This window comes from Scatophagus argus, chromosome 14 (assembly GCF_020382885.2).
Source record: "Scatophagus argus isolate fScaArg1 chromosome 14, fScaArg1.pri, whole genome shotgun sequence".
Taxonomy (NCBI): domain Eukaryota; kingdom Metazoa; phylum Chordata; class Actinopteri; family Scatophagidae; genus Scatophagus; species Scatophagus argus.
In genome coordinates this window covers 7,591,429-7,643,862 of record NC_058506.1, presented here as the reverse complement: position 1 = coordinate 7,643,862, position 52,434 = coordinate 7,591,429, and the positions used below count along the sequence as shown (strand labels likewise).

General features: G+C 39.6%; 2 protein-coding genes across 7 annotated transcripts; one reads left to right on the top strand and one right to left on the bottom strand.

The window, feature by feature from the left end:
- Positions 1-3,064: 3,064 nt before the first annotated feature.
- LOC124071226 (LIM/homeobox protein Lhx1-like) lies at positions 3,065-7,721 on the top strand. The gene is made up of 5 exons (XM_046411725.1): positions 3,065-4,432; positions 4,959-5,179; positions 5,613-5,887; positions 6,716-6,872; positions 7,068-7,721. Exons 1-5 carry the CDS (start codon positions 4,263-4,265, stop codon positions 7,442-7,444), a joined length of 1,200 nt encoding a protein of 399 aa, XP_046267681.1. The 5' UTR covers positions 3,065-4,262; the 3' UTR covers positions 7,445-7,721.
- Positions 7,722-19,433: 11,712 nt separating this feature from the next.
- On the bottom strand, positions 19,434-51,633 carry acaca (acetyl-CoA carboxylase alpha). 6 transcript variants are annotated; one of them, XM_046410046.1, is made up of 55 exons: positions 51,612-51,633; positions 50,566-50,821; positions 48,523-48,655; positions 48,263-48,401; positions 47,964-48,073; positions 47,789-47,870; positions 47,578-47,676; positions 47,177-47,283; positions 46,964-47,074; positions 46,559-46,768; positions 46,251-46,421; positions 45,494-45,655; positions 45,138-45,301; positions 44,872-45,022; positions 44,542-44,645; positions 44,223-44,450; positions 43,911-44,061; positions 43,249-43,383; positions 42,505-42,651; positions 42,229-42,417; positions 41,246-41,346; positions 40,849-40,937; positions 40,519-40,643; positions 40,045-40,158; positions 39,130-39,243; positions 38,946-39,035; positions 38,717-38,835; positions 37,320-37,343; positions 36,711-36,860; positions 36,006-36,149; positions 35,791-35,893; positions 35,590-35,697; positions 35,420-35,476; positions 35,085-35,129; positions 33,733-33,774; positions 32,947-33,162; positions 32,650-32,805; positions 32,335-32,559; positions 31,193-31,348; positions 30,962-31,108; positions 30,227-30,496; positions 29,870-29,967; positions 29,610-29,730; positions 29,323-29,433; positions 26,926-27,069; positions 26,682-26,802; positions 25,860-25,956; positions 25,664-25,760; positions 25,421-25,556; positions 25,166-25,343; positions 24,970-25,082; positions 24,180-24,334; positions 22,692-22,862; positions 21,261-21,397; positions 19,434-21,161 (listed from the first exon to the last, which is right to left on the bottom strand). In XM_046410046.1, exons 2-55 carry the CDS (start codon positions 50,793-50,795, stop codon positions 21,035-21,037), a joined length of 7,224 nt encoding a protein of 2,407 aa, XP_046266002.1. In that variant the 5' UTR covers positions 50,796-50,821; positions 51,612-51,633; the 3' UTR covers positions 19,434-21,034. The 6 variants fall into 6 exon arrangements, with proteins under 6 accessions (XP_046266002.1, XP_046266003.1, XP_046266004.1 ...); XM_046410047.1 differs by lacking the exon at positions 35,085-35,129; XM_046410048.1 differs by lacking the exon at positions 36,711-36,860.
- Positions 51,634-52,434: the final 801 nt, after the last annotated feature.

The following is a 52,434-nucleotide window of genomic DNA, read 5'->3' as shown; positions in this document are numbered from 1 at the left end:
GCAAACAAAAACACAGAGAAAACAGAGCAGAACACAAGGAACTACTGCTGAACCCTGACACAAATGTTCCAAACAGAATTTAAAAAAAAAAAATCTATGTAAACTGTTTTTTGACGTTATTTTCTCAAAAAAGTTTGGATTCTAACAAAAAAAAACTTTTTCTTTCACATGACCACGAGGCTGTTCAGTTATGATCCTGTACCAAACATGACATAATAATGATAAATCATTCTATATATAGCATAGAGAAAGCCTGTGGGCAGTTATGTTATCACTTTCCTTAGGAGAGACTCTGACTTCTTACTTTGTGTAGAGCTGACCTCAGCATACAGGGACTGAACAGGTAACAGCCATCCTGCAGGCCATGGCAGGGAGCTTGATAAGCTGCCAGCTGTATTTGTCACATCATACTGTGTGTTGCCAGGTATTTTCCTCCTCTTTCTAACTTTCCCATTCCACCACTGTCTAATTGCCTTTAATTGACTTTAATTAGCATCTAGTAATTAATTTTGTTTTCCACAAATTATTTGTGTGAATGGTCCCAGTGGGTGGCCTGTTCATCTTGTTAGGGCTAATTAGCTGCAATTAACACACACTAATGACATGCTTTTTTCACTCCAAAACAAACACAGCGCACCCTGCCAGATTCCAGTGCTGCAGAGAGACCTCTTGTGTGTTGGAGTGGTGCAGGGGGGCAGCTCACTGTGATGGGCTTCTAATCAACACCCCTAATGAAGAAATACAAACCCAGAAGGAGACACTTAACCACGCAACTCACACTTTGGGTGCCATAGCGATCTTTACTTTCCCCTCTGGTCTTTTCATTGTCTCCTACTATTAGCCTAATGAGATCTGGCTTGAGAAAGAAAATAAAAGGCTTAAGGATTTACTCTTATTATTATTAGCGGTCTCACATTTATTTCTTGACTTCTATACAATGTAAAATCCATTTGCTGTCCATGTTTTTGCAGGTTAATGCTTGGTTTTGTACTCATCCACACAAACCTTTCAATGGCAAACAAAGAAGAAAGATGGATAGCTTCCCTTAATATTCCACTGCTGATAGGAACCCGCCTGCTCAATTCAAATGGCGGTTCAGAGAAACAGTACCAGTTCGAGGCATGTTAAGATTTCTTAAAATAAATAATTATAATATAGATCATAAGAAATACTCCTAGGGCCAAGTTTTGTTTTACATGACTGTGCTACTGTTGTTTATTGATTCTCCTGTTTAAGAAAGGATACTCATGCTTTGTACCTGCTAAGACCCTGTTCACATATGGCATTACTATTTGTGTTGGGTTGTCAGATCACAAGCAGAAAATTCTAAGTACACATTGCTCACTCTCTTAACAAACCACACAGTTTTGAGAGTTGCTGAGTCAGGAGAAATTTAATAAAAGTTTCAAAACAGTTGTGATCATTTCTAAATGATTCGTGCCTTCTTGTGAATTTAACATTAAATGGAATACAAGTTTGCCAATTTCTTCCCTTGTAAAAATTCTCAATTTCTCACCGCATCACTGTAGGTGTGCTGGCCGGTCAAGTGCAAGTCAAGTGCATCTTATGCCATTTATCAGCTAGGAGTCTCAACACAATGTTTCACCTGATTAACACTGAGAGAAGTGAAAGAAGACAACCTTTAATTGACATAAAACATGTTAAATTTACAAATACAGATAACAGTAACCAATAAAAAGTACTTTTATTCATTTGATCACATTGCTACTTTATAGTTGTGAGGCAGGCATTCCTCCTAAACATGGCTGTTACTTGGCAGTTGTGACTGACATTAAATGTTTTATTATTATTATTATTATTATTATTATTATACAGATTACCCTTGTCTTCTCTTCATGCTATCATGCTGTTTTATTCATTGATACTGTTAAGCGTTCAAGAGTGCACTGAGGTGCTGTTCAGAGTATCCACAGAGTATATCCAACTATCCACTGTCTAACAAAACTGGCATAAATGACATTTACAAATAACATTTTTAGAACATATTACCCCAATGGTTTTCAAACTTTTTCACATCAAGGACCCCTAAACTGACCTTGGACCCCAAGATTTTGTCGCAGGGTCTTCCAGCTGATAAGATTTTTGCTTTGTTTTATTAAAGTGTGTGTAATCCATTCCCAAAATAGTCATATCCTATCATTGTGTTACATATAGCTGGAATTATAACGAAAAGAAGTTATTTCCTCTTTTGCTGGTAAATCCCTGGTATCCCCTTAAGACCCCCTGGGGGTCCTTGGGCCCTACTTTGAAACCCACTGTATTAGCACACTGTTAGCTGGGGGTTTGCACACTAATTTGTATCCAATAAAATTATTAAATTGTATACAATTCTATTGCATGAACTGGGGTTATAAAACCCTGTCACTGCAGCATGGTCAGTTATGCAACTTGTAGGAACTGACAAATACATAACTATTGTTTAATGAAACCTTGTCAAGCAATTTTATGAACCAGGAAAATGATTATTATTCATGTCCATATTCATAGTGGCAATTTAGGGAAAATGTTGAGCTAGGGCAATGAATAATAATAATAATAATAATAATAACTCCTATCGTTCTTGCATGTTTTTGATTGATTGATTTATTGATTTTAATTGCTGGCACTAGACACACAGCAGCTGTTTTCAGAACTGAACTGCATAAAAGAGACGGAACCCGGTAGAAGCGTGAATACAGCCCAATATTGCGCACTCCCTTTTATCCATTCTAATTCATCCTGGATATTAGCCATCAAACAAAACAGAGTGATTAGTCACCTTAACAACTTGGGGACTTTCTGGTCTACATTTTGCATTTATGAGCTCGCGTTGTGGACTGCCAAAAAACCAAAACAAAAAAGACTATACTGTCAGGATTTGAGATATCAGGGTCTGCCAGAGCTGAGAGTCTGCGTCGGGAAAAGCGCTATCTCCTTCCCCAGTGTGCCAGCGCGGTGCGATAACATCTTGAAGAGACAGCCTATCGCCACAGATTATAAACATTAGCGATCCTTGTCCTTTCAAACGAAGTGAGGAATAATGCTGGTGCACAACATTAATCTATGTGAAAAGCTTGTATTCGGCATGTTGGTCTGTCCTCTCTCCGTACTGCAGGGAAAGGCCTGCTGATAATTTGTCATCTGCCACTGATGCGCTCTTATTTTCTCACACAACCCAGCCTTTTCTAAAGGAAATAATTTATTCATGCGATATGATCATTGAACTTCATCAAGCCTAGATGGAGAAGCTGGCTGAGGGGGGAAAATACTATCATAACGAGGACGTTGGCGAAGGTGGGGATATTCCAGTTTTTATTTGTTTAGTTTTTTAATTTCTAAGTTGGATTCTCAGATTAAATAGCTCTTAGGAGAAACTTACTTTGTTCTCTTTTTCCCTTTTTGCTTTTGCTTTTTTAAGACTGATTTCTGGCGGAAGCATCAATGCCATGTATATAGCCTGTTTAGAGTTCTCTGTTTCTTTTTTTCATCGTGTTCTTTTCAGCCAGAGAGAAAATAAACTGTTTGATTATATTTCAATTATGATTTTAGTTTAAGGTAACCTGTTTTTGTAAATACTACGGACCAATTTAGTTTTGTATGTGTGTATTAATTTCACTTGTTCACTTTATTTCATTTTATTCTATAAACACGGTGTGGTACTTTACATAATACTGAAGTGTGGTGGAGAGAAATGAAAAGGCTGCTCATAGGTTTTCCCTGGTGCTGACGTCACAGGTTTCTTAATAGGCAATAGGCTGAGCTTTAAGAGGTGCGCTCATTACGGCGTTTCTCTCACACTGAGAGCTCATCAGAGGAAAATGGAACACAAATGACAAGGCTGAGCGCGCTGATAGCATTTCATGGTTATCTTTCTCTACTTTAGATACCACTCAGGATATATCGTGAAGCAGTGAGCATCATCCCTGAAGGCTAGGCTATTATTTTCTGTGCTTATCCATAAAATCGCGCACTTCGGATCATGTTGATGGGCCCGCTATGATCTCCAGTCTATAAGTGTGTTTCAGAAATGCCGTTTTTTCAACAGTATACCTGCTGTTTGGAGCTGCTGGCCCTATGTGGATTGTTGTCCTGTGGAACAAAAGAGCGACATTTTACCCCACGGATGGTGATGTAATTGTTCAGATTAATTTGGATACGGTTGGGTTTCCTGGATCTTACCCAAGAAAGTCAGGAGCGTGGAGACTGGGACGTTGGAGCAACAAAATATATCCCACACACTGGGCTGGGAATAACTCCAGACAATGCTTCACTGTGCCAGCTGTGAAAAGCCTATTCTTGATAGGTTCTTGCTCAAAGTTTTGGACAGACCGTGGCACATCAAATGTGTCCAGTGCTGCGAATGCAAATGCACTTTGACAGAGAAGTGTTTTTCACGAGAAGGGAAACTATACTGTAAAAATGACTTTTTCAGGTAAGCATCCAAAGTGTTTGGCAGGGGAGTCAGTCAGTAATTTTAATTTAATTATCTTTTTATTTTTGTTCGTTTGTTTTTGTTTGTGCTTCTTTCGAGAGTCAAATTTGAGAAAAGTGAAAGAAAAAAAATCATTTATGAATTTGTTGAAAAATCAACATGATATTACAGACCAGAAGACGTCTTTTTCCTCACTTCCCGTCTCCTCTCTCCTTATTGCACATGTTTTCTGGGATGGACTGTAATCACATTAGATGTAATATTTTACGATTATACTTGTATATTCTTTTCTCCGTATTCTATGCAATTACATTTTACTTTGGGTTAAGCTGGATATTATTAGACATATTTTCTGCATGTCCTCAAACAGTTTATTCGATTTTGACTATTTTAATGGAAGCACAGTAAATTGATGTTCCTGACATCTTCGTGGACAATTAACCTGTGACAGATGTGAATGGCAGTCAGTGTTGCAAACCCGACATAAACTCTCCCCTGACTGTTGCTCTCTCTCTCTCTTGAACAGGAGATTTGGCACCAAGTGTGACGGTTGCGCCCAAGGGATTTTACCCAGTGATCTGGTCCGCAGGGCCAAGAGCAAAGTGTTTCACCTGAACTGTTTCACCTGCATGATGTGTAACAAACAGCTGTCCACCGGAGAGGAACTGTACATCTTGGACGAATTCAAATTTGTCTGTAAAGAGGACTATCAAAACAACAACGGGAAAGACACAATCCTTCTTTCAGGTGATTATATAGCAGTCCAGTCGTTTGATATTTATGGCGTTTATTACTTTAAAAAGGAGGGGGTGATTTTTTTTATATTAAATTATTAATATTTAAATTTAATATTATTATAATCACTATTCATTTATTATTATTGTTGTTGTTGTTGTTGTTGCTGCAGCAGCAGGTTTTCAGGGCTAACAATACCAACAAAAACATTTATATAGTCCAAACTGGCCATTTACATTGATCTTTTAGCCTAAAATTTACAAAAGTTGGCTCATCAATGTATTACAATTTTTTTTCTGACATCGGTTAAATGTGTGTGTATATATATATATATATTTATATGAATAATTATCTTTTATCCAGGAAGTTTTGCAGGTATTATTTATATTCTCAGATTCTGTAAATATTAATAATCATGTACCAATCTGTCTCATTACCATGGCAGTAACGTCGTGCAGCGACCCAAGTCTGTCTCCCGACTCCCAGGACCCGCAGGAGGACGGGAAGGACTCAGAAACAGGACATTTATCTGATAAAGACGTTGGCAACAATGAGAACGACGAGCAGAGTGCCGTCGGGAAACGACGCGGGCCTCGAACCACCATAAAAGCCAAACAGCTCGAGACCCTGAAAGCTGCGTTCGCCGCCACGCCAAAACCCACGAGACACATCAGGGAGCAGCTGTCACGGGAAACCGGCCTCAGCATGAGAGTCATCCAGGTAAAAGACAAAAGGAAAAGGCAAGAAAATGATTTAAACAAAAACACGAGTGGACACCCACGGTGCATTTGCTGTCCATTTACATCCAGTAAAACAGACGCGTTAGTCCAAAGTCTGTACGACAGTCAGGGGGGTCCAAACCGGTTACAGCTCTGTATACGGCTTGACAACACCACAAAAAGCAGGTGTGGTTGAGAGCACTGTGGCGTTTTTGGACACCCTCGGAGCATCGTTTTTGTTTTCAAACAAATTTTCCATAATCTTTATTCCGAGTGCGCTCAGAAATATCCTTTAAAGCAGGATTCATTCAGGGCTGATGTCCATTAAAAAATAAAATAAAATAAAAAAAATAAAAGATGGCTTGGTTAAATTTACTGGTGGATTGACGAACGCTTTTCGACAGCGAAATGCATTAAAAGTTAAATTTGTTTAAGATGGACTGAAAAGTCAGCAGTTCACATGCCCTGTATTTACTTTTTACTTATTCACAAAATTCTTATTTCTGACAATTAATATATCACCTTAGCGTTTTGTGTCTGTTGATCAAGCGAAGCAGCAAAAGTTAACAGCCTTTCCAACAAGTAACACAAAGAAGTGCAAGGTAAATATTTTTAAGAACTTATAGCTATTGTATAGTTCAGTCTTTAAGTTATCTAGATATTAAATTTCCACTCCACGCGGAACTTAATTTACTGAATTGGCTCTAATTCCTGCACTTTCGGCGGAGTAGGCCAATGTCTGCCCTGCGCTGCTTGTGTCATGCACTCTGCTCTGCTCTGATCATCTTATCAAATTTACTTGTTTCCTCACCATCATCTTGTCCTAAAGGTTTGGTTCCAAAATCGGAGGTCCAAAGAGAGACGCATGAAGCAGCTGAGCACTTTGGGCGGTCGGAGACACGTCTTTTTTCGCGGACAGAGGAGGATGAGAGCGCTGGGAGACAGACTGGAACCAGAGGAGCTCGGACACTTCTCTTATTACGGAGGTGAGCAATGCTTGGCATCCAGAGTTTCTGATGAATGGACTTGCTGGAATGCCAACAGAATGAGCTTCTTCAGGCTGATGTGCTCTTAATTCAACTCAGTCTGTTTCTCATTCTCTCTCTCTCTCTACATGAATATATATGTTTGTATTTTTCTTTAAATTCTGTCAACTAATCCAGATATGTATATGCGTGCAGATTATCCTGGTGAATACTATGGCTCAGGAGGGAATTATGAGTACTACCAAGGCCCGCCATCCTCCCAGGCTCAGACGCCAGCAGACTTGGGCTTTGTGCCCTCCTCTGTCCCTGCTGGCACCCCCTTAGGAGTCACAGACCACCACCATCCAGGGCACCACTGTGCTGGAGAGCTGCAGTGTTTCTCTGACACAGTATCTCGTCATCCTGCAGACTCACCCAGTCCAGAACCCCATATACCAGGCTCAGTGCACAGCATCTCCAGTGAGATGTGTGGCCCCGGCACACCCTACACCACCGTGTCTCTCAGTGACAACGGATACACAAACCAGCTGTCACAACCCTCATCAGAAATGAGTGAAGGCACTGTCTGGTAATCCAGCCCACACTTGGACTTTGAAGGCAAATCAGTGTTTTTTTTTTTTGTTATTTATTTAATGTACATTTATTTATTTATTTATTTATTAGTCTATTTGCTTACGTTTCTGTTAAACTCTATTTAACTATTTATAAATCTCTATATTTATATGTTGGTGTAATTGTTTATTGACTAGCCAATCAATAGTATTTTAAATGGTCCATGTGAATTAGACTCATTAACACATTTACAATGCTGCGGCTCACCGATCAAGCAATAAACAGACACATTTATAATGCTGCAGAAAGAGTTTTTTAGTCTTTACAAAACCTTTTCTGCCACATAACTGTCGTGACATTGTTAATGTGGAGGTGTACGATAGCAGCTTTTATCACCTTACAGTGTTTTACACATGCTGACAAACAGCACCCTCCACCCATGAGCTCATGTGTAATGCAAGATTTTATGATCTAATACCAGGTCATGGTTGTGATGTTCAATACACATGACCAAAAACCACTCTCAGGACCATGGGAAATTTCTGTTTATTTTTAGTTGTCAGCCGTTTTCATTTTAATTATTTTGCCAACAAATTCCCCTTTAAAAGGATATATTTATAAATCTGAAAATTTTATAAGTAAAATGATTTGACTTTGCCATGATATGAGTCCAGTAGTATAAATAGAATAATGAAAACCTGTACAGATCAGTCAACTGTTTACTTAAAGCTCCAGTATTCAGGGGTTTTGAATATCGGCTAGATGGGCAGTTTAATGCTGTTATATTCATGTGGTCACTGGCTGTGCTCGTTTGTTGTTAAAAGGACAGAAAGTACCAATAAACTGTTACTAAATAAATGCACAGCAAAACCCTGTACCTATAGTTGCAGTCATTTTCAGCTCAGTCAGTCAAACAGCCAAGACACAAACTGGATCAAAAAGTCAAATAATTTACACTGATGGTCTCATACACTGCCGGCAGCAGCAGCAGCAGCAATGTTTCTTTCATGAGATATTGTTGATTGTTCCTCTTGAGTTCATGAGACTGATGTTTACGACCATTCACTGTATAATAAAACGCATATTGATCATTGTCTTTTGTTAATCACTTAGTGGAAAATATTCACAAATTGTCATTTCAAGCATAAGTGATATTTGATTTTGTTCAGTGATATATATATATATAATGAATTGTTAAGGCACACTAAATCTTTTGAGATCATTTTTCGCAGACCAAAATGTTTATGTTCCTTTAGGGAAAAAAATATGTAATTCTGGTGTTCTAACTTTGATAAACACCCTCATATGTCATCCTCTCAAATTAGGAGAAGCCAGTGTCAGTACTTAATACTAGTTCTATGAATAAATATACATATACTTGTTTTCTTAGAATTACACCAAATTTACTTTAGCCTACCTAACTATCATAACTTAATTGTAACTATTAATTATCCTTCCTTTACTGTACTGGTGTCGCAGAAGTTTAAATTCACCTTTTTTCTCTCTTGATAATCAGCACATTTAACAGGATGCTCTGTATTTGTGTGTAGCATGTGTTTTAGTCGGTCGCATTTTATTGTCTCATACAACAGAGAGAATTTTATATGTCAGAATCTCCATTGTTGGAAAATATACTTCAGTGCTGATTCTGGGTTGACTTTGTTAGCTGCCAAACACAAACAACCACCACAGTTACATTTTTGAAGTGATTTACTATAATACCTTTCTGTGTGGCATTTGCATGGTTGCCCTTCTCTTGCTAACATCTTTACAAGAAGAGGCAGGAATTTTTAATAGAACTTTATGGAGAGATTTGCAGGCTGTCTTTAAAAAGAGCTGGCTATCTGTCTGCCCCAACACAGCCTACAAAACTACAGCTGCTCATTGTCATGTTACTGACAGTGTTGGTTAATCCAGACAAAACATCGAGCCAGAAATCAATACGTTTTCAAATCCAGGAGCAAATGGTCAGCATTCTTTTCAGATCACTTTGCAAACGTCAGTGAGCTGTTGAGTTTATAAAGTGGCTGATGTCTGCTCAGCACTGTCACATGACACCACTGAAGTTTAAAGCCAAATCTAATTTGTAATTTATAATGTATTCCCTGTTTTCCTATTGGGTTATCCAGGTGAGTTCATGATAATTATCTATAGACCAAACAAAATCAAATCTATTAGCACAGGAAATATTTCAAAGAAAAAATAAATTTATTAGAAATTTTGTATTATATATAATATACCATATGGGTGTGGGTCTGTGTGCATGCACGTGTTTAGGTAAAGGGGTTTCATAATCTGGGAATTTTCTGAACATTTTAAGAAATGCTGTCTCAGGGAAACATTCTGATGTGCAAATAATCTAAATCTTATTTAAAAACAACGGTCATACTTTGAAGCATCTCTGTTAACAGTGAAGAACAAGCTGATGACAGAATGCATATTTAAGTCAAGGAGAGGTGAAAGTTGCACAAAAGAGGACAGGACAAATGCTGAATACCATATCACTAAGCACTGAAACAGGAGGCTGAAGGAGCAGGTCAGAGGAGCTGTTTGGGGGAGGGGCAAGGGGAGATAAGGAGGCTCACAATTCATAAACTGCAAGAAGGCATCGGTGCGGATCTGTAATTCATTTCGTAGGTTTCTGTAACGTTACTATTAAGATTCAGATTGAATTTGATGTCTTCTCAGGCTGTCACAAAATCTGAGAGTTCATGTTGACCGAGCAAGCTAATAACTCAAGAAAGACAACATAACCCAAAGCAAATGTGAGTACTTCACAGTGCAAAAATAGTCTTTTCAGTAAAAGTGAATTCAGAATTTTACTTGCGTGTTTTTGGCTTCCAGGTCTGAAAAGTGAAGCCAGTGTGCCTTAAACATGCATTTTCTCCAATGGCCAGCAGCAAGTCAACACCGGTTTCAAAAAGAACTATGACTGTATGTAAGCTTATGAGAAAATGGCCCTACCTCTCACTTGATATAATACCTCAGTAGACCTTTTCCTAATGAGTTTTTGGTCTCAGTCTCTAGTTACAAGTCTTCTTCAAACACAGCATGATATTAATTTTGAAAATTATGACCCAGTTTAGAGTAAAATTGACAGTAAAGTAGGGCGTACTTTACAGCATGAATACTTTGTGATTGACAATTTGCTACCACAGTGTGTTCTTGGGTTCTCACATTCAGTCAGTATCTTCCTCAACCCCTCACTCTCATCCAAATATGGTCATTTCTGGTTCCAAAAAAAGGAAGATGCCAGGCTCAAGGCTTCAGAACAGTAGTCCACACACTAATGAGTGATATCAAGGTGGGTTTACATGTAGTCAAGTGACAGCAAGAAAAATCTAAATAGCATCAGAATTGTCATTTAAATAGCCACACCCTAACTCTAAATCACAATTTGGGCATTCTGAAAAGAGATTTCTGAACTTGAAGTGGATGTACAGTTCCTTCTTTAGCTGGTGGTTGTTGCTTATCACCAATTCCCAAGTCCCAAACCACTCCTGCATTAATATCCACAATTCATCACTTCACATGGTATTTCTATGTTTCATCAACCTTTATAAAAAGTTAATAATTCAATCCATACATATAATTGTAATTAAACAATGATGTATAATGATTATTAAACAACTACAAATCCAAAGGTAATTGTGATTGGAGAGCCCATGGCAAACCCAAGTGTGCACTAGTTGTTAAATTTAAAGGACAGTTGTATATATAAGGGGGAGAATAAGGGGGAGAATCACTGGCATGGAATTGTTTACACAAGCAAAAGTGACACTGGCTGATTTCTAAGGGAGTTTGGACAGTTCAGGAAATTGTGGACTTTGTCATAATGTGATCCGCTTAGCATTTTGAGTTTTTCTTACTGATATGAAATCAAACTTGAAATGTCTATTTCTCACTCTAGATATTTCATAACACTAAGCATACACTAACAGCCACACTTGTTTTCCTCTCAAGCCTACTTTACAGTTTAGCCTCTTTTTAGCCTTTTTTTTCTACTAGTTATTTTAGACCAGATCAGTACATAACTTGAGATTGGCTTCAGTACTTACTGCTAACAGCTAAACTAGCTATTTAAAATCCTTCACCACCTATCATGACTTTACATTAGAGATGTTACATTAGCAAGCAACTAAGCCCTGGTGGTTAGAAAAAACCCAGCATGTGCAGGCGTTGTAAGCAGTCTTTTTTTGTTTTTTTGTTTGTTTTTTAAATCTTTTTAATGATGATTGATGGCAAATGGACGAAATGTATTTAATTTTTCAACAATATATTATTTTTTTCTTTGGCCAGCTGTTGGTCAGTGCAGAGTTATTTTCGTTGATAAAAATTCTTAGTTGTCACTTACTTGTCCAGACAAGGAAAGGAGAACATGACAATGTTGTAGCTGGTAACAGTAAAGGAGCCTTAGAAATGGTGATCAAATGTATTACATGTAATAGAATCAAATATATTATTTAAATAATGTTGATGATGCTAAAGATAAACAAGTATTGATAAATGAAATTAAAACAGAATTATTCTTATTATTATTATTATTACAAATAAATATTTAATGATTTAACTGTGTCAGTCTGTTAATTAAAGCCAATGTCTAAAACCTACAGTGTTTAAATATTTAGAGATAATGTTATTCTGTTAGTCACACTAATCCCTGTTTATCTTAACAAAATGCCATGATTAAGAGAGAGATTTGCAAGTCAAACTCAAAGCCAGTAAATCAATTAAAATCTAGCTGACAGTGATTATGGTGACTAATAAACCATGCACAACAGTGGTTGTTTTTTCCTCTGAGCAGACATCTGTACATTTCCAAAAGTATGTACATGTGCGAAACACATACAACCTCTTTGAAGACATTTTATGATTTTTTTTGTCACTCCTACATCATGATGTAGTGTGTGAAAATGACAATTATCATACAGAAGATAGTGCATTAGAGAATCCACTCTAAGGGACTTTGCAATTGAATATAAAAAAAGAATGCCCCATTCTCATAGGTTTCCTTATGAGCTTTAACATCTAAAACCTAAGAAAAGTAAATCTTGAATGTAAGTTAATAGTTGAACATTACAATAGGACATAAGATGATACTTTCTTAGTTAGTTAGTTAGCTGAGATAGAAATCATTTTCATTTTCAAATCTAAATCTTATTTGAACTTAGATTTGGCCTTTCTGCCGTTCCCGTTTCCTTTTAGTCTTGCACAATCTGGTCCAATTCGCTAATTTGACTTTTTCTTCATTTTTTTGCTCTAGGCTTGGTAGTCCACTTTCTGCATGAAAATCATTCACACATACAGTTTTATAATCAATGCCCACAGTAATAGGATTCCTCTGGCCACGGGCAATTAATACAGTTTTTCCCTTTTTTTTTTCTCCTTGTGCTGATCTCAAAGCTACGAGACATTGGCTTCTCCTCATTTGCATATTTATTGCATTGGACTCAAATCTGGCGAGTGATTGATGTGAAGCCTGCCTCCTGAATTTTTAGCGGTCCATTATTATGAAAGAGAGGGAGGGGGTTCTAGCACGTCAGTGTACTTTTGATTAAAGTTGAAGAGGACAGAAATGCGAGTGTTCCCCACCTACTTTCTTCTCCTGCAGTGTTTAATCAGTAGGGCCAAGTGCTGAGACGATTTCAGCGTGTTATAGATATTGACAAGTCATTCACTTACAAAGGCCAAGGCAGACATGCTCGTTAAGATTTTAATCATACTTTCACTTGCTGTTAATTTTTTAGAGGGTAAGATGACAATAAAAATGCATCAAAATTTGATGGATTTTCAGTTATTCTGTAACCTACACTGGCAATGCTTAGTACTGACATAGTTTCTCAAAAAATATAATATAAAAATATAATTAGAAGTTGATTATTACCACCAATATGTGAACTCAGCCATTTATGATGTCACAAAGTGCTTTACATAGCAAACAAATAGGACCCAAACAAACAACATCCTAAACAGTACCCTTAAATATCATGCCAGATGAAGGCATCAAGAGATATTTAGTTTTACACAATGCCACACATTTCGTACACTGTATTCCTTCACATCACTTTGTGTGTTGTAATTCTAGTTTAGAGGAACCCAGAGACAAAGACATGGCACAGACATTACTCCTCTCATTTGCAATCAAGTTCATAATGCTCAAGTATGAAAAAGCCCTGCTCTGCAAAATGTATGTGTGCTCAAGTATGTGTGTGTGTAATGGGGTGGACAACCAGGATGGAGGGAGAGGTCATCAGCTCTGCCAAGTCAACACCTCCTCTAGTTTGTACTTCATAGATCTTTTCCCTAGAGCCATTAGAATAAATACGGCTATGTTTTGATCCAATCTTTGGTCAAAAGTGTCTGGTGAAAGTCTTCTTCAGTGTCAGAATACTTCATTTTGTTATGGCTATAAGCAGTACGCTTTAACAGCGTTAAGAGAGGGAAATACATTTGCTTCAGTGACTTAATTGAATCTAATTGCCAATAAGAGCTTCCTTAAATGGACATTCACCTAAAATGCAGGTCTTCTTGCAGAGATTTAAATGTTACCAGCGTTGTCAGATGACACTACAGTATGCTATATTGTCAGGCCAGTGATTTCAATGGTTGGATGCCTTTGTCCTTCAAAGCCAGAGGACACTGGTCACAAATAAACCCATCCACAGGCCCTATGAGAAGCAGTAAACCAACATTTCCATAGGGAGTCGGCTTTCTACGCTCCACTGATATGCCTGTAATGCATGCATTTTAATGTGGTACACCTCTCAAAATAGGCCACTGCTGGACCAGTGTTTACATTCAACTTCACAACTGTGCATATTGTAACTCATAATGAATTTACTGTGCACATATGTGTACCAGACTGCGTGGTCTTCTTTGTAAGCTGTCTTGAAACTGCAATCACTGTTTTTTTTTTAATCTTGATATGCTACACGGGAAAGTCAAAAAGACCAACTCAAACTATCAGTATGCTGAAGAGTGCAACATTCCTGCTCTCACTGCGGGTGGTGATGCTGAAGTCAGAGGAACGCAAATTATGTGTGCTTCCAGTAAACAACAAGTAGAAACGTCTGCTAGCCCTCATTTACCAAACTATGGCTGTTAGTGACATTTCAACACTTACAACTTACAACATTGTAAAGATGATTTAAAGAGATTTCAATGGAAAATGAAAAATCAAAGAATGCTTACCTAAATTATAGATGCAGCAGTGAGTTGGGCCCGGGCATTCTGAGGAGGAAGGAGGAAAATAAAAAAGGAAGAAGAGCCTTAAACCTTGAAGTCGCATGTCTCCCTTCCACACAGCACAAATCCAGAGAGGGAAGTGTTTTCATTTAAACTCATTATGGGGACCCACTGCCCCACATGTTTTGATGTCTCCATGCTCCTGCAGGCTTTTGCAGAGCTTGATGATGAGTTGATCATTTGAATCAGGTGTGCTGGAGCAGGGAAAAAACATTTGATGTTTATTCTGCATCACACACGGCTCACATTCGCTATCTTAGACACCAAGGAAAAGCTGTGATTTTGTTGAGCTGCCTGCCTGGTGAAAAACAATATATGGCTTCACACTCCACAACTGCCAAGGCCTATTTCACAGTAGTGTCAAAAATTCAGTTATCAAGACAAAATTCAGAGAATTTGTGTTCTTCATTTAGACAATGTAGAGATGTCTGTCATTTTCTGATTGATGGCTTCATATATGACAAACTGATGCTAGGAAAAAAAGACAGATTTGCTTGTAGTAAGAAGAGGAACAAGAAGAAAAAGAAGATGAACAACAACAACAAGACAAACTGACAGTAGAACTGCCTGGCCACTTATAAGACTCATCCACAACTTTATGAGACTGTTCTTAAGCAAAGTGATGCTTTTAGCTAAATGCTAATATCAGCATGCTAATATGCTCAAAATAACAATACTAGCATGTTGATGCTTATGGTAGGCTATAATTTTGAATCATGCTCCCCAGCTTAGCATGCTATTACGCAACCATTTCTTAATTATCCAGAATCACAGCTGAGGCTGATGGGATTATACCAAAATGGTTGAAAACTACATTTTTACTGAGATTCTATAACGGTTGAAAGCAGTTACTGAATGTCAGGTAACTGGCTTGCCGACTCTTCCAACATGCAATGCAGACCTGTCATTGGTACTATAATGTTCATGCCAATTATTAATATACAGTAGCAATTGTGATGTATGTGTGGTTGCAAAGATGTAGCACCTTGGTTGCTGACCTTTCCCACAATCCCATCCTGGGCAACCCTCACCACAACAATGTACTCCTGCCCTTCTTCCATCAGCCCTTATCAGGCTGAGGGTGGAGGGGGCTCACATCCTCCTTCTCCTCCCCATCCCTGCATCTCATCGTTGGCTCGATGTACTCAGCTCGCCACACTCCAGTGGCTCCATGAATGTTAATTTTGGGACGGGGGTGAGGGAGGGAGGGAGGGAGGGTGGCTGCATGGTGCAAGGGGCAACTTCACCTGGTCTGCAATGCACAGCTATAAGGAACTTTTTGCACTGCGTCGTTTTCTTTTTCTTTTTTCTTTTTTTTTTTTTTTGCATTACTGTTTTTATTAGCTAAGCTTTGTTTCTCTTTTATTGGGCTTCATGATATCAGGGACGAATCTACCATCAAGTACATGAGCAGTGTATTAGAATAAAAATAACAACTCAGTAATTGTGTGCTCAGCCACAGCATAATATTGATTTCTTCCTGAAGATGAAAAACAGACACTTCATGAGGGAGTTTTGCTGGTGGATCTGATTTCCATTAAAAAAAAAAAAGCTGTACATTTGAGTGAAGTCATGATTACAAGATTTTAAAACATATTCAGACATATTTTGCCTTCTTTCTCTCCTGTGTGTAGCAGGTTTGACAGCTTGTAAATTAGGGCTCCTCTCTGTTGTCCCCATGTTCAGTTAGTCTGCCAATGTTTACCAAGCTCTGACAGAATAAGAATGCATGCATTATGTGGTGATGATCACAGGGTGTTGTAATCTTTGACCCTTGTGGCACGTTTCAAATGCAGATTGAAGACTAAGCCTCTCGTGCACCTGGCTGACAGGCTGCCTTGCTGCCCCTGGAGAGATTCACTGCCTAACTATAACTCTGCAGGCTGGCCTCCTCACATTAAATATACAATACATCATTTATTTTATTTGTGATCTATAGATGGAAATTGCCTTTCAGAAATCTCCTTCTTTATATGTGTTTATCAAACATTGTAAATCTTGAAAGCCTTGAAATGAATGGGGAATTAGCACTCAGAAGCACCACCATCATAAAACTATATGCAAACAAAGCCAGTGGTGTGACAGCAGTGTTTTCTTCACATCTGAGGTTCAGCTTAAACCCAGCTAGACTGGGGCACATGTACTGTTTCTACAGTGCTGCATTGTCAGAGCTACTAAACATAATGGAAAGGAGCTGCTTCAGTAAGCTTCTACGTTTCTGCTTCACCATGTGAAGTAAACCGCTAGTCATGCACAGTCGTCTGATGTGAATTTACATTTACATTTGGGTTGAAAATAAGTTGTTGTTCACAGCCCAGACTGAGAAAACTAGTGATGAATAAAGTCCATGAACATGACTAAACATAAGGTGGATAAACCTTTAAAGCATTACCTCGTCTGTGAACAATTCTGCATGAGTCACATCAGGCAGCTTTGGTGGTTGTTTAACACTGAAGATGGCAACTCATTCTACGTCTTTGGTAGAAACTGTAAGTAATATGAAAAACAACATACTGTATGTTTAATGATTCTTAATTCATGATATTGGCCAAGAGATTTCCTAATTTAACAAATTTGAACACCTTCAATAAGTGCAAATTTAAGTTTGAGTATTTTAACTCATGAAATACGCTGAAGCTCAATTAAAAATAAGTCTAAAATTAATTCACGCCATTTTTTTCAGTGTATATTAAAATACAGGTTATGTGACGTATAAATTAAATATTGCTTGCTGTCTGTGTGGAAAGAACAGTTCAAATTTTAAGCACATGAAGCTTTGCATTTCAATATACAGGTAGTGTACTTTTAATAAGTATGCACATGAATAACTTGAATTATATTGCTGTATTAATATATCTAGTAGTAGTCCACTAACAATAGATTTACTACATACTAAAGCATATAAATTATGTGAAATATTCCACATAAATGAGAACATATTTGTTATACATTTAAATCATTTTGCCAACTTAAAATAAGAATGTATTTTTTATTCAAGCTTTTAATAAAAATGTATTTTTATATATTTTTTTAAGTAAGCAAAATGATTTAAATGTATAACAAATATGTTCTCATTTATGTGGAATATTTCACATAGTTTATATGCTTTAGTATGGTTATGGAAATGTATACTGTTACTTTTTTGGATTGAATATGCATAATCGTTGCTTAATTTGAGATTAAAAATATTTGGGAGGCAGCTATCGGGCCACAGGTACAACAATAGGCGCCTATAGGCATTGTGTATTTGTGGATGCATTGAGGCAAAAGATAGGCTTATGACCTAGAGGTCATTTGTTTCTATCCAAAACTGGCAGGAAAAATCCACCAGCAGTATTTCAACTAATAAGACACATATGAAAACATCTTAATGTGTGTGGCTATACATTTTCCAATATAGTTGAAATGTAAAAAGGCAGGCAGGCGGTGATGAGATGAGCTCTTCAGAATCCTCAGCCCAGAGAGAAGGAGAACAGCTGGGGCCTGGCACTCCCTGTGCGTCAGTCTACTCTTTGTCATGGGCAAAAGACTCTTGTTTTCAGGCAGTAATCAGACAGCCCTGGGGCTCTGTAAAGACCCTGTTCCCTTTTCATCTCAACTGTTGCATATACCCTGCTAATTGGAATCTTGCAACTGGGTCACAGGCATTGTCTCTCAAGTGCTGTCAAGTCATTGAGGCACGTGAATGTGGAATTATGGTAGCCTCAGATGCACGCCTGAGTCTCCCTTCTTTGCCATCTTAATGCCTCAATTTCAATCTCATCACAGGCACTGATTTTCTCCTTTTTTTCCATCAATATTTCTTGCTGGTTTTGTCGCAGCTCTGCCAGAAAGCAGCAATCATTAAGGCTGTTTTACCAGGCTGATTGTTTTACCGCTAAGTAAAACAATCAAAATTCATCTTAGTTCTTTTATTGCAACCTCAAAAATATGTATATTTTTGACTGACAAAAGATCAAAACCAAACCTTTCATGACTGATGACTGTTGGAACTACATCTACATATATTTTATTATAAGTCAACACTTCTGATACAGATTTTAAAAACAGAAATCACAAGCTTTCTTGCAAGTTTCACACAACCCTCCAGCTCACTCCACTCCAATGGCTGAGAAAGAACCTGATTCGGCACTTTGTCAGTGATTAAAAGAAGAATTAGCCAGCCTAACATGCCACCACAAATGAGCAAAACCCCCTGGGAGACCAGAGACCAAGCAAGGCACATTTCCAATTATACCACCAAATGAGTCATTTTCTTATTGGGCCTTCTGTAATTGTGGTGGGTATTGGGTGCGTGCAACTCAATTTGTCTTACATATTTGTTGGTAGGATGGTAAAAGAGTTGACAGAGCCAAGGGGATGATATGAAAGAATTAACAAAAAAAAAAAAAAAAAAAAAAAAAAAGAGAGATGAGATAGATCCCTCAGTATTTGTTTGATCTGCTTCATCCTCCTTAATACTGTTGAAGTTTAAAAGCCAGGAAGAAAATGCCACTTTAATCATCTGTGGATTGAGGAACGGGAAGACTATCATTTTCGAGTAATCACAAAATGTCTCTCCAGAGTAATAGACTTTGTTCTGACGGTTAAAATTAATGAGGCTTCCAGTGATGTTGGTATCTGTCCTGAGGATCATCAATGAAAAATAAAAAATAAATGACAAATTAAATTACTACAAACTTGTGCAAGCTGGACTTTTGAAAAAAAAAAAAAAAAAAAAAAAACGAAGAATTTTTTCCATTTTTGAACAAACACAATTTAAACTAAGTCGGGTAAGCTTTATTAAATTTGCAGACACATTTAGAGATCATCACAGTAATTTCTTCTCCATCCTTGTGCAGGAAAACAACCAGTTACTTATAAAGAAACCGGACTACATGTCAGCACAGGCACATAAACGGCACAGCACAGACCATGAAGCCATTTCACATTGCTAACGTTGCTTCATCTGCAGAGCATGTGACACAATGATCTATAGGACTAAATTCAACATGGCGGCACTGTTTTCCTATTATTATGTTCTCTGTTCTTTAAAAAGAAATCCTCTTTTATGATACAGATACCACAATTTGCCTGTCTATGTGTAACAAACTCAAGTGAAAAAAGTAATATGTGATTCAAACATTGTTTTCAAAAAAATTAATATTAAAAATAAGTAACATTTGATATACATACAGTACAAACATTAAATAGGACAGTTAATGTGGATTACAGCTAGAATTAGACATGTAACATGTAAATCCAGTGAACGGTGGCTTTTGTTCCGAAAACAAAACATTTCATGATTTAGCCATCATAACTGTTGTAAATTCAAAAATATTTCTTTAGCTATAACAAATCAAAATCCCTCAGCTTTGAATGATTGATTTTAGAAGCAAACACAATAGTTGTCAAGTTCACTATTTTTCTAAACAACCACACTATTATCCACTAGGTGCAGTATTTTTGTCACTTTTGATTTAAACTATCATCTCTGTGCGTTTTGCTGTTTGTACAAGTGTGCGTGTGCATGTGTTTATGTTTGTAGGCTTGACGCAACAGTAACTGCAGGTTTGATTCTGGCTGCAGTGTGAGGGAACAGTAAGCAGTAAAGTGCATCTGAAGTAGCATGTGTGTGCTGTGAGAGTGAGAACAGAAGGGACAGCTGTGGTTTTGTTGTGGGACAGGCTGCCCATTGCTCACTGCAGGGTAACTGTGAAACAGTCGGGGTCTAAAAGGGACCTTTTCCCTGCTCCCTGCTGGGTTCTCCTGTCCAAATGTGTTATAGTGTTCCCCGCCTTTGTTCAGTAACTAAGTGCTCCCTACTTAGGAGTTCAAAACCCGCTTTCTTGTGGGTGCCCACAGCTATGTGTTGTCATTGTTGAATTGGTCATCAAAACACTTGAAAATCTTAACAAGTATATGTCACAAACCAAGGTGCAGTTTGATACGACAACATTAAAAACTGAATATTATGCACACTCCAGTTCAAATGGAGGGCACTGATTATCATGGAAGCATAAACATCCACTAGGGCCAACTATGTAAACTCCAAGTACATCATATATTAGTCAGTAGGTATTTCTGAAGTCAGTTTTCAATTGCTCTTGGATACAAAATGCATGGATTTATCTAAATAACAGCATACATGTTCAGACTGTTTCCAAGTTATAATCATGTCAGTCATTTGAACTCTTACTGAGAATCATAGCCAACAATTCATCAGTATCCTGGCAACTACCAAGGGCCCTCTAGTCGGCTCCTCCAGCCTCAGTTTCCAGCTCAGGTCTCGGCCAGGAGCAGGTGTGGCTGAGTTAGGCTCCTTTGGCTGTGGTTGTGGCATGAGCTGTGCTTAAGCCAGGCAGGGAGGAGAAGCCAGGCTCCCACTAGGAGGAGCCTGATGTCTCCATAGTGGACAGAATACGCACCACCTCGGTTCTCTGTGTGGCTGAGATGTGCTGGGTCATGTGCACAATAGAATCCATAGCAACCTCTGGATTGGCTTGAACAAGGCTGGAAATAAAATCAAGAAGGAAAAACAACATCATTAGCAGATGTGTTTCACTGGAGAACTCTTCACCACACTGACTCTGCACTGTTTAGAATTATCACCTGCGTATCTGCTTGAGGATGTGATCTCGGCGGATGTACTTTATGTTCTCGTCAATGACAGACCTTGCACCCTCTTCTTCAGCTAGCTGTCTCTCCAGCCATCCCACCACTTCTTCATTGTTATCCCACAGATAGGCCTACATGATGACAGGAAGGGGGTGAGATGACGAATCATTATCAGTAAGATTCAAACCAAGTATTTATGGATAAATAAAGCCTACAAATCCCTTTTCTGAAGAATGACTTGTTAAAAAAAAGTCCCAAGAAAGAATGTTAACAATTAAAAAAACTTACATAACATAAAAAAGATTAAATATCATTAATCAACAAATTAATATAAACAACAACAAAAGAGATGGGCAGACACGAGCTGAGGCTCCGATGTCTTGTTGATTGGACCTGATGGGAAAATTAGTATTCATGAGTGTTGGCATCTCTGATCCCAAACAAAGCCGGGCTGGAGGGCTTAGCAAAGATTTGGGGGCTAAGGGGTTTAATGGGCTCTTGCCTTTTTATGAACCGTCCTGCTTGAGGTCCACAAGAACATTTAATGCCCTTATTAATCATTTTTAATCTGTTTGCTTTTAATTAAGAAACAGCGTGTTGCTCTCCTATCTGCACGTGCCAGGACTGTGATTAATTGTGGCTTAAGACAGCCAGTCCTGATTGGGATAATATATTAGGTAACAAGAAGTCTACTTCTTGGGAGATCTCAAACGCTGGGCAGGCTTCATGTCCCCCCTGCGGCTGGTCCTCTAAGACCAAGACTGGGCCAGAAGAAGCAGCATTTATGCATCTATGAGGGATGTTTATTTTCATTTACCACCACTTATCAGTCCATCTGTATTAAATCACCATAATTTAATAAGAACATTGACTGTTTCTTTATCTGGTGCACCTTGTGGAATGAATAAGAAGGTTGCAGGGTAAAAAGACAGAACCTCTGTAATCATTCCCAGGGGCTAAGAAGGTGACTACTTAAGGCATTTACACAGAAAAGAACTAAACCACAGACTTCTTTTGTTTCCAGGCACTTTAATGCCGACAACAATCTGTCAAAGACTCTCAATCACAGTAGACCAGATTTAATGACTTTATATATGAGTAGATACTGAAATCTAAAAATACAAATCAATAAAAATGACATGTCCAAGAGCTTAATCTATTGTTGCACTGTTTTGGTGTAACACAGATTAAAGGCATTGAAAAAGAAAAAGCTACTTTTCACATTTCTGTGCGGTTATGAGGTTGTGCGTCTATTACAGAATTAGTTAAATTCAAAGTCTTTGAAGCTCTGAAAATTAAAATCCAGTTTACAAACTGAGTTAGGGAGATATTAATTATGGTTTTCAGCATTTTCCACTCACTATCACTAAATATTGCAAGACTGTAAGACAAAATCTACAACATATTGACATATTGCATTTTTACCTTGACAGCCCCCTCAGCCTCCACGAACCAGCGGCGCAGCATTGCCTGGACCTGACCATCCGTCAGCTCACTGTTGGCCGCTTGGATCTTCCTCTTGACCGTCTCCTCCAACAGCAGTCGCCGCAGACGCCAGTAGAAGAACAGGCGGGATGTTTGCCATTCAAGAATATCCTGTGATGGGCAACAGACAAGAAATAATAATGTAAATGTGTGTAAATTTTACATATTAGGTATAAGAAAGTACATTTGATGATTTGAGACTTTAAAGGAGAGTGGGAACAATGTGAGAACAATTTTCTTTCAGTATCGGCGCATACACAGGATGTCACACTGAGGTGGAACTCATTAACAAGGTCTACACACCTTCTTGTACATGACATTCAAGCCCCAGTTCTCACAAATTCAAGGACTCAATATGGCATAGTTTGAGATGTGGATCAAAGTTAATTATTGCTGCAACACTGAGAATTTTTCTCATAAGAACCTCACAGACAACAATTAAAAAGAGAGGCTAAAATGTGTGAACACTTCTCAGTTGTCTGTGTTATATTGAGGGCAGAAAACTATGGGAGACACACATGCAGACAGTGGAATTTAGTTCATTTGCTAACGAGAAGTAAAAACAAAACAAGAACTTGAGTTTCGGTTCTTGCATAAAATATATAAATTCAAGCACAGTCAAAGTCTGTCTATGTATGTTTTCAAAAACTTTCAAGGCCTTGATTTTTATCCTTAAAATACACCAACTTGTAAGGACCCTGGGAACCTGCATTACAGAAAAGACAATAGCTGGCAAACATGCCTGTGTGGTACATGGGGCTTCTTTTGGAGAAATAGCTTTTTTTTTATTTTCTCAAACACATCATTCCTGGACATATACAGTATGTGTGAATTCATTTACATAAAATTAAACTGTTTCAACACAATTTACAGTTAAAATGGTTAATTCAGTTTTACGAAAAACCTAACTGAAAATGTCGATGGAAATCTTATGTTGTGCATTTTTTGATCGAAGTAAAACAGATTTTTTGTACAGAAATCTGTCATTCTATAAATTAAGTAGGAATGACAGTGGGCTGAAAATCTGTGGATGTCATTTTAGGATCTACTATCACATGCAGACCAGTACAGATAGTAAATGATACTGTGTGTACAAAATATCCTCCCTGCCATCCATCTGCCAGAGACCCCTCTGGTCATGTGAGCAAAGTGAGTGTGTGTAATGCTTGTATGTGAAAGATGTGAAGGCACAGAATGAGATGGGGTCTGCCCGAGGCTGCTCTGCACTTTCTAAGGTGTCTGACCGGGGTCATCAGAAGATAATTATGAGGACACGTCTCACAGCCTAGTGAGACCAAACATTATTCACTCGGCAGGTGCAGCAGCAGCTAGAACGATACTCTCCTGCGGGCTTTTGAGGTTATTCACATACTACACATTCACACTGCAGCAAAACGTGCACGCATGACAGCAGTAAAAAGGGCTCACCGTTATTACTCCCTTCTCTTGCATGCGACCTGGGGTATCGTGCAGGTCTGCGAACTGTACAGCCACCTGGTGGTAGATGGGCAGTAGAAACTCTTCTCGCTCCTTCAGTTTCGTCTCCAGCTCTTTACGATCAGGGGGACTCAGCTCTGGGGTTCCTGTAGGGCATTTTAAAAAAAACCCAATAAAAACACTTGTCAAATCAACTGATACTTGTTTCTATTACAAACACTTAATGCTAATACATACAGGCAGCACAGGGTACTAGGGATTGATTTTAAGTGTGAAAGTTAAAAGTTCTGTTCTTGCATAGCAGTCCCGTAACTGGTCTTCCGCTATAGTCCCAGTGCCATCAAATCATTTTCCACATGAGCATGCAGCTCAAGTCAATTAACTCCTGCTAACAGCATTTTGTTTCAGAGCTCCCCCAAAGCCCCTGGCCACTGTCAGCAAAGACTGATTTCTGTCAATTCCAATCTGTAAACTCGCAGACCCTCCCCAGAAAGGTCCCTTCCATTCCGCAGCATAAGACCAGAGCTGCTCTGAGCCTGGAGGAAAATCAATAGGCTGCGCAGAAGAGACAGGAGAGCCAGTGATTGATCCGAGCAGGATGTGATTGACACTTGTCCCAGGGGAGTGCAGTGAAGATGATACAATCAAATCAAAATAAAGAACGACTGTGAAAGCACACATGCTCCCACATGATATATTGCTCCTTACTAGGATGAGAACAAGGCCAAGGGGGGTGAAGACACCTGCAAAAAACTAATTGGGATCCAAGAGGAGGACTTACCCAATCTTTCAGCCAAGCTCAAGTAGACCGGGTCTACTCTTCTCATGGTCTTCACCAGGTCCTTCTTCCGAAACTTGATCTCCACTGTTCCTTCAGGCTCCAACACTCCACCCCTGGAGATGAGAATTGTGAAAGTGAACAAAGCCAGTTTTCGAATAAGATGACACTTAATCTGACTTCATTCCGTCCGACTCACCGGCTGTCCTTGTCTGCATACATCTCCATGTGACGAGGGTTGATGGTAGGATCTATAACCACCCAGGATCCTCCCCTCAGTTCAGCCTGTGGGGGGATATAAACCAGCACCGGCTGCTTGTACTCCCTCAGCCCATCAACAATATAGGCCCCAAACTTCAACACCTGGTCATACATATCTAAAAAGGAGAAATTCATATGAGATACTGAATGGGCCCCAAACCAGACTGACTGATTACAATGGAAATAAAAATACCTTTCATTCCTCCAGAAAAGCCCCTCCAGTTGGCAAATACTATAAGAGGTAAGCCCTCTCTGTTCAGGTCCTTTATGGCTTGGGCTGTTTTAAAGGCAGAATCTGGGAACCACACTTGTCCTGCTTGCTGGATGATCTAAACATACAAGTCAGAAATTCAGCATCAACATTCAGATGTCTGTAAATGTCTAAATACTTGGAAGCCAGTTCATGCTTGGGCATATGCATTGAGGGAGCCCCTACCTTCGCTTCTGAGTCCAAATTGGCTGGATCGGCTGGGATTGACAGCTCCACAGACCTTGTTTCCACGGCAACCACCCCAGTAGGTATTCCTCCCAGTCTGTGGAGAAAGGCCATTCAGTGCTGACATCTACAAAATACCTGGATTTCATTATTGGCAGTGTGTCATCTGGATTTACTGTTTCGTTGAGACACTTACCTGGCTCTGCCAACCACCACACTCTGAGCCCAAGGCTGCATGATCTCCATGAAGGATCCATGGTCAAAGAAGCCACTCTGCCAGGAACCCTTTGGAGCTGTGTGACAGAAGGTGGAAAAGAGTGAAAAGGGTGAAAGAGGAAAAGACAGTGAGGTGCATTATCATAAAGTGAAATGCTACTGAATCAGTTTTCTAACAACATCCTCTCTTTCTGCAGTGTTTTCAAATGCCTGGGTTTAATCCTCATGCAGTCATGCAGGTTGTGTATTTTTTTTTTCTTCTGAATCTGTAAACTTGGCAGCAACCATGATGGATGACTGTATAAGGAGGCTTATCCAGCTCTTTTTCTGCGTGCACACCCTGACAAACACGCCCAGCCTATGGGGTTACCATTCAATTAAGCCTTGCCACTCAGCACTACCAGAGACGGTGACTGCCTTTCCCCTATTTCTCTGCTGTTCGAAGCTGCAATTACACTGATCGGTCCTGACCCGCAGTGCAAAGCACAATGGACCCATTTTGGTACTATCTTGATCTTGCCACTCTCAGTTTCTTAATAGTCTCTCTCTAAATTAATGAATTATTCCAGCCTTTAACCCAGGGGTTTCAGGCTAAAGTGATAAATCTTTAAATTAATTTTAAATAACAGAGAAAGAGCCAAGCTCACATCTCAAAATTGCATGTTTTGTCCAATCAACAATCAGAACCGTAAAGATATTTATACAGTGATATAAAACTGAGAAGAATGGGAAAAGCCAACAATAGCTTGAGAAGCAAATGTATGACAGTTATGCTTAATAATAACCCAGACTAGACACTCACTCTGGCTGGGACGTCCTGCTAACATCCAGCGAGGGTCATAGGGAGCTTTTGTAGGCACAAACTCCACTGGCCGATCTATAGGATCCTTTGCATTGAGGATGGGCACCGGACTAGATTTACACTGAAGAAAGGCAATGTCTTTATTTTACAATGACAAAACACACACAGCTCTGAAAATCTGGGTAAATTAATTTATCACACTCATATAGGATACTGCATTCTATCAAAAACAAATAATCACTACCTTGGGCACGTAGGAGAGCCACTGCAGAAGAGTGAAGACTCCCTCAAAGTCATCACAAACAGTGCTATGGGTCACCCCATTGTTGTGCATGATTTGGATCCCACCAAGTTGGTTGTTTGATGTGTAAACTTCTCTGCCCAGCACCTGTGATATGAAAAGGATGAAGGTGTAGATTTTTCATCAGGGAAAAAAGGATGATAAATATAATAAGTTTCTCTGATGAATCCCAGACTGTCTGATATTTGATTTGGTTTTATTAGGCCTATGTCATGAAACTAAACATGGGTTTCGAGGGTATGAAACAGGAAGTCACATACAGCAGAAAACTGGACACACTGCTCTTGAAGACCTGCTTAAAAACCAGAGAAGCAGTTTCTTGCCCAATTTAATTTAGAGTGGATTCAACCTTTAAAAGCCTCCTCTCTCCAGTCTCCAATGCAGGCAACAGAGTTAATCCACTGTTCTTGCTGTGTGCAGCCCTGGCCGACAACAGCTTGTTACCAAGCTTCTGGTCTGGGGAGCTGCAGATCAATGAGTGTGCAAACAGACAGAGCTCAAGAGTAACAGCAGGGACCCGGTCTTAAATGGCCCCGCTGCCTTGTCAATACAGGTTATCAACAGCCAGAAATGTCTCCACCACATCGGCCACAGGTAGGTGGCACCACTTTCCACTCTTCCACTCCACACTGATGATTATCTAATGGACACCATGAATCAATACACACCCCTTCTGATCCACAACACTGAAATCATTCAACAGGGTTACATCCCTTTTTGTTGTCACATGCGTTATGAATCCCCCAAGTACCAGCTGTGATAGAGGCTGCTGGGAGCCACCAAACTATTTTTACCTTCCAAACTGCTCCTATGCCAACCTCAAGCCATAAAATCTCATTCTCAGCCCACCCTATTTTCATAAGCAGGCTAGAACAGGTGGCAGGGCCCTGACATGGCTCCATAAAAATCAGAGAGAAGCTCAATCTCTACCCTCAGCTCTCACCTTTTCAGCCATCATTTACTTTCTTTATTACCATTAATGGTTATGTATCTGGCTACAAATCTAGGGCACTCTCCTAAAGCTGTCAGGAAAGCCTGCGGCCCCAAGAAACATTGCAGTCACCTTGACATACACAAAACCCCTGTGCCTCCGGTCATCGGCAGCTTCATTAAGATTCCATTGCAGAGAGAAGAAGAGGGTATATGGAAGGGGGAACAGAGGGAGATGGCTGGGAGGAGGGAAATGAGGGGCAAACAGGATGTAACAGCTTACTAGAATATTTGTGCTAGTAGTTACTATCCACTCCCCATGAAAATATAAGAGCTTTCCAGCAGCTAATGAAATGATGATCTCAGGGTGGCAGCCTCCTGCTCTCCATTAAATTTCCTTTAATAGCCAGGAAACCGCATGATAAACGAGCAGAAAAAAAATAAAAAAATTGCCCGCACTGCAAGCAAAATCAGTCATATTTTAAAATAAAAGACAATTTATTGTCAACAATGGATATACTCCAATATACCACTAACGCTTGTCAGTAAACTATGTGTCTCCACCCACAAATAGAGCTTAACAGTGGGGTCACTGAAAAACAACTGAGCACCCACCAAAGCCATAAATGCGCCATTTGCATGTTTGTCATGTTGGAATCTGTCATCTAATTTGAAATGGAGTCATCTTAATGCTATGACAAGGACAGGGAATGGAAAGGAAGACGAGAAATAGCGAAGCATGCAGGCAGACATACAAACACACACACACACACACACACACCAATCAACTGTATGCAGAAAACAATCTGTCTCAGCAAAACTTTTCATTTTGATTAAAAACAAATGATATGGGTGTCCTGCACTGCAGCCTCCGGCATGTCACTCCATTTCTATGCAAATACAACTTCATGGTTCGCTTTCAATTATTCCACTATGAGTGGCAGGCAGGCCTGTGGCTGGGATTGGAAAGGGAATCCTAGTAGAACAGAATGATGCAGGAGGAGGCCTGATCACTGAGCTGGAACAGCACCAAAATCATAGAGCACTTTTCTAATTTCTTCTCTTTGATATATAAACACAAACCCTTCTGTCATTTTATTTTTCAGAATTTTTGTCCTGTTCATTCATTTTTAACGCACAGTTTTAAATACACTTACACACAACTTTTTTCCAGATCTGCCTGCTCTTCGTTTCGTATAAGGAGAAAAATTTTATCACAACTAAAGGGTATTTATAGTGACTTCCTCATTAAAATGCAGCTCTGTTGTGAATTTAGAGGTAACTCATTTGGTGATTATTCAACATTGCTGAAGGAGCACAATGCACAGTTACAAAACCGTATCACATTTTTAACTGAAAAAATATCTTTGTGTTGTATTAACACATGCATTACATTGTAGATATTTTTACCTTGTTGAGTGCTCCAGCCCCAGTGAGGATAATGTGAGAGTTGTCCACTTGAATGGTTCTCTGTCCAAGCCTCACCAGATAGGCTCCAATCCCTATGGCTCTGCATGTGACCTATAGGACAAGACAATCATGTTAGGTCTTCAAATGCATGTTAAGTAACCAGATGCACAAACTGTATAGAACAAGTCCTTGTTTTTGAAAGATACAAGTGTGCAGCTCAAGGCTAAAGAGGAGACTAAGTGGGTGTACGTGTTCTTTGTACACAAGTGTAGCAACTTCAGTCCTACCAGGTTCATGGTGATGATCTCTTCATAAGCAAGAGAAGATTCTCCCGCAATCATTCCAGACCCTTTCAGATTCTCCACACCTAGCCCTTCATCTTTTCCTATGATGTCAGTGATCTTGTACCTGCACAACAACACATATATTCAATCAGAGCCAGATGTGACCATCCAAGAGCCTTCCCTTTGCCCTGTGGTAATCTCAGGGGTGTATTTGACTGACACTACAGCATCTTACAGATTTATTTTCATAAGAAGGGACATACCTGGATTCTCCCTCATCCTCCACATGTTCACAATGCACAGAATTCAGGGCTGAAACCTTTTTGTAATCCTGAGGTGTGAGGTAGAGATACTTGAAACCCTGTAAGAGAACATAGCAATGGCCGCTTACTACTTAATCACATAAGAATGACATCCACTAATATATTTGGTATACTGTATATGAATAATTAAACAAAGCAGCTGGCAGGTGGATGTCTGAAGAAATGACAGTTGTGAGGTAGATACATTTTTGGATTACCATATAAAATAGGAATTTACACACGAAATAATATTTTGGAGTGAATTTTGTGGGAAGCCCACATATAGAGATTTATATGACTGAGACTTTGTTGGCTGACCTTATAGGGATCAGTTGGATCTTGCCAGGCCACATGGAACATGTGTCTAATTTCCTCTGCCAGTCCAATGCGGGCCCCACTGTTGGCTGCGATGTAGATTCGAGGGATGCCGCTCTCTCGCGCCATCTCTGAGGCGCGCAGGAACAACACGTCCTCCTGGGGCCCAAATGAGCCTATCTTGTGTGTGATGTCATTACTTATGACGATGATCTCACGTCCTGCTGGGTATTCTGGTGTACGCAGGGTCATCCGCCATGCCACCATACCAATCTGGATAGAGAAAAAAGAAAGTTATTTGTAACACAGTACTGACTATCTATAAATGTTGCATGACAAATTATAGTGTCAACAGTCAATTTTAATATTTTTATTACTTTGAGGGTAATTGTGTTTGCTCAAATGGTATAGCTGGGAATGAGGTCAAGTGTGAGATGTTCCATATATTATACTCCATGACTGATTCACACTGCAACATTTTATTCTTGGTTTAAATAGAATTACTAGACATAGGTATTAGTTTTCAATAAACCTTTAACAATATATTAAGCACTGCCATACAACAATTATTTAACTAGCTCTCAAGAACCCAGCCAAAGAGACACAGAGACACCTACAGCATGAAAAAGACACTGCACTTTGTGAAAGAGGAGGTGGACAGATAAAGAAAAAACTCCTGTCAACGTAAATCTGTATCTGTATTAAGGTTGTATTCATGTGTAAAACTAAAAAACTGACCTCATTGCCCCCTGGTAGTCGGTTCATCTGCACCAGCTGACCTTGAGCATCAAGAACCAACTCCGTGAAGGTGAGCAGCTCAGAAGGCAGAGGGCATTTTGTTAAGTGGGCATAAGCCTGGCTAGAGTGCCACAGCTTTTTCAAAGCCTGGGAATAGAGGGGAGACAGTTGGAAAACAGTTGCTGCGTCAATATAATCAGGCTGATATGAATTATTAGTTTTGAGCTGTACCTGTCTGAACATTTCTGGGAAGTCATAGACATAGGTGGTGCCCAGAGACTGCGCCTGGAAGCGCTTAGACTGCAGCAGGTCCTTGGTGACATACGGGGTGTTGATGAGCATGCCATGCAATGGACCCTGCTTGTCTCCATAAGCCTGGAACATGATCTGGGCAAAGAGGGACAGACAAAGAGTCACTTTATAGATTAACTGACCTCTTCAACAACCAAGCTAAAATATCGTGAGTGTTGAGAATGATGACGATGATGGTATGGATAAAGAGCAACTGCAACCAATATGAGGTATATGATGTAACAATCCCTTGTTTAATACACCATGAACACAGAAGCACAAGTTAGATGTTAAACAACAATGCAGACAGGAAGTAGTCAAAACCTAGAGAGGATGTATCAGCTTTATCATAAATTATTAGGGCCATCAGACAGACATGATTCACTTGGAACTTAGTACAGGTGCATTTCTGCAGACACTTCCAGTCACAGAGATTTTTGATTTAGGCCCATAACGTCTAAAGAATCTCAACAGCATGTCTTTGTATCTCAAAAGCATCCCACTGCACAATGACAATGATTGCAGGAAATGCAAGTTGTTTTTCCGCATGTTAAGATCAGAAGCCCAATTCAAAACCTCTCACACTGAATATTACGGAACTAATAAAGCAACCACAAAAAAAGAAAAATCAAAGAGAGACAGGAAAATAACAAATGAAACATGTACCAGGATAACAGCCATTTTTTCATCATATTTACACATAGATTCAACTATATGCCCATTGCAGTTGTTTAACATCCCTTTGCTTACAGCTCTTTATGGTTGGATGTGATAATGGACAGATGGCTGGATGAAGTGTAACTTACCTGATCAGCTGCATGGAGAAAAGATATTACCAAAAGAATTGTCCACCAAGCTAAGGGCGTAACACCATACTGAATCTCTACTCTAGCATAATAAATCTTAAAGCTAGAAATACATTTTACAGGCTACTGCATAAAAATGACAAACTCCATCTTCACATTTATTCGAGAAGCTGGTAAATTGCATTCTGGGAGCTGATATCTCCAGGATGGAGCTAAAGCCCTTTGCCAATGACTGGACAATATGGAGATGAGATGGAAGATGTGCGAGTGCCCCACCTGTCGGTCTTTGGGCCCCACCTGTCCGGTTCGGGAATCAGTGACCTCCTTGTACAGGCTGATGTCCAGGTAGTAGCCTGATTCGTTGGTGAGAAAGAGGCGGATGGGGATTTGCTTGCCTGTTGGAGTCAGGCGGATGTTAATTTTCAGTTCAGCCTGCAGGACACGCAACTTCCATAAGCGGCTGCCGTAGCGCATCACCATGGAACGCACAGACTCCTCAATCTAACAGGAAGGATTATTAAGAAACAAATGAATCAATGTGAACTGAGGTCTCACAGCATGTTAAAGAGAGAGTGTCATAGTTTCACAAACCTTTGATGGGTCCATGATGACCGTGGGGACAAAATTGAGGAATATATGGTTACAATCAGTCCGTACGGTTGTGTTATTGAAAGCCACCTCCAGCTCATCCATGGCTTCCAGTAGCAGACGCTCTGCCTCATTGTGAAGGTATTCAAAAGAGGCCTCCTATTAAAGGAACAGAAACAAAACTGTTAACAGGGGCCATTTATGGTCAAATAAGAGGACAGCTGTTTTGGAGAATCTCAAACATTTCAAAACAGCATGAAAAAAGTAGCGCAAAGGATACATATTCCAGTGTTTTCTCACCTTTGTGACCAAATCAGAGTGGCGGATAATGGCTCGCACAAAGAAACGGTAGTCTGTAACCTCTGTGCCCACTTCCACACGGGCTGCACCCAGGTACAGGTGCATCTTGTGGTTGGCACATGGGATAGCAGTTAAGGCAAAATTGCGCATACGGTTGAGCTCCAACTGGAAAGCCAGTGCCGGCTCCAAATGGCGATAGATCCTGTCCTCTTCAAACTATTGAGAAGCAGGCAGGACACAACCGCAAACACATACATCACTACAGAATTTTAAACAGACGTGTTCAAAGACTTTCCGGAAGAACTTTTTCTTTACAAATTAGTTTTCCCTGTCATCATCTCTTCCATTAACAGAAGTAGAGCAAATTGGCAATTTCAGGGGTGCCGAGTTGATATAAGCATTGAAAGATGCCTGAGAGCCACACACTGTATTAAGTCAATGAAATCTTGGGCAATCTTGATCTCAGAAAGCTGCTAATGGATGTCATTTCTCTTAAATGCGAGACATAGTGTGATTAAAGAGTTCATTACTTTAATGAGTTTTGGTGGTGTTATTGTAGTGAAACTATCAGGGGTAACAGAGAGCACTGATTGTGATGAAGTGAAATTCAGCACCATCAAGGGGGTAAAAAGTTGTTTCTGAGAAGTACAACACAGTTCTGAATGGTCTCAGCCAAAGGAAGGTCTCTTAATTGTTCTGGGTTTTTTTTCTGCACGCACGTCAGGTGTACATCCCTTCATTTTTCCAATACAAATGTTAATTTCTACATGAGTAAACACCACCCACCTTGTCTCTGGCACGGAATGTGAAGAATTTGGGAAATTCTCTCTGCGTGGAAGAAAGTGAAACAGAGACAGAGAGAAAAATCAGTAATGTCTTCATAACAAAAGCTGTAGTTGCACATGCAGCAGTGTTAGACATGCAGGTGACAAACTATTATGGACTTCTTTTGTTTTGTTTTTTTTTAATGGCTCAACCACTAAATATGGAGTGTTATGCAGTGTTGATCAGAACCTCGCCTTAGATGCATGTAATTTATCAGGAAATCACTGTGTGTTCACACAGACAGAAAGCTCACATAATAATGGCAATAGACTGCATGTATATGTTTATAAAGGGAACACAGTGAGTGGTGCCATATATATGCTGATGAATAAAACATTCCTTTTTTCAGAGACATCTGATCCTCTGAATAATGCCTGGCAGCCATGTTTGACGCTATCAGATGAAGTGTCCCATTTGCCAAAACAATGCCAGACCGATTGGAGAAGCTCTCATCAGCTCCCAGCCTACACAATAACAAGAAAATGGCAACAGTGTACACCCCAGAAAATCTCTGCAGCCACGATCTGACACTGTGATTACACATCACCTCCACAATGTAGTGAAAAACCAGTTCAGGGTGAGCAGGCAGAAAGGTTCAGACCACTTAGGAATACTCCCAAGTTGCAAGAGCCACATAATGACTGTGACACCAATTAGCATGATCAGCACTCATCAGAGACTGTGGTGCCATCAAAAGAAAAATCAATGCCTATTCTCACAAGGACAGCAGCGGCCAAAGAACGAGGCCTTTCCCCAAAATCTAATCCTGTTCTAAATCCCCATCATTATCCCCATAATTTGAATGCTAGTGCGTTAAAAATGGGTCAACCCTAGAAAGATAAATGTGGACCTGTTTAGTACAGCTCAGCAGACCATATATCACAAAACTGCCATAATTGAAGGTTCAGTTCCTCAAAAAGCAAACTGTGGCTAATCAAAACCTTACTGATTCAGAACAATGATGTGTGTAAGTTTTTATTTACACTCATTCAGCAGAGTTGAATAATCTTCCCTTGAAGTCGAGGAGTTGTAGGATGCCATGGCTTTTAAAGATCAAGCAGTCAATGCAGATAATAAAATAAAATCCATGAAGGACTATTAATACATTGTCTATTTGTCTCATTAATGTACTTATTGTGAACTGTCTACAGTATTTTAAAACTGATTTGTTTCAGATGAGTGTCTGGATATTTAATGTGCACCTCCACAGTAGGGCGTGTTTGAATGATTATTAACCAGATGCATTGATACTTGTCCAACGGATGAAATCAAAGAGCCACCTGTCCTCATTTCCTTTATCTTCTTCTACTTACATGAAACCTTTGGTCCACCTCACAGTTGATTTGCTTCCTGAAATCCTGTCATCATAAATGTAGCAAAAGCAAGGCATGCAGAGAGAGATACAGAGACAAACAGGATGATAAGCTTAATTTAATAATTTAATAATGCAAATTATTACAATTACCATAACAGTATCATTCCATATGAACAAACTAGTAAAAATATTAGTAGAAGAAAGATGGATGCAGGATTGCTCTTTTGTAAAATTTTTATACATGCTTTTGTGAACTGTTGAATTGGTAACATGCAGGGCAGAACACAGTGGAGAAAGGTAGCTGACTTAGTAAGTGTTAATTAGGGCCCTCACCTTTTGAGCCACAAGGAAAGTCAACCTACGGATTCCATGTTCAAACAGTAGAGATTTCTGTAACGGGAAAAAGGCAAAAATGTCACAATGGCAAGATCTTCTTAAGCCATCTCACACACTCCGCTGAAATTAAGAGAGATACAAGAGCTTGATGCACAAAAACATCCCACCTTAGACTGAGTGAACTCTCGGAAGCTCGCTGCCAGGCCATCGTCATCGATGTCGCTGTCGGTCTTTATAGCTACATTTAAGATATGGATAGGCTCATCCTGGATACTCTGGATAACAACGGAAATACACATTTACATTTTAAGGTGCGGTTATAGAGGTCAATGACCAGCCTTTGATTATCAATGGTGTGTTCTTGTCACCTTACTGTCCTCTTCACCGTATAGGACAGGATTACCTCCCTCTGGGAAGGTTGGACTTGGGGGAGGAGAATCAGAGAAGCAACTCAACACATCTGTGATGTTCCTGTTGAAGAGACAAATCATACACCTCATTAATCACACTTAAAACGGATTATTATATCCACCTGCCAAAGAAAAAATATCCAAGTGAATAAGTATTTTATATATGGACGGACCTGGTGAACTCCTGGAAGGAGCGGAATGCGACCATGGCTCCCATGCGCTGACAAGGCGGTGTAAAAGATGTGTCAAGCAGAACGTCACTGACGCTGGCTACATGCACCATGCCATAGTGGTTTAGGTTGGATGAAAATGACATCCTATGGTATTGACAAGTAAAGGCAAGGTAAATTCATACACAGAGGTAACTCAAAGTGCTTTACACAATGAAGTTTAGGTAGAGGAATGAAAGAGAGTAAAATTTTACACAAAGAGAGAGGAATTACAATGTTGTACCATTAGAATGATTCTGTGACAATGTCCACCATCCACCTTTAAGAACCTCATAACAGTTTTGATACCCCACCTTTACAGAAGTTTCAGATGCTGGGATAGATTAATGTTTAAAAAAAAAAAAAAACACTTAAAAGACCGTTATTTGTAGAGGAGAACTGAAGGAGGTTCCAATTATAAAAAGCTAAATTACACCATTGCATGTGAATACAGTGAAAGCAGCTGTGGAGTATTAAGGCATTTTTGACAGAACATGTTAGTCAAATTAAAACAAAGATTCCTTTTTATAGGAACAATTCAATATAAAACCACCAGACAGACCCTTTAAACATTTGAATTTCACTGTTTTGGGTGTTAGTCTTTTCATTACAAGAATCTGTCCCAGTTCACACCCACTGAAAGCACTCAAGAGGTTTTGTGTATCAAACCTGTCCACAGATTCCAAATCTGAGGCATTTGTCTTCCCAGGACTGTCATCCTTAGATTTACTATCTTGTGCTTTAAGGTCCTGGGATTTAGTTTCCTGTAATTTAGTGTCCATGGCTTTTACATTGTCCAGGATTGGAGCAGACATTTTCCTGGCAGGACAGTCACAGGACTTAGTTCAAGAGATTTGCACTGATGTTCAACATTTTCCCAACAAGTCCTTGAAAATCATCAACTCTCACACCATGTAACATCCATCATTTTCTTGCAAATCTCCAAAATAGAGAAGCTCATACACACAATAGTTAGGAATACAACACTCCTTCACAAAGACACAAACACACAGACACAGACTCAAAAAATGTTTGACACAGAGGCTGAATACCAAAGGCCATGCTGTTGTCAGTAAAATTCAGAAACATAACATGTCTCAGTCAGATTAAACTCCTTTTGCTAAAATAAGCTTCATTTGGGAAATTTCAAAGCAACAGGCAATCTGTTGACTTAATAACCAGCTGAATTAATTATAACATGGATTACTGCTTTGACCATGCACCTAGCTAGCCAACAGTCACTAGTAGTCTATGCAATAAAAAGAATGTTTACAATACCTGTTTAGAGTGGGGATGTTCCCTCTGCAATCAAACAACATTGATTACTATGTGGTTAGTGGCAGGCACCAGGAAAGGAAGACAGTCAAGGTGTAGCAATATGTGCATGTATGTATGTGTGTGTCCTTTAATGCAATCAATTTATTTTGCATTGATCAATATCTAAAATATAACAACAAATGCAATGAATGTTAAATGGATGATCAGTATATCTTGGAAACTTCTTAGCATGTTTCACTTCCTGACTGCTCCCTTTACAACATGCATTATGAGATCTTAAAGCCTATTTGTCCTGAGGTATATACTCTGAACAAAGACAGAGGATTATTTCACATTCGCAGGCTTTGCTCAGTGTTTAGTTCAGTGTTGAGTCAAACATGACCGTTAATTCAGACACATAAAATCACAAACATGCAATAAAATGTGTGTATGATGACATTCAAAGCTTTCCTACATCTAACTGGAAGAACAAGCTGACATAGCAGAAAAAAATATTAGCTCTACAAAGCGACAACAGGCAAACACACTAAAACGTACAAACATTCACACACAGACAAATTGGACACAATCACACAGGTGGGATGCAGAGCACAAATGCAACAGAAATGCCACAGTACTTTGTCTGTCATAAGCTTTTCAAATGCTGAGCACATAATAGACAAAGCCCAAGTTTGTCTAAGATTTCTCTCTGATTCTCAAATTTTGCATGGAATTCGGATGCCCGGACTTTTTTCCAGGACTTACAAGGATGGGCAACTGACAAATGACTCTTGAGGGTGGGAGCTTTGTGGTTCATGGCACTCAACACACTTCTGACAAACCAAGAACAGTATCAGTCTTGCAAAATACCTTCCTTTGCACATGAGGAGCATTTACATGAAGAACAACTATGGACAATGACACATAGCTTGGAAAGTGGAAGAGGAACTGAGGCACAATGGATGAAATAAGAGTGTGAAAAATTACAGCTCTTCACTGCTGCAGTGATTTTAAAATGAACATATTTATCATCAGCGCTTTATATATCCATCTTATAATAATTATGGCACAAAAGTGACTTCAAGACAATGGAGGGATATATTTTGTTTAAACACAGCACACTTTAGCTAGGTTACAAACTGAGGGAAAGGGGTAAAATAGATCCTCCATATGATGCAGATAACTTTGAGGAGTAGTGAGTAGGAACAAGAAAAGACAGCTGCAGGTGCTGTCACTAAGACACAGACTAAATAACAACATGAAACGTTGACAAAGTTGGTGCTGCCAACATGTCTGCATCAGTCAACAAATGGGAAATTCAAGTAATGATTCCTATCCACAATGCCATTTAAAGAGAGAGCAGCAGCAGAGATGATGCGCAGCACCGGAGCACTGCAGGCATTTTGTGTATGCGATACCTGTTTGGGTGCGAGGTGGGAAGCATGAACTGGAACTCTACTATACATGTGTTGTCTCTCAGCTGTCGATGCTGAACGCTGTTCAGCTCATATGCAATGTATGCTCTGCGAACGTACACCTGCGGTTATTGGAAATAAAACCACAGAAAACATTAGTCTGTGGTCTATCTGTTTTAATATCCAATAATATTAAGGCAAGGCAAACTGATTTGCTCATTATTCCTCTCACCTCAAGGGCCGCCATTCTCACTACCTGATTACTGTGGTAGAAGAAGTTGGGCAGAACATCAAAAATGGATGTTTCTGAAAGGATCAGTTTCTAGACAAAAAAAGAGATAATTAGTGATCTTTACCACATTCTCCATTTTTAGAGTGTTGTGCAATTCCACCACTGTTCCTCATTTACTGCTTACCTGCAGGTTCTCAATGCAGAACTGATGTCCATACATATCAATGGCAGAAAGGAAGATGGACTCCACCTGGTTGTGTCGTAGCTCATAAGACGGGAGGTGGGAAGCGATCAATACCTGGTTAAAGAGGATGAATGAATTACAACAGCTAAAGACATACAAGTATATAGTGACACCTGGTGGTAATACTCTATAGATCATGGATCTATCTACATATTAGAAAGATCTGACCTTACTTAATACTTAAATCTAACCCCAAATTCTGGTGTCAGTAAACAAGGGAAAACTGCATGTGCCTTAGAGGGGATAAAACACTATAATTTTATGTAACTTCACCATTTTTAATATAAAAGCTCAAAAATCCTACCTAGTGCACCTTTAACCATTTACATTTTAGTAATGTGGGATACATTTTAGTTCTCTGTCAGTTTGTTCTCCCCTAAACTGAACCTTAATTTGAAAGCATGGCTTTCTTATTTTAACGATACATGTTGTTGATCCATACCCCTTTTAAACAGATATGTAATATATTTTAGTCAAATGTTCAGGGGGTGGAAACAAACTTACTAAAACCTCTGAAAGTTAACTCTGTGGTATTTACAATCTGAGTCAGATTTTGGATGGAATGCAATGCTTCATGTAATGTTTTCTCTTTTCTACTCACTCCACAGCAGATTACAAACAGTATGGTAGAGAAAAAAAATGTTCTCCAGGAGAAATCTACCTGGGACACCAGGTTTCTCAAATGTTCCTGATTATAATAATCAGGTCTCTTGTTCACAAGACTATCAAGAAATCAGCTTACTGGAAAAAAGCAGACTCCAGCCCATTTAATTAAGTGTCTGTAAGCACTCAATGTTAAATATAATGTGTTTTCAATGGAATATGAAGCAAACAAAATTAGGAGTCACATCTAACCTGCCGGGCACGTAGTGCCACTTTGGCATTGGTTGTCTTGCTGAGCTGGGTAAGTTCAGTCAAAATGGTCATTAGTTCATCTGTCAGTGTGGGATCACGGCCACAAAGTTGGTCCTAGATGCAGAAGATAACATTATATAACAACACAAGTTAAGAAAAAACCCAAAAATTTGAATAGCATAAGGATATTACATACCAAAGGCTGAGGTGTAATTTGTAAAGAATTATTTACAGTCACATCTTATAGTAACAGTACATACTGTACAAATACATATATTTACATCTGTAGACAAGAAGTATAAGAAGTGCATCAATGATCTGCCAGTGCACCCGCAATCACAACATACTGTTATGACACCGACTGACACATAAATATGGATATGATTGAGTATCCTGTTGAAAAGGAGAAGCCTTGGACAAGCTGTCTGATTTCATCTGTCTGTTGTTAATCATGACTGTCGAACAGATACTTACAATCAGCATAGTGACCAGCAGGTTCTTCTTGGTGACTTGAGCATGGGAGAAGATATAGTTGAGCACATTGGCCATGTCACCTTTGTTTTCCTCACGCAGAGCAAACACACACTTGTCATAGTGTCCTGTTAAACAGACATGTAAGAGCTCTGGTAAAGGCTACACAGGGGAACTGCAAAGTCACAAATGCTGAGGGGTTTATTGTGAAAAAGCACCACCAAGTGGACAGAAAGAGTAAGTGCATTTTGTTTTAAATCTTCAATAAAGCTAAATCCACATCATCTGTTATGTGCCAACGGGTCACTGCAATGTGTTGCTGCTGAACCTCACCATTCTGAAACTGGATCTCTACTTTCAAATACTGTCTGAGCAAGTCCATCACCACTGCCTTCATGTGTCCCCGAATTCCACTACGATACCTGTTGGAGAAAAAAAAAAAAGTCTGTCTAACCCGACACAAACACACAGCATCTTACTAAATGGGAATATGGACAGAAAGTAGATCCCTTAATCTGTGGCACAGTTTAACAGTCTAACAGAAAATAAGTCAATCTCAGTGTTACAAAAAAGATGATGTCATGAAGCAAATTACAGCATAAGCCTTCTAAACTTTGTGTCTGACAGAGACATTCCAGACCTGCTATGTTCAAGAAGCTGGTCTTTGGGTCATAGAGTGCTCACTGTGTAAAGCTTTGAATTAAATTGACTCGGAGAGTATCATACTCACTTCTGTACCAACTGAACGATGCTTTGTGTATTCATAAAGAAGACTTCTCTCTCTGACTTCTTGTTAAGAGTAGCAGCATGGCTGTCAAGGATGTTTGCAATCTGGAAACAAGGGAGATAAACATTAATCCCGACAGCAGTAGAAACTCTTAAGCATTTAATCCGAGTGGCCCTGATGACCTCCGTTATCTTACATCCATTATATCCTGAATAAGATCCTAAGCGAGTGTGAAATGTGTGCTTAAAATTAGAAGAGGAATATCATTAGGGCTGTGTGATAACACTCCATTGCTACTAATCATGACAATGCACAAGCCAGTCACTGCTCTTCAGAAACTAAGCATAAATATGAAAGTGTCCAAAATGTTTAACCATCAACAACACATCAAATCCAGTGTATCACTGAAATAAAGCAGCAAACAGTCTCTAATGGAAAAATAAAAAATAAAAGCAAGCTATTATTAGAAACCCAGAGTGAACACAAATGTCATATGTGTAAAGACAGTTAGGCACACACATATAACACATTCATTCTGCTTATCCCTTTACTTATACAGATATGTGGTCACTTGGATATATATTTTGAAGTAATTTGCAAATAATATCTGGTACAAGAAACTGTGCAAAATGTCAAGGATGCTGTGTTTTCCTCATTGACTGGAAAATTGGCAAATGAACATTATAGTTGAGAAATTCCCCTATCAAGCTAACTAACTTTTGCAGGAAAGTAATCATCAGAAAACAATCCCACATTTTTATTAGAACAGGGTCTTACTGCTGGCGTTGTAAATGGTCAAATGTGGCAGCATTAAAATCTGCTATATATCTTCATTACTAATCAGAACCTGGGAAACCAAATACTACTATTTCTGGAAAAAAAGGAAAGCAAGTGCTCAACTGGAGCTTTACTGTTCCAAAATTACACATTAAAGAAAAATTCTTTGGGTGCAGTTAAGATGGCGTGTGCATGTGTTGGTGGAGCACCTGCTGGCTGGGAAACTGGCAGAGCACAGAGGTGATGTTGCTAGCATACTGAGCCATCTCCTTCTTGATGGCTTTCTCGACAGCAGGTGGGATGCGACCTGACACACTAGTCATGATGTCTTGAAGCTCCAACAGTGGCAAAGAGGGATCACGCATGGTTTTCATCAATCTTTCCACCCATTCTTTCAGCTAGAACAGAAACAGGAGGTATACACTGAAGAAACTGCTCACAGTCAGGACAGCTCATGTTGGTGTGTAGGTGTTATGAATTTTTACCTTAGCACTGAAAAAAGGCTCAGGTAGACAGTAGCCATTCATTATGTGAACAAGGTGATCCAGTGTGTTATGGAAGACCCTGTGTAGCTTCTCCCCTCTGAGGGCTACTGCCTGGACAGAAGGCAAGGCCCCTGTGTACAGCTCCGCCTACAAGACAGACACTTGTTAAGACACATTTTACAGCATTGTTGCCCATGTGCTGATATTTCATACGCAAGCATTTTCAAGGAGGTAGTCTGGTAGGAGGGAGTGGCAGGCTACCCTGTCTAAATGCAGGTTGAAGAAACATGTATTTACCCTGAATAATGTCTTTCCAAAAAAGAAGCACAAGATGTTTAAGTTACTCCTTTTCTTATTTCGGTGTTATCACCTAATTAGTAGTGAAACATTAAGACAGCCTGACATTAGTTTTGTTTACATGTTAATGCTAACACTTGTTCCCTTCAGATAACTGATCAATCACTTTCACTGGCACCCTCAGTCTCCTGCCTCACTGTTGCTGCGATTCCACTAAATAGTCATAAACAAAAATGCAAATACTCAAATAACTATTCAGTAAGCTTCAGAGGTCCTTTGAACACATGTTGCTTTTCTTAATAGCTGAAATATTATATGAATGGCGTGAATTTTGAAAAAAAATAAATAAATAACCCATGACCCATTTTGGGTCATTCTGGTCCAGGTACATGAGAAATCCTGCGGCATACCTGTGACACACAGGTATACACTATAGACACACAGTACCTGTTGCACTCTGCTTGGGTCGTCTAGTTGCAGCTTGGCAATGACACAGCCAGGCTCAAGGGCCGCTCCAGCCCTCTTCACATAGTGAATACAACCAGACTCTGCAGCTGTAAGGGTCATTACCATCTTCATCACCTGGAATTACAGGAAGTACAAAGAAAGAATGAGAATTTCTGGGAATCGCAAAATTCGATTCAGATTCTTGGGAGTTTGATTCATCTCAAAATCCATTTTCATTTCAAAAATGATTTCTTGATACAAAATGGACTCTTGACTGAAGAAAATGAAGAGGGCACTTTGACTGTCACACAGAGGTAATTAATTAGTCATTAAATAAAAAAATGCTTGAAGCTGCTGCCTTTTGTGAAGATAAATTACAAGATAATGCCGCATGGCTCTTCCCATTGAGTTTTGCCTTTTTTGCTCTATCAGCATAAGATTAACATTATTAATCATTAACAAACATTCAGAAAACTGATCTTAGACATTTCTGAATCGACTATGAACTGTAAGCAATAAGAATCAAGATTCTTGTGTGAATCCATTTTTTTTTTTACTCACTCCTAGTACAAAGGTTACATCTATACAACTTAAACAAAAGTTAAATACATTTGAACTGATTCCATCTTCTTTGTGGATGACATACACACAACAGAGTGTACCTCTATTTCAGCGTAGCACTGGCCAGAAAACACGTGTCCACCATCCTCAACTGTGTACTGGATTAGTTTTCCTGCTGAAGGAGATCGCAGCATCGAAGGATCATTCTCCCTTTCAAAAACACAAGTCTTGTTCCCAATTGTGATGCGATACCTGTAGGGGAAAAAAGATTATTAATAAATTAATAGAAATTAAATAAAATTAATAGAATAAGGACATGGCATTTCATCATCTTTTTGTTCCTTCTACTCTTTGGTAAACTTAGAGATAAATTAGTAGTGATAATTTCATTTTAAATCTTCGTTTCCTCTTACCTGTCCACCTCTTCCTTCATGTAGGTAGTGTAGCTGCTTCCATCATAAGACAGCAAAAGACCTCCATCACTGAGCCGATGGACATCCACCTCAGCAGAAGAGTTGTTCATGATGACCACGTAGGAGTTGGGAGACTGGCGTGTCACTTTCAGGACATACTTAGTACCTTCATAGATCAGCTCTACATCCACAGTGTTGAGTAGTGTGTGTGCTGGCAGCACCTGTCCCCTGGTCAGACATCATACTGTGTTATCAACAGTTCCCAAGCTTGTTTTTGTTGACTGACTGAAATAGATCACTACGGTATGTCACATTTTACCTTTCAAGAGAATGCAGAAAGTTGGACACACTGTTTCTCAGATTAACATCTGCCACATGAAGAGCCCCACTTACGATGCCCAGCATGGTGTCCGGACGCTCTGCCTGCATACAACATATAACTGACTTCTTATCCAGAAAAACAATAAACATGCAAGCATAAAGTCAAACCTTATGGTGCCAAGTAGATAAATCACCAGGTCTTACTACTATTTCAACTCTTGAATATAGCGCAGTTTCAGGACTAACATTATGTGTCAGTAAAACATATCTTTCTTTCACAATAGTTTTCATAAAGAGCACGTAGTGGCCACAACTGAGATCTACGTACCTGCATCTTCTCTGAGATTAGCCTGTCGAGCCAGCCCGTGTCAATGCTGTTGTGCTGAAAGCTTTCCGTCTCCAATAGCTTAATAAGGTATTCCACTGTGGTCCTAAAGTCTCCTCTGATGGACAGCTCCTTTAAAGCCACCACCATGTTGCTAAAAAAAAGATTAAGATTTAACAACATAATATGATTAGTATAAAGATATCCAGACAAAAAAAATAAATATTAGGGATAAATATTGGGTTTTTGAGTACTCTGTGTATACTCACGAGATGGCTTCTTCTCGGTTCTCTCCCCAAGAAAAACAGTGTCCAAACTGGGAATCGGCAAACTCATGTAGCCCTCCGGCCGCTGCAACACTGAAGTAGCCCCACACGTTCTTATTGCTACGGAAATTCAGCTCTTGCACTGTTCCAGAGCTTGGCTTGAAACCCTGCAATCATACCACATCCACACAAAGACACACAATTAATTTTCTCAAAACATGAACTAAAATCAAAAACAATTCTGAAATTTAGAAGGAAAAGTAATAACAACAACCTCTAGTAATGGAACAGAATATCAAAGTGAACAAAACTGAACAGGAACAAAAGTATTTTGTGCACCAGAAGAGACTGAGGCTTACCTCATCAGGATTTTCACTGGTGATACGTGCTGCAATCACATGGCCCCTTGGGGAGGGGGCTGTCGACAGACCCTCAAAGTCAATGGGAGAGTCTCCCCAAGGCTGGACCCCATAAAGCATCCGGATATCTTTGATCCTTTGAAGAGGAATACCCATAGCAATCTGACAGAAGACATTGGAATTAGTACAACACAAGTTTATGCTAGGAAACAGACATATATAGAACTTAAGGGACAGGCTCACATGCCTTCAACAAACATAGTTAACAGCACAGCAATGTATTTGTATTGAACAAATGAGATTTTTTCCCGACATGCTCCTCTGAACTCAAACAACATAAACAACATCATGGGAGACAGTGAGTCTTGTTGTTGCTGGGGAAAAAATACTATCGTCTCCGGGGCCAGAGAGTCTGTATCACTCCTACAGTGACACCCAATCAGCTTGACTACAAAGCTTTCCCAGCAACACTGCCCTTCAGCTTGTCTGCCACTGACCTAATTATACACAATCCTAAACACTGCAGAAAAGAACACGTGACCAAGTGGTCCTACTACCACTGGATCTAATACACAGTTTCTGTGTTTTGCCTCCTTATCATGCAGTCGGATCCCATACGGACCGGAGCTCATCCAGTACCAAGTGGTGAAGCATGCTAACTTCATCTGTTACGAGATAGTAACAGACTCAAATGTGTTGTATGTGATGTGACGGTGTGCTCTTTCTATCTCTGCAGGCATGCATGGGTGAGACTGACCTGCAGCTGAGCAGCAGGCAAGTTGACATCAGCTACCATCTCAGTACAGGGGTGTTCCACCTGCAGACGGGGATTGAGCTCCAGGAAGTAGAAGCTGCCATCTTGGCTGTACAGGTACTCCACTGTGCCTGCACTGACATACCCAACCATCTTAGCCAGCCTCACTGCACACTGAGGAGAGAAAACAACTTGATTCATATCAAGGTTCAAATATGCTCAAGGTTTAGTTAATCTGAATTTACATTGTTGATCTTAGCTCTCCATTTGTCAGCTATATATAAGTATAAACAAAGTTGGATGGGTTGTACCTTTTCCATATCCTCAAACACATCAGATGTGGCGATGGTAGCAGGAGCCTCCTCTATAATTTTCTGGTGCCGTCGCTGCACAGAACAGTCTCGACCAAACAGTGAAATGGCATTGCCATACTGATCAGCCAAGATCTGAACTTCTAAGTGGCGGGCATGCTTGGCTAGCTGCATGACGAAAATAGGTGAGCCTGGAACTTCTGCCTGGACCTAGAAAACGAAAGCATTTTCTTGTATTCAACAAATGCACAAAAAATTCTTGTATTATTTTTCCCCAGTTGAATCCAGTTTGGTGAAGCCAAATGTTCCATGTGGACCTTTAAGAATGCGTTCACACCCCCTGTATAATGAGTTAAGTCTGGCATGATATATTTTAAACCAGAATAACTTTGGGTTTACATTTACCTGTCTGAAGAGGTTCGGGAAATCTTCAACACAGTTGACTTTACGGATGCCTTTTCCTCCTCCTCCCTCTGAGGCCTTCACCATCACGGGGTAGCCGATCTTCTCTGCAGCCTGGCAACGGATATACACAACTTTACGGCATACAAGCAAGTATGCACAGCTCGAGCAACATGCATCTGTCATTATTAACTCTAAGTTAGATAACACACTTACTTTAAGTCCATCCTCGACATCCTGGATGCAGCCCAGCTCATACACATCAGTGGGGACATTGATGATTCTCTTCTTTTGGTTGTTCTCAGTCCATTCAACTGTCAGGCCTGAGAAAGAGACAGCATATTCAGCATGCATACTTGTCAGTGCAATGGTACAATGTTAATAACTTCTTTTTCTGAAATCTCAGGGATCTGCCTTGAAACACCAGGTATTTGCAACACAGACATAAAAATGTTTAGAAAAGTATATATACACATATTCTACATGAAGTATGAATTCACGAACTATTGACTGTTGTTGTTTTTTCTTGTTTTTTAAATAATAAGGAAACCTTTTGTCCCCCTCATCATTTAATTGTTACAAGACTATCTTTGGACCCCACACAAGCTGTGACCTACCTGTACCACTCCATGGCAATGTTGGAATGCCAGCTGTCTGAGCCACGATAGAAGAGGCAATCTTGTCTCCTAGAGCCCACATAGCCTGACTTGGAGGGCCTGAGGAAAGAATAGGCAATTACACAAAGAAATTTTGGTTGAGCAAACTGATAATGTGAAGGTAAATGAAAGGGTCAATAAAATGATAGATAAAGTAAGAAGCTTTTCTTACCCATGAAGGCAATGCCATGCTTGTGAAGAAGCTCTGGGAGTTTGGGGTTCTCTGAGGCATGACCCCACCCAGCCCACACTGCCTGTAAGGAATACAGGATAACAGATATCCAACTAAAGATAAAACGGTTAATTACTGTGGGAAAACTGTGCACATATTAAGTATGCAGCGGTACCTGAACAGGTATGCGTTTAGCAATGTCCAGAATGAGCTCCACATTGGCATAGTTGTTGTTGTTAGTCCCTCCTGGCACGGGCACGTAATGATCTGCCATTTTGATGTACTCTATGAAAGAAAGAGACACAGAGAACCTATTTTTTCCCAAAATCATCTGCATTTACATCTGCAATATTCCTCACTGGTTTGCTTTCTTCTGAATTACTTTAAATGTTTGGATACACTGCAACACTGAGTTTCAGGGCATAAACTGTCCAGTAATTCACTCATACGTGTTCATATTATGTTAAAGCTCACCTGCATTAGCCTTCAGGTCCTCTGGGGTCACCATTACGACAAAGCGGATTGCCCTTTCATTGCGAAACATCTCATAGGCCCAGCGGCGGATGGAACGCATGCATTTGACTGCTGCAATGCCATTGTTTGCAATAAGCACCTGAAGAGACAATAGGCAATTGAATTATTGTCTAATGCTGTCACAGATACTACTGTGGCTACAATATGTGCATTATTATTTCCTATTGTAATTGTGTAATTGTAATTATTGCAATCTCTACCTTCTCAATAACCTTGTTGCCACCAAAGCGGGTGACAAATTCAGCAGGAGAAGCCACGGTGAAGTCCCTCTGGAGGTCAATACGCCGGCGATCTCTGCCTTGCTTCACCAGGTGCAGCCCTGACATGCTTGGTCTGTTTTAAGATACACAAAAAATGAATGTAATGGCCCTTCATAACACCTCAACTTTTAGGTGGAAGGAGGTCTTAGCTCGATATGCTAATAGCAACTAATAAACTAACAACTGTGCAAGTCTTTCAGTAGCAGCTTTAAAGACAGTTTATGTTTACAGGCCAAGAGATAAAAACACATCGATATTATCTCATACTGATAAAAAGACAATTTAACTAAGAAAGACAGGATTTGACTATCTTTCTTATCTTAAATTTTATGGCTTGTGAGTGAGTTAGAGAAGCAAAAATAAAGGGTCATCATGGTTATCTTCAAGCCTTACAATATAACCACTGATAGCGCAGAACATATTATGCGCAATGGGCCACAAAACTTTACTTTTCAGACATACTGTATATACATGCTTGGGCAAGTGCCTCCGATGGGACAAGCAGAACAATTTGAATCAAGCTCCACCCTGTAGAGGAACCATACAGGGGAAGGGGCAGTACAGGGGGAGGGATATGATATCAGCTGAAGGGTGTGGCAGTGCCTGAGCTCGTTTGGCTGGCTGGCTTCTGTGGCCTGATACTGCACTATTGCATCACTGTAAGGGGTTACCAGGACAAGGCAATTGAGCTTCTATTGAACGGAGACTCAGATTTCGACCCAGCTGTGGAGGTGGAGGTTCTGTGCTGTGAGAGAAACAATTGGAGGGGGGTGGAGGAAGTGCACCCATCCAGTACATCGAGTTTTAAAACAGCCATTTCAGCTTCATAAAGTTTCTTGTCTCTCATCCTCACTGTCCTTGCAAAACCATCCAACAAAACCAGACTGAACAAAGCAATTACTGAGATCTATAAGAGCCTGTCATACATAGATAATGTGGTTATAAAGTTGCAAACAAAACCATAGTTTTCATGACTGGCACACAAAAAAAAACACTGCCCACATGGTTGGCTGTATAACACAACAGTATCTTGGAAGTTTCCAGATAAACATCAAAAGCATGTATGAAAGCAGCTTTACACCCGCTTTGACAAGCAGGAAAAGAAGATGCACGTAATTATGAAAGATATCAATATGAAAATACTCTGCATTATGGACTCATCTGAATCACATCATTTGAAATCCAAATCTGCTGTGAGGCTTTAGAGGAAAATTTAATTTAAAAGCCTTCCATCTGTGAAAGTGACAGTGGAATGAGAGGTTTTGGGAGCCCACTGGGGAAAAAAAAAACACTAAGGCTGGCAGAAAGCCTGAAAACTGTTGAAAACTTTAAAGGAAATTCTATCAGTACTGAATAGCTCCTTTTCACTGTGGGCTTGAAAATTTCTGTGTGTCAACATTTTTCAACTTTCCCAAACCAACATTCTGAAGTCTGTGGCTATATTTTAGGCCTACCTCATGGACTCGGGACACAGAGAACCCTCTTTAGAAGTCTGCAGCTAGTGAAACCACGTTTTTCATAAGTATTGCATAAGGGGGCTACACAGCAAAGGAGGAGTCTGATCAGAATATACTTTATACTTCCAGTCCAATAGGACTAGTGTCATAAGCACAGCATCTGAAGTTTCAGGTTTCATATTTGTAATTCACATTTGCATGTGCGTAAATTTAATGCATCACTACAAGTACACAGGCAAATGACTGAATAAAAGTAAATAATCCAAAAATACTTGAATTGCAACAGATATTACTTAATTGCAACAACGAACTCCAGATTTGGAAAATTAGTTTTCTAAACACTGTTGATACAAATTGATCTGCATCAGACCTGCTTCTGCTTCAGAATACCCGAGCAAATCAACATAAAATAAAAATCTGCAACCACACATTTAACTAATATAATAATCACAATATTCTGTGAAAAAATAACAGCGAAAATCAAGAGATTAGAGGGGATGCAAACAGACCAGGTTTGGATTCCTACCTTAGATTGTGCATGGGGCCATCAAGGTGGTCAAATCCCATTTCATATGTGCTATCTGAACTACCGGAGGATGGTGACAAGGATCGAGTCTCCTTTTCCTCCAGCTGTACGTCAGGCTTCCCTTGGATTTCATCCTCCGAGTTCTCCTCTGACACTGATCCCACCATAAAGTGAGAGTGCAACGGCGTAATGGCAGGGTTCTTCTTAGCAGCACCATCCTGCTGTGCCATAGCTGGACACGAACAGGTTGCAAATACTAGCAAGAAACACAACAGTGGCAATGACAGTTATAAAGAAGATACAGAGTCCAAATATCAGGGTACAGGGTTGCCTTGACTGACATGTGATGCTGTTTGTCATATTGCAAAAGTGGGTAATGAACTTAAGTATCTTGATAAAACAACTGATATTGCAACACGTGGACTGACAGCATCAGCACATCGTGTACAGGTTCTGAAAAGGACAATCACTAAACACGCTGAAACATATGTGTATCAAAATAATAAGGATGTTATAATAGTATTTACATGTAAGCCTGCTCATACTACTGAGAAGCAACTGAGGCACTATTTTATCCCTAAATAATGTCAACCCCATCAAACAACTGCTTAAGTGAGAAGCATGCATTCAAACAGCCGCACTTTGCAAAACGTGGACAATCCCGCTTGCACGTTGACATGCACTTTAAGTGTAGGTGCCAATCCAAACCAATGCACACAAAATACGTTTTTAGTCGATCTTACATTATAATGTAATGGCTGAGACAACTGTATGACTAAAGTTACAACTGTAAGATGCACACATTGATTTCAAAGCACATTTTGCTAAACAGACTGACATTACCTGCTCTAGTATTGGACAAGTTAAGTTTTTAATTCGATTGCAAAATTAACATTACAAACACCACTAAGTAGAATTAGCAACAAATCATTTACCTACCACAGTAATATCCAGCCTTTCTTCCTTTACGTTGCTACAACTACATTTTCCCCACTGTGTGTTCAAGTAAAAAGAGTAGACTCACAAGTAAGGCACACCTTCCTTACCTATCGATAGCTGCTTGCGAGACCAGAAAAACAAGCCAAGCACCGCAATCAGACACACTGCAAGCGTGAGCCAAAGGAACATCCCAAATTGATACGGAGCACGGAATTTAGCTTGTTAGCAGAACGAATGTTCCGGCATATTCCGTGTTATTAAAGGACATAGCTCATGAACAACTTTTTTAGTTCAGGTTTGCGTTTAATCAACTTTACCGCACAAAGTTACCCCTTCAGTAAAGCTAGCTTCCTATCTTAACACAGGCACACAACTCGCCACAGCTAGCTAGCTTACCGGCAGTGGTTAATACACTTATATTGACATAGTAACGGCTAATACAGTAGTGCTGAGTACGCTACAGGTGTACTCGCCAATAGCTAGTAGAAATCTTCTGAACGGAACTAATGACAGCCAGGCTTGTGTAACATAATCTGAGATAAACATCAACTCACCGGTGGAGATAAACCGAAACGTGATCCTGAAATGCTTGAGTCCAACAGATCGATAAATTAACTGCGTCTACCAGACATCCCTGTTTCCAGCAATGAATGAAAAAAAAAATCACATCATGGTGAGGTCACACATCTCCGACAAACGCCTCAACAGCAGAGAGTGGGGTGATGTGATGATGCGCAGGCAGGTTACTTTTGGACGTTGACCTACGACCGCAGCTTCCGCTATAGAAATACATGAGGTAGAAAAGATTTCACACTCAAGATGGCTGCAACACATAATGTTTGGGAAATTAAATACAAATAGTACAAACGTTGTAGAATATATTATTTGAGATAGGTAATATGATGTGATATTAAAATAACTGTTTATATA

Bases quoted from the DNA above. Each gene is read 5' to 3' on its own strand.
- LOC124071226 (XM_046411725.1), top strand. From the start codon at position 4,263: ATGCTTCACTGTGCCAGCTGTGAAAAGCCTATTCTTGATAGGTTCTTG. The intron at 4,433-4,958 runs GTAAGCATCCAA...TCTCTTGAACAG, and splicing joins TGTAAAAATGACTTTTTCAG to GAGATTTGGCACCAAGTGTG. The intron at 5,180-5,612 runs GTGATTATATAG...TTACCATGGCAG, and splicing joins AGACACAATCCTTCTTTCAG to TAACGTCGTGCAGCGACCCA.
- acaca (XM_046410046.1), bottom strand. From the start codon at position 50,795: ATGGCACAGCAGGATGGTGCTGCTAAGAAGAACCCTGCCATTACGCCG. The intron at 45,656-46,250 runs GTCAGTCTCACC...GTCTTCTGTCAG, and splicing joins TGCCTGCTGCTCAGCTGCAG to ATTGCTATGGGTATTCCTCT. The intron at 42,418-42,504 runs GTAAAAATTCAT...TTTCTGTTCTAG, and splicing joins AGCCTTTTTTCAGTGCTAAG to CTGAAAGAATGGGTGGAAAG.